The sequence below is a fragment of the Eleutherodactylus coqui genome, chromosome 11 (assembly GCF_035609145.1).
Source record: "Eleutherodactylus coqui strain aEleCoq1 chromosome 11, aEleCoq1.hap1, whole genome shotgun sequence".
NCBI classification, from domain to species: domain Eukaryota; kingdom Metazoa; phylum Chordata; class Amphibia; order Anura; family Eleutherodactylidae; genus Eleutherodactylus; species Eleutherodactylus coqui.
This window is the reverse complement of record NC_089847.1, coordinates 81,512,425-81,573,372: the sequence shown is the minus strand read 5'-3', so window position 1 is coordinate 81,573,372 and position 60,948 is coordinate 81,512,425. Positions and strand designations below refer to the sequence as shown.

At 45.3% G+C, this 60,948-nt stretch overlaps 1 protein-coding gene across 1 annotated transcript; it reads right to left on the bottom strand.

The window, feature by feature from the left end:
- Nucleotides 1-14,773: 14,773 nt before the first annotated feature.
- On the bottom strand, nucleotides 14,774-44,969 carry STIP1 (stress induced phosphoprotein 1). Its single transcript, XM_066582797.1, has 14 exons — nucleotides 44,829-44,969; nucleotides 34,903-35,112; nucleotides 34,157-34,298; nucleotides 33,930-34,071; nucleotides 30,853-31,024; nucleotides 29,428-29,554; nucleotides 26,659-26,761; nucleotides 25,947-26,067; nucleotides 23,978-24,074; nucleotides 20,942-21,066; nucleotides 18,092-18,128; nucleotides 16,737-16,840; nucleotides 16,371-16,543; nucleotides 14,774-15,095 (listed from the first exon to the last, which is right to left on the bottom strand). The coding sequence occupies exons 1-14, from the start codon at nucleotides 44,835-44,837 to the stop codon at nucleotides 15,023-15,025; spliced, it is 1,635 nt and encodes a 544-aa protein (XP_066438894.1). The 5' UTR covers nucleotides 44,838-44,969; the 3' UTR covers nucleotides 14,774-15,022.
- Nucleotides 44,970-60,948: the final 15,979 nt, after the last annotated feature.

Here is a 60,948-nt window from a genome sequence, read left to right as displayed (position 1 = left end):
CCCGATGATGTGTCCAGATTTGGGTCCAGGGCCAGGTTCAGGTCTCCGCTGAGTACGATCTTGGAGCCTCCCGCGAAGTCTGCCAGCATCTGTAGGAATCTTGTTGCACACGTGACTTGATCCTGGTTCAGGAGATAAATGTTAGCCACAGTTATAATATTACCAACAGTTTCTACTTTCAGGAAGATAAATCTCCCTTCCGGGTCTATTTTGGAGTCTAGAACTTGATGCCCAAACTCTTTATGGAAAGCTATTGAAACACCTCCAGCTTTTTTAGAGGGGTGGGGGCCATGGAACCAGGTCGGGTAGAATTTATTGCCGCATGAAGAGACGCTGTTTGCTCTAAAATGCGTTTCCTGGAGCATGGCCACCATCACTCTTTTCTTGTGTAGGTGAAAAAATATCTGTTTTCTTTTCTGTGGTATATTTAAGCCCTTTACATTGAAGGTGCAGCATGTTAGATCACCCATTGGTATATAGGGCGTAAAGGATTGTCAAGTAAATATCCTGGCTACCCCCTGGGGGCCGTTGGGGGGCGGGAAGGGGCAGAGGGACAGGGAGGGAACGAAGACACAAGTGGTAAATGGACATAACATGGGGGGGCAACATATAAGACATGTGGGAGAAAAATCGTTTAACGACTAACCGCGAAGGTTACTCAGACCTTCGCTACCCGCTGGGTTTGTGGAAGCAAACAAGCTCTCGGGCCGACCGGCAACCGCTTCCACCACCCGCGCCTTAGGTTTAGTATGAAAATTCTGGAACTTTTTCGACCTCAAACAGGTCCGGGACCCCTCTCGGACTGACATATGTCTTTTTGACAGAATGAATGGAAATTGGCTCTGGTGTTCTCTTCAAGTGAGATCGCTGGCCAGGGACTGGCGTGTCTCTCGTGTCTTTTGACGCGGTGCCCGTCGTCTTGGTCTCTGGCCTACGTCTTGCCACTCGCTTCTTGGTGGAGGAATTGGTAGAGAGCATGGGCTTGGCCACTCCGGTAGGGATATGGAGGGTAGTTCGAATATGGAAAGAAATTTCGGTAGGTCGCCCAAGCCTCTGAACGTTGCGGATTTACCTTCTTTGTTTGCGTGTAGATGGAACGGAAAGCCCCATCGGTAGTTGATTCCCTTTTCTCTTAGGAGCGTCGATAGCGGTCTCAGGGCTTTGCGTAGCTGTAGAGTGCGGCGGGATAAATCTGTTAGAATAAGTAATGGCGCACCTTGGTATGATAGCTCTCCCACCCTTCTGACTCTTTGAAGGATCTGGTCTTTAGTTGAGTAAAAGTGGATTCTACATATCACGTCTCTGGGTCTGTTGGGATCGCTGGGTTTTGGGCCGAGAGAACGGTGGATTCTGTCTATTTCGATTTCGGATTCTGGTGGTTTCTGAAGTAGGTCATTGAAGAATTCACGTGCCCATGTTTCTAGTTGGGAGGGGGCAATGTCTTCAGTGAGGCCCCTGATCCTCACATTATTTCTGCGGTGACGATTTTCCAAGTCGTCTATCATTGAGTACAACTCTGATATCTGTTGTGATTGCTGGTGTAGCTCTTGCGAGTGTGAGTCCAAGGTATTAAAGACTTGGTCTTGACACTCTTCCACTGCCTCCACCCTCTGCCCTATGTGGCGTATATCCTGCTGTAAGGCTTCAATATCTTTTTTGTGGGACGTTTCCATCTTCTGGAATAGATCGCTTATTTCTCCCTTAGTAGGTAGTGCTCGGAGGTGGACCTTCCAGTCCCAGTCATCTTGGGGGGTAACCTGATATGGGTGCTGGGCATATCGCCCTGTGGGGTCGCGTTTTCCTTCCCGCTGCTCAGGTGTTGTGTAGTCGACCTGTTGTGCAGGATATTCTCCCCCTTGATCCCTTCTGGGGGGGGGGGGTGGACCCTCTTTGGCACTTCGGGTTACCTCTGTGGGGGTTCTCTTTTCCCTCATTGCTTCTTCCTTATCTGTTAAGGTAAGTTGGTGGGGGAGGGAAGAGTGTGCCTCTGCCTCTGTACCCAGTCCATTTTTTGCCCTGTTGTGGGATAATGTGTGGGCAGGAGCCCCCTTTGGGCTTTTTATTTGTGGGGCGTCAGTATGGGCAGTGTTCTTCTCCTCTGCCCTGGCAGGGGTTGGGGAGTGTGAGATGGCCCCCCCTGCGCCGCCCCCTCTGACCTGCTGCGTCCATGAGCTCCGCTGTGCTTCTCCTCCCTGGCTGCTTGTCCCCCTCTGCTGTGTCTCTCCAGCGCTTCCAGCCGGCTCTTGCCCATCCATCAGGGGCTCGCTGTGTGGGGGACCCTCTGGCGTTTTTGCCTTTGTTTGGCTCTTTTCACTCACCCCCTGCGCCTCCTTGTTGGTCCCGGCGTTCTCTGCCTCTTCAGTGTTCTGCCGCCGGCCGGTCACGTGAGCGCTCTTTCTCTCTCCTGCCGGCGCCATCTTTGGTTTCTCCCCGCTCCCTCTCGGGCTCGCCGGCGGGCGCAGGTATGAAGACATGCTTCTGCCCGATGTGCTTGTCTTCTTCTTGGGGGTCTCCTGCAGCATTTTCTTGACCATAGTGTTGCCTGGTGGGGTCCCGGTCACCGCTGGGGTCTGTGTATTGGCGCTGGGTTCGGGAGCGGTGTAGGGACACGTCCTAGCGGCTCATCCGCAAGCCACGCCCCCCTCGGCTTTGCTTTAAATGGTATTTTCTTTTGCATACGGATATCCGCACACATTGCTATCAATGTGATAGCAATGTGGCCGATCCGCGCAGAATCTGTGGTAAAATGGAGCATGCCGCGTTTTTTCTCCCACGCGTGAAAAATGCAATTCTATTAAAATGCCATCCGCAGGTGCAAAAATCAATTTAATGGACCGTGGATGGCCAATGATTCCCTATGGGCAAAATCCGCAATTCCATTTTGTTAGTGGACATGAGGCCTAAGGGACGTCTGTCTCTTCATAGATTAGGTGTATCTCAGGTCCTCCATGTGCAGACACAAAAATCTACGGTAGCTAACAGTTTGTGTAGATTTCTGTTATGATTTATGACAGTTTCTGATGCAATTTATACATAAAGCTGAGTCAGGGGTGGCCATTTCCCTGACAAGACACACCATTTTTAAGGAAAATACCAAAGGTGGCATAAAAAAAGAAAAGTCATACATTTTGTCACACGTGCGGCGGCTTGCGACACAATTTGCAACTTTTTTTTTTAACTTAATTTATTGAAAAACAAACAGAACAGTGCAGCATATGCAAATTGCAAAATGTTTTGTTTACAAAAACTTGTATATAATTACAGAAAGTACAATCATCTTAACATATAGAAAAAAATACAATTCATCATTGGGCTTCCAACTCCTACTGTATAAACTACACATATAATAATAAAGATGGATATGTTTGATGAAGAAGATGGGGAGAAATATGTGAAGCAGATGAAGAGAGGCATTTTGCATAAGTGTTGTAGCAGGACAGTGACACCACACATCCCAAACCTCATAAAATGTGTTGGGCCATCTCCTGTTTTTGTATGTAGTTTTTCTCATATGGAAGTGTAGCATTGACCATATTTTGCCACTGGACGAATGACAGGGGGCGCCTGTCTATTGGCTTCATTGCAATAGCTTTTCAGAAAAGGAATACAATCTCATTGAAAAAGATGCATGTCCAGTGTTGCCATTGTTCCTCGTCAGGAAGACCCAGTAAACAAATATGAAGAGTGTTAGGGCTTAGTCACGATGCGCCCGTGTTACTGCAGGAAGGAGACGGCCGCACTTCAAGACGGACGTCTCTCTGCAGCGCCGGGAGAAAGAACATGTGACCGGCTTCATTTCCGGTCATGTGTTCTTTCTTCAGCGCTGCAGTACGGGTGCCGATGCGCCCGTGCGCCCTTAGGGAGTGGTATGCCAATAATTTGGCTGAGAGGATGTCCCTTCAGACCAAAAGAGCTGCATAGTAGGGCAATTCCACATAAAAATGTGCAAAATTTGCATCAGCCAATAAATATCTATGGACCCGCAAGGCAAGGGCTCTACCCAATTTAAAGTGTCTTGTGGATGTGAGGCAATATTGATGTAGGATATAAAGTTAAATAAGTTTATGGTTAGCTGCGATACTGAAGTATAAGATGCCATAGCGCAGCTCTAGGCCTTATTAGTAAGTGAGGTTAAACTCTTGCCACCAATCTTCCGCAGGCAGATATACAGTATACATTAGTGTGAATATATTACATTGTGATTACACCTTTAGGTCCCTGTGTGTACAAGACCCCAATTAACAGGCAAGATGAAATGGATGGACACGGCTCACGAAAGTGGACAGTTAAAGGGGTTGTCCCGCGGCAGCAAGTGGGTCTATACACTTCTGTATGGCCATAATAATGCACTTTGTAATGTACATTGTGCATTAATTATGAGCCATACAGAAGTTATAAAAAGTTTTATACTTACCTGCTCCGTTGCTGGCGTCCTCGTTCCCATGGAGCCGACTAATTTTCGCCCTCCGATGGCCAAATTAGCCGCGCTTGCGCAGTCCGGGTCTTCTGCAGTCTTCTATGGGGCCGCTCGTGTAGAATGCCGGCTCCGTGTAGCTCCGCCCCGTCACGTGCCGATTCCAGCCAATCAGGAGGCTGGAATCGGCAATGGACCGCACAGAAGCCCTGCGGTCCACGGAGACAGAGGATCCCGGCGGCCATCTTCAGCAGGTAAGTATGAAGACGCCGGACCGCCGGGATTCAGGTAAGCGCTGTGCGGGTTGTTTTTTTAACCCCTGCATCGGGGTTGTCTCGCGCCGAACGGGGGGAGGGGGTTAAAAAAAAAAAAAAAAACGTTTCGGCGCGGGACAACCCCTTTAATGCATACCTTAATTGCAAAAACTATTAGAAACCTGATCTGGGAATCTGCTATGACTGCTGTAGTTGTTCAAAGGAGACTAAAATGCCATGTACAAATAAGTGTTCCAGTGAGAGGCCTACAATTCTAATCCAGTATCCCACATCTGGCAAACTGAAGAGTTGCGAGTGACCCCGGTCACTCGCCTATCCATCTTCCAAACCCAAAGCGGCCAGTCTATGGCTAGGCAGTAATTGCTTATTGTAATATTGTCCAGAGGGAATTCTCCGATAGAAAATACATTAGATTGTGTGGAACATTAGAAAGCTAATGTCGTAAATATCTTAACTGGCCATCCACACAGTCTGGGAGGGATGTGCCCGCCCCATCTTTGGGACGTTGAACGGTCTCCAATCATAGTTTGGCTCGCACCTTGCCCCATACAAAGGAGGATATTAAGGAGTTGAGTTGTCTACATTTAAAGGGGTTGTCTCACAGCAAACCTCAAAATTTTACCTTACCCCATTCCCCCTGTCACCCCCCTGGCATAAAATAGCAAAGTAAAGCGGTTTTTAAGCCGCTTGCTACTTACCGATCCGATGAAATAAGGACTTTAAAAAATCTTCTCCCAAGATGGCCGCCGGTCCTTTCCCAGGGATGCACTGCGGTTTTCTCCCATGGTGCACCGCGGGTCTTCTCCCATGGTGCACCATGGGCTCTGTGCGTTCCATTGCCGATTCCGGCCTCCTGATTGGCTGGAATCGGCACACGTGATGGGGCGGAGTTACGCAATGACACGTAGAAGGGGGCGGAGCCAGAACGCCGCTTGTGCCTGGACCGAGCAGAAGGGGAGAAGACCGCACAGCGCAAGCGCGTCTAAAAAAGCAAGAAGACATCAGAATTAGACGGATCCATGGCGACGGGGACGCTAGCAACGGAGCAGGTAAGTGAATAACTTCTGTATGGCTCATATTTAATGCACGATGTACATTACAAAGTGCATTAATATGGCCATACAGAAGTGTATAACCCCACTTGCTGCCGTGAGACAACCCCTTTAAGGAAAACTTTTGCAGCATGCTGGTGTCTGAGTGTTCCAGGTTATATAGAAGCTTAGGTAGGACAATCATTTTCATAAGATTAATTCTCCCCACTACAGCTAGGGGGAGCTCCATATTTTAAAATTTATCCCTAAGAAAAGTGAGCAACAGGGCATGTTCAGGTTACAGCTAAAATCTCAAATATATATATTATACTAGCTGATATACCCGGCCTCGCTCGAGTTAATTTGATACAGCTGTTTACATGTTGTTTGCACTGAAAATTTTATGTAGTCAAGGTTAATTTAGAGTAACCGAGGAATAAAATATGTATACACATAGGAGCATTAGATACTCCTCAGGCTGCATGTACCGATGTCCCTCTGCAGGATGTGCTACCCCTCCCGCTCTCCTCATTTTGGACCTAAAGAATGCTCACGCCAAATTTAATGCTTGTACGACACCGTGAAGTTACATTACATAGGGGTGCACTTACTTTTGCAATTAGCAGTAAATAATCAAGTTGTGACCCCTTTGCTTTTCTTATTTATGACCTAAAGAATGATCATCCCAAATTTCATGTTGGTACAACATCGTTCAGCGTAAATGGAAAAATCCCTGCGCTCCGGGATTAGGAAAGCAATAGACCGAGGTCTATATAAAGTATTCTTTTATTTCTACAATGCGTTTCGGCAATACGCAATGCCTTTTTCAAGCAGATAAGACTAAAGTAATCCACAAGAAGATCAAGTTACTACTGTTTGTGTATTTATCTTGTCACCTGTTCACCACACAGGGCTCGCACAACAACATTTTTTGGCTTATCTAAAATAACCACATGAGATATCTTCTCATAATGATAATTACTGCAAATATAGAGGTCGTTTTAAAGGTTATGGAACCTTTAAAACGACCATAAATGCCCTAAAAAATTTCCAATAAAGGGTTTTAAAATAGTTTGTATTAAACATAAAACATTTCTCAAAACCTCTTATAAAGATGCCTAAAATATATGTCAAAAAAAAAATACAAATCCTGTTTACATGAATAAATAAAACAAAAAACAACACACCCCACTTATATTTATTATCTATTAAAACCTTAGATCTTCTCTAAAACCTCATTCATACCCCGCGGGGTTAATGTTTTGAGCTGGTGAATCCAAAACATCTTTCCTCTGTAGTTGGATAAGGGATTTAGATGGAACATGTTCTAATGGAGTAACCCCAAGACCCCCGATTTTGCTTCCATGGACTTCTGTGAAAGAACGTGATACGCTGTGCTTAATAAATTTATATTTGAAGCTCCATCGTGCACCAGGTGAGTGTAATCCACTTGGATATTATTGCATCTCCTTCCCCTCATGTGGCGCTGATACCTGTTTATTTGTACGACACCGGGAAGTTAGAGAATTAGATTAGGTACTTTTGCACTTAGCATGGAATTTTTGAGTTGTGACCCCTTTACTTTTCCTATTTAGGAACTAAAGAACGCTCCTACCAAATCGCATGTTTGTACGACCCTGGGAAGTTACATTACATAGGTGGGCCAAAAGTTTGCACTTTGCATTGAATCAAGTTGTGACCCCTTTACTTTTCTTATTTAGGACCTAAAGAATTGTTGTGCCAAATTTCATGTTTGCACCGCCCTGGAAAGTTAGAGAATTAGATTTGGTACATTACATAGGGGTACCAATACTTTAGCACTTAGCATTAAAGGACCTAAAGAATGTTTCTGCCAAATTTCATGTTTGTACGACAGTAGGAAGTCAGAGAATTAGTGGCGAGTCAGTCAGGGCTTTCATCATTACATAAATATACACACATACATACACACACATCCCTAGATACTTAAAGCCAGTGACAACCTCGATGGCCACTAAAGATAATAGGGGTGAGAGTGGGGGGTGCAGACGCAGTCCAGGCATTGACTAGAATTTTGACCATAGGAGTAATGTATATAACGGAGAGCCATCTAATAAAAGGAGTCTCCAAATCGAAAATATCATCACTTTAAGCAGATATAGCCATTCGATACATTCAAAGACATGAGCAGCATCTAGGGATGCCAATGTCTAATTGCGCTGGTGCTGCCATCCAAATTTGAGTGATCACTAGAGATGAGCGAACGTGTCCGTAACGGACACATCCGCACCCGGACACCGGCTTTAGCGAACACTGGAGTGTTCGCGCGTAAGTGTCCGGGTGCCGCCGGGGGGCGGGGAGATGCGCGGCGGCGCGGGCGGCAGTAGCGGGGAACAGGGGGGAGCCCTCTCTCTCTCCCTCTCCCCCCCGCTCCCCGCCGCACCCCCCCGCGCTGCCACGGCGGCCCCCGAACTTTTTCGCCCGAACACCGAGGTGTTCGCAAAGTTCGGTGTTCGGGCGAAAAAGGGGCGGGGCCGAACGTGTTCGCTCATCTCTAGTGATCACTTGAATCCTCCTGATATTGTCAGAAGTAGATCTTCCAGGCATAAAACCCGAGTGGTCTGGATGTAGGATATCAATTATAGCCAAGATGCTAGAATTTTGGAAATTATCTTCTAGTCTACACTCAGTAATGAGATGTTCAGTAGGAGCTATTTTTTTTTATTGGGTCTTAATATCAGTACTAAATGGTGGCTTCATTAAATGATTCTGGAAAGTGGCCTTCCGCAAATACCCTTTCATAAAGGAAGAGGAACTACAGAACCATCGCTATCCTGGATGTATACTTCAATTGGGAGATAGTCTGGTCCTGATGCCCTCCTTTTATACTTTGATATCAGGGCTTCCATTTCATCTGAAGTAATGGAAGAATCTAAGAGATATGATCTTCTCTGAGCCGGGGTGGGGGTGGGGGGGGGGGGGGGGGGGGGTAATGGTAATCAGAGAATTCCTCAGCTCTTCAATGGTGTAGGTAATCTGCAAGTGGTATAGGTTAACAGAATTGTCTGAATCTATCAAAACCACTAAGAGGATCAGAAAGTAAAGTACTATTAGGTGATCATATGTTTAGAACGGGGGAGAGTGTGTTTGTGGAAGTTGAGTCCTGATGAACCATATATGCCAGCAATTTACTCGATTGGATTCCCAGCTCAAAAACCAACACCTGTTCACAAAGGGATGGCATTATGGCATTTCGACTTTTCCTTTAGATGTAGATATTCTGTACCTGCTGCTAACCAGTGGATTTTATTAATGCCCATTGGGTCATCAATATAAGCTCATTCCACGGTATATTGCATCCAATTCCTCCGCCAATTTAGCTGTGCCCTTCTTTATGAAGGAAATAAAGGATTTTAGACCATTTGTAGATCATATTTAAAAGTGTCCCACACCAAAAGCTTATGATATGGAGGATGGGCTGTCAGTAACACTTGTATCTGATCTGGAATACGGTCAGATGTTCCAAGAGGTGTACCTTCCATTTTCCAGAGGGTTGTGGAATGGATAAAGAGTTCCAACAAGATCAGGGAGCGGTCCAATACCCCTCTCGGCAGGTGCATGGTAATTGAGACAGTCGGAAATAAAGATGGTGACCTAAAATTATAATCACTACAGCTTTAGACATGTGTGGGCAGTACCATAGGAATACACTTGTAAATTAGGGTGAAAGACACGCCATAGATCAAGCTATCCTGCTTTACAGATTATCGCAGACAACCTAGTTAAAAGTTTCCTTCCAAGGCAAGGTATCTTGTTTCCAAATCTATCTAGCTTGAAGTTAAGGATCCTGTTAATATCCCCCATACAAATCACAGTAGCATCTGGGTAAGCAGTAGCAAAAAGGACATAGCTCTCATAGCAGAAGCTACAGCTATGGGTGGAGGATTACAGAAACAAAAAAGTAAAATTGTATCTTAAAGGGGTTGTCTCGCGGCAGCAAGTGGGTCTATACACTTCTGTATGGCCATATTAATGCACTTTGTAATGTACATCGTGCATTAAATATGAGCCATACAGAAGTTATTCACTTACCTGCTCCGTTGCTAGCGTCCACGTCTCCATGGCTCCGTCTAATTTCGCTGGCTTCTTGCTTTTTTAGACGCGCTTGCGCTGTGCGGTCTTCTGCCTGGTGAATGGGGCCGCTCGTGCCGGAGAGCTGGTCACCGCAGCTCCGCCTCCGTCACGTGGTGCCGATCAGCCAATGAGGTGGCTGTATCGGCAGTGGAACTCGGAAGACAGAAGAAGAAACTCCACGGTGCACCATGGGAAGACCCGCGGTGCACCGTGGGAGAAGACCAGCGGCGCCATCTTTAAAAGAAGAAAAGAAGAAGCTGCAGAACGCTGATGCAGGTAAGTGCAATGTGCTTGTTAAAAACTAACACATGCTTTCTTTTTCACAGGGCATAATGCAGGGGTCCATTTAAAAAAAAAACAAAAAAACGCTTTCGCCGCGAGACAACCCCTTTAATCCTTGCCTTTACAAATTATAATTCGTTGCAGTGGGGCCTAAGTAGATGCAGACGGAAGATTTGTGAGTAACAGCTTCTTCGAATATGATGTATGGCATGTAAGGTATGACAACTATACCCATGGCTTTTGTAGTTTAGTTGTTGCGGGGATGAGGGGAGTCTCCTGTAAGCAAAGGCTATGTGGCCTTCAGGATTGTACTTGCAAAAAAACAAACAAACAGCATGACTAAACGTTTCCTAGTGGGACCCATGCCCCAATCGTTCCGTGACAAAGATCACTCCAGTCATTTTTAGTTACATTGAAATATATATAAATCTAGGGCTTTATTCATCATTCCAGACATATACAGATCCTTAAAAGTAGTACATCAGAGTGAAAACTAGAGTTTTATAACAGTTTGGCTGCAGGAAAAACACATTTTAAGCATTACAAATGAACTATGTGACAGTTAAATATGATGAGCAGGAATAATGGAGGTCAAAGGCCACAAAACTAATAATTCTATGTGAAAAAAATAAATAAAAATCAGGGGATACTTGTTTAGTTGGGTTTTAGATACACATGTGGTATATTGGTAATAAAGTTTTAGGGAAGCCATTTCATTGACCGCTTTTACAGCATTTTCGCTTCATATTGGTTTCTACACAGGATAAGAACTACATGCACCTCCCTCTTGGCTAAACCTAATCTAGAATTATTTTCTAACTGTTTCCATCTAATGAGCATTCCACTTACATAGAAGTTATAGGGATAGAGGAGTTAGGAAGAGAAGACAGTTGGATATCCTGTCCTCCACATGCACAACACGGTCTTGCATGTTCTGGAGGTCTTGACATAGGAGGCCAACATCTTCCTTGACTTCATACATTTTACCTGTGAGGGCAGCAGTAGATGATTGGATAGCTGAGAGGCGTTGATCAGAAACCTTAATGTCAGATTTGGTTCTGTGAACCTAGTTGCCAGGTCTGAGCCAGAAAGCACTTTATTAGAGAGCACATAAAGGGTAAGGGTTCCTAGCTCCCCGCAGTGGTTTCTCTCTGGCAAACTGCTTGAGCTGATCCATGGTAGAGGATCGTTGAGTACAGCTCATTGAACCTGTATCAGTTCAGCTCCTGTGCTTTTTAGGTTTGGATGGGATTTTGAAAATAGGTATATGGACATTATAAAGATTGCTGCACTGGGGGAAGCACACAATGACTGCCAAAACTGTAGTGCTCTCTAGGGGACACAGTCTCTTTGACTAGGAATAGAAGGATAAGCTGGAATAGATATCCTGTAATTCACTGCAGGAGAGCCACTCACCACTGCACAGGTCAGTCCACACAAATCCGGCACAGTAACACCATGTCTCCAGGCCACAAGGTCCCTCCATGTGTGTGCATCAAAGAGAGGTCTCCCATAAGAAGTACATGCAGTGGGAGGACTTCACTAAAAGGGACCAAAGGGTCTCTACGTCCTCCCCTCACCTTCGGGCCACTACATCTCCCTCCAAGTTGTGGCCACAGGATGAAGGCTACGTGTCAAGATGGCGAATCGCTCTCTGCAGGAGCGTAGAAGACCGTGCACTGACCAGCACAGCAGACTACTACCACTGCCTGCTCCAAACCTGGACACTTAGGAGAAGTATAGGATGACAGTTAAAGCCGGTTAGGTGCAAGAGCTCCTACGCAGTACATCCGGCCATGCTAGGTGGTAGCCAAACCCCCCCCCACACTTTTTTATTACTTATATTTTATTTGAGTTTTTTAATTTTACAACAAAAAGGTAGACATTTTACTGAGAAATGGTACAATCATGCAGGTATACAATAAGCATTGTCTACAAAGAAGTAGAGAAGACTGAGGGGATATGTTCCAAAGAGCCTTTAACATGGCACTGTCTCGTAATATTCCAGCTCAGTCTTAACTTTGAAATATTCATTAAGAGAAACAGTATATAAAATGATCGGCCTAGCCAGGGCCCAACTTGGTTTTATAGAGGGGGTTGGAGGGGTGCCAGAGACAGCTTGGGAGTTTCCCGCGGGGTGAAGGTCACCAGAGACAGCTCAGGTCTGTGTGATTGCTACAATATAGCTTTCAATTGATTGAAAAGATTTCCCTCTCCCCCCCCTCCCCCCTGGAGTCAGAAGGGATGTTAATGCGTTTATTTAGGAGAGCCTCCCAAGGGTCTTTACGGATGTTGTGGTTTATAACTGAGTATATTAGAGAGTAGCCTCTAATCCAAAGCCTTTTCACCTGAGGACAGGTCCACCAGACGTGAAGCATGTCTCCCGAGGCTGAACATCCTCGAAAGCAGTTGGGAGATCGTCCGGGGATTGCATGGGCAACGCGATCTGGGGTTAGATACCAGCGGAGCAGGACTTTAAAGGATGTTTCCATCATTAGTATATTTCTGGCACTGCTGTTGGTAGCATCCCATATCTGGGCCCATTCTTCCTCTGAGAGGGTTTTTCCGAGGTCTCTTTCCCAGCGAGTTATGTATGGGAGTTGTGTTCGAAAGGAGGAGTGTACTAGGTCAGAGTAGATCGCTGATATGAGACCTTTCGCGTGTGGGTTTTTTATAGCAGTGTCTTTCAAATGGTGTTAAAGTTAGTGAGGAGCTTACATTTTTGAGGAGAGTGGAGATAAAGTGCTTTATCTGCAAGTATCAGAAGATTTCTGATGAAGGTATTTTGTGTCTTTCTTGTAATGAGGGGAAAGAAATTGCTCCATTTGCCGTGTATAGTTGGTATAACTTGGTGAGACCTGACTTTGTCCAGTTTGCGAATGATTGTGGCGACTCCCTGCCTGGTAGAAACATAGGGTTGCGTATTAATGGCGCAAGGGGTAAATGAGGAGATATCAATTTTCCCGAGTATTTTATGGAGTCCCATATGTGAAGAGTGATTAACTATCGGGTTATTGATTGTGGGCCTGTATTTGGGTGGGGTCTATAGTAGGGAGTCTATTGTGAGGGGGGTGTATTTCCGTGGCCTCCAGGGATACCCATAGTGGGGTGTTATGAGTAGAATGTAGAAGAGCCATTTGGGCCACCTGGGCAGACTGGTAATATTTAAGGTAGTTTGGGACTCCCAGACCTCCTCTCCGTCTGTCTATGTAGGGTGGATCGTGATACTCCCGGGGACGTTTCGTTCCACACAAATCGGAGGGATATTAGTTGAAGAGTCTTTAGTAGGTATCCAGGTACTCGGAGCAGGAGTGCTCGAAAGTAATAGTAGTTTAGGAAGGAGTGTCATTTTCAATGCGTTAACTCTTCCTATCCAAGAAATGTGATAGCGACTCCAGCTTTCCAGAAGTACTCATCTTACGGAGGAGAGGGATATAGTTTTGGCCGTATAGAGATGCGTAGTCGTTTGTTAATTGGATGCCCAGGTAGCCCAAGGAGTCCGTTGCCCATTGAAAGGGGAAATTCCCCTGGAGTGTGTTTAGTGTTTCGGGAGGTAATGTAAGATTGTATGCTTTTGATTGGTTGATGGTTAGGCCCGATATTGACCCGAATCTGGACAGCTCTTGCATAAGGTTAGGTAAGGAGACGTGGGGGGAGGTTATGAGCATGAGCAGGTCATCTGCAAACATTGAGAGCTTGTGATGAACTGAGGCTATTTCAATTCCCTTTATGTTTGGGTTGTTTCGGATTTTGATGGCTAGTGGTTCCATGGCCATAATAAACAGTAACAGGGATAGTGGGCAACCCTGGCGAGTCCCCCAGCAGATCCGGAATGTATCCGAGCAGAAGCCTCGGTAGCGTACGGAGGCTTTAGGATGCGTATATCGTATCCGGATCCAGGAGAGGAACCCTTCCGAGAGTCCCCCGTGTTCAAGGGCCGAGAATAGAAAGTCTTAGCTCAGGGTATCAAAAGCTTTATTGATAAAGGGATAGGAGCATCGCTGGGATTTTTCTAGTCCTACAGAGGTGCGTGAGGTGAGTTAGTTATTCTTCTGATACTGTCAGGGGCTTGTCGACCTGGGACAAATCCCACCTGGTCTCCTCCTATCAATGAGGGGAGGGCTGTGTTCAGGCGTTCTGCAAGGATTTTCGTAAGTTTTACGTCGACGTTTATTAAAGATATGGGGCGGTAGTTTTATATGTCTAGTGGGTCTTTATCTGGTTTCGGTATCGTGGATATTGTGGCCAGTAGGGCTGTTTGGCCGATGTGGTTGCCTTCTATTGCATTGAAGTAATTTACTAGGTGGGGAGTTAGAATTTGGGAAAATTTCTTATAGTATGGGGCAGAGAAGCAGTCTGGGCCCGGTCGTGTGCTGCTCTTAAGTGTTTTGATGACGTTTATCACTTCTTCTTGGGTGTTCTCAGAGGCTAGGTACTCGAGTGTTGTCTCTAATCTGGGGAAGGATATTTCTTGTAAGCCATCCCCCTAGAATTCTGGCATAGAAGCAGTCATAAATTCCCTCCGATAGTCTATCCTTTCATAGTAGACCCTATTGTTGTGTCCTTTAGCAGCAAAGTATGTAATTACAAATCAGAATAGGCATTTCATTTTGAAGCACATGAAGAATATACAAAACACTTACATGAATAGTCAAATATCTTGTCACGTGCTGCTCTTTATTATTATTACAGATCAATAAATTTAACAAATGAGAGATTGACATAACAGCGCAACATTAGAGTGTCTTGGCGCGCTGATCGCTCCGCTAGAACGTTGATGAAAGAGATCTCTCCAACATGTCCTTCGGCTCTCAGCTGCTTCCTCACAAGTAGAGAGCAGAGTAAAGGGCGTTACAGAAGGAAGGAAAGAGACCAATATTGGCGAAAGAGAAGGAGCAAAGAATTCATCACCGAATAGCAATCAATCCAACATCCATCAGTTTCTGAATTTTCTGGGCAATTACAGGATTCTTCAAATGTCTGGAGGAAGAAAAAAATAAAGGAAGTTGAGAAATGGTTTAACTTATAAAAAATGCCAATGAAACATGACCTGGAAGACAAGATATGAGCAGGTAAGCTTTTATCTTCCTTCAAAAGGGAAACAAACAAACAAAAAAAAATACAATTATCTACTCCGACTAGGACCCTGATCTGGATCTTAAGCCATGTTCACATTTCTATTAAAAGTTTTAAGAAAGCATGCTTGATCCGTCAAGTAACAAAAAACAATAGGTGAATGACGAATCCCATACATAGACTAATAGATTTCATCTAGTTTTCATCATTTTACATGGAAAATAGTGCAGAATGCTATGATATTTTTTAGCATTTATGACAGAAACTATGACAAATGCTAAAATAAATGTTAATAGAGCCTTGGAATGTCAGGCTTTACAAGTCTTTATGCTCAAGTAGGTATGCTACCTTCCAATAGGTGGCGCTGTGGAGGCATTCTTTTATCTTCCTATTTGTATATAATTTCCCAGAGAAGCATGAAAGGCCTTATAAGTCTCCTCACATCTACAAGGTGCTCTCCATAGGGAGAAACCTCACTCCTCCCAACCCACGTCTATAGGTCTCTTACTCAGCCAGCCAGCAACCTACTACTGCACACTGATGAGGGGCTAAAACCCCAAAATAGTGTCTGCTAAAGGTCAGACATTGACTTGCAGGAACACTCCCTTCTAATGGGTAGCTCTGTAGAAATGTTGTTCCATCTTTCCATTTGCACAAGTTTGGATGGTCAGTTAGGACAAGATAAAATCATATACATCTTCACAAATGTTTTTTTGACTCCTAAAATGTAGTTTATGATCAGGGATCAACAAGATCCACATTGGAATAGCATTCTGTGATTGTGACACAGCCAACTAGTGCACAGATGCAGTGTTGTAGCAATTAAGGCCGCCTGCAGACTGGCGGAAATTCCACGACGGAATTTCCACCCTTAGAAGCTGCCATAGGATTGCGTTAACAAACGCAATTCTAGGCAGACGGCCGCGATTTCACGCGGCAAACAAATTGTGGCATGTTCTATTTCGTCACTCTCTGGCAGCCAGCACATGAAAGAGCTGGGGCCACGGGAGCAGGTGAGTGACACGCTCTCTGCAGACACTTGGGTCGGGTCCCGCTGCGAGAATTCTCGCAGCCGGATCCGACCCGGGCATCTGCAGGCGGCCCAAATGGGAAAAAGAAAACAAAACAAAAAAAACACAACAACTCTGAAAGACTACATATTTGAGTGACAGCACTTACTCGCTCAGTGCCTGTGGATCCTTTTGCATCTGTTCTAGTATAAGCCTCATTGCTGGATCGCTCATTATTTGTTGCACTTCTGGATCTGCCATTGCTCTGCGCTTTACATCCTCAGGACTGTCATTTCGGTGGTACTGTGACATCATACACCTTTGATAACCATCAGTTGCTTCCTGTGTATATAAATTTATCATAACTGATACATTTTCATGCCAGAGTTTATTTTTGGGGGTTTGCAGTTAAAGATTTACTATTAAAAAGCATGGATAGAAATTAGAAAGAAGTACTGAGACCCACACAGCGCTTGGAAAACAATCTAGGCTTGTACACTTAGAAATCAGCCTATGGCAGGTCTTTGTACCATACCTTGCATGAAGAGTCCAGCTCTAGAGCCTTTTGATATACGTCCATAGCCTTAGTATAATCTTTCATGGCCTCTAAGGCAGCAGCTTTGCGAGTATAACCTTTAACTGAAGGGTGAAGAATTAAAAAAAAATAAAAAAATTACTACATCAAAATGACAGTAGAGGTTTTTAAAATGACGCTAGAAGCAACCTCAAGTGCTAAATTAGGAGTAGGTATCCTTCTGTGGTATTACCAATGTTCCCTTTCTTTTGTTGCACAGTATACCATCATGTAAGCACGCCGCTGGGTATAAGCTCTCTGGCTCTGCAATCATTTAGCACCTCAAATTTAGCATCCACTTTTCTGCAAGGGTACTTAAACCAAACGAATTTTAAAAAAAAACAAAAAACGCACAAACGAGCAATTAAAGGGGTTGTCCCGAGGCAGCAAGTGGGTCTGTACACTTCTGCATGGCCATAATAATGCACTTTGTAATGTACATTGTGCATTAATTATGAGCCATGCAGAAGTTATAAAAAGTTTTATACTTACCTGTTCCGTTGCTGGCGTCCTCGTCTCCATGGTGCCGACTAATTTTCGCCCTCCGATGGCCAAATTAGCCGCGCTTGCGCAGTCCGGGTCTTCTGCAGTCTTCTATGGGGCTCCGTGTAGCTCCGTGTAGCTCCGCCCCGTCACGTGCCGATTCCAGCCAATCAGGAGGCTGGAATCGGCAATGGACCGCACAGAAGAGCTGCGGTCCACGGAGGAAGAGGCCATCTTCAGCGGTGAGTAGAGAAGTTACCGGAGCGCGGGGATTCAGGTAAGCGCTCCGGTGAGCTTTCTTTACCTCCCTGCATCGGGGTTGTCTCGCGCCGAACGGGGGGGGGGGTTGAAAAAAAAAAAAACCCGTTTCGGCGCGGGACAACCCCTTTAAAGGAGACTGTCATCCCGTGAAAAAACAGGACCAGTCAGGCTCCCCCATCATAGTCGCTCAATTTATGGCAAAACTAAAAACAGTTAAAATAGGCAGTCGCTCCTATATAAATGACTGCCTGTTTACTGTGCATGGAGATGGGCGACCAAAAGAGATCTCCGCAATGCTCCATCTCCATTCAGAAAAAGTGATTGACTCTCATGCTTTCGCACAGGAGTGGTAATCATTGGAAAGGCTGTTGGGCACTTAAATACCCAACAGTCGTCCCGTGTGAAAGTTCCCCAACAGTGGGGTTACTGCTTACAAGAAAAGCATGAGGGTGGAGCACCACATGCTTTGCTTGTCATGCTATAGATATATGTTTGCTCTCCGCCCCCCCTACCTTCCCCTATATATAAGCTTTTTGTACACATTGCAAGACACTGAATGAGAAGATACTCACTGAACGCAGGTTCTAACCGTATACATTCTTCACAGTCCTGAAATAAGAAAGGAAAAAATAAATGTCTTGCAAGTTTAGAAAGCTATGGATACCAAAGCAACATCAGGACCCATTCAGGTATTGTGCCGTCTGTATTCCATGGAGAGCACATGGACCATCTGTCCATTTGAATAACCTCCATACGCTATAAAATAGGGCCATGTAAAAGAATTGCTGAAAGTCCTATTTTAGCCATTTTCATGGAAGAGAATAGTACATGCAAAGTGCAGGGTCTGTGGATGATATCAGGACAGCACACAGACAGGCGTCTGTATGCTACCAGATGCAAGTTATGCCTGAGTATCTCAGGCACAACTCGAATACCATGTGAGTAGAAGTTTAAACTAAGAAACTTAACTAGTGATGAGCGAGCATACTCGCTAAGGGCAATTGCTCGAGCGAGCATTACCCTTAGCGAGTACCTGCCCGCTCGAGACAAAAGGTTCGGGTGCCGGCAGGGGGCGGAGAGGAACGGAGGGGAGATCTCTCTCCCCCCTGCTGACTGCCGCTACTCACCACTCCCCCACGCCGGCACCCGAACCTTTTGTCTCGAGCAGACAGGTACTCGCTAAGGGCAATGCTCGCTCATCAATACACTTAACCCTTTCCAATCCACTGTTTGACATCTAAAGACATTCTGATTGAAGGCTGTACAGCTCCGATGTCAGAAGACATCCAGCAGGGTATCGTTACTGTATATTACTGGCCGTTCTGCTGTTGGGGGCCTCTCCAGCATGTCACATATCGCAGTACTAGCTCTAGCCAGCAGATGCCGGCATTGTATAATGGCAGAAAGAGAAAGCTCCCTAGAAAACCCTGAATTTAAAAATGAATTGCAAAGGGTTAAAAGTGAAGAGATTTAGGGCATATTAGTAGTCAAAAGGAGTTTTGCCAAAGAAACTCTGCAGCAAATTTTAGCAAGTCTTATTAAAGGAGGATCATGGTTATGCCCCGCTCGGCGCCCTAGCTTCTCTCATACGGTCAATGAGAAACCCAATGACTATACAGCATATTTAATAGACTGAAAATGAAATTTAGTTGCCCAAAGACAGGGTCAAAAAAAAAAAAAAAAAGTTAAAATAAATAAAAAAATTCTATTTATATATACACAGCACAGCTTTCATTTTATATTTGCTCTTGAAAATGAAATCTGCACTGCAATTTGTTGCTAAGGGCAAGAGAATTTTTTTTTTCTCCCAGCAGTGCCGTAAATCTGCCTCGTTAAGTGCAGGACCTGGAACACTGTCAGAGTGTTGGTCATGTGACCCGGGGCAGGAAGAAAAGTGCATAACACAGCCTGGAGGGGCAAGCTACATAACCAAGTTCTTTACAGCAGAGGTAAATGATACTGTGGTGAATTCACCCCCCCCCCCCCCAAGTGCTTCTTTAACCCGTTAGGGACAACCAATACACTTTTTTGTGGCAGTCACTGATGGGCCTTAAACTTCCACGTACATCTTTTTAAAGTGGTGGCTTAGCACAGTGTTTCCCAACTCCAGTCCTCAGGGACCCCCAACACGTCATGTTTACAGGATATCCTATGGTAAGAACACCTGTGGCAATGTCTGAGACACTGGCAATATTTACATCACCTGTGCAATACTGAGGAAATTCTGAAAACATGACCTGTTGGCGTCCATGAGGACAGGAGTTGGGAATAAAACTGGCTTAGCAGACTACTGATAGCAAGGCTCCTGCTCCAACAGCCAGGAATGGAGAAACTTCAGATCCTGGGTAGCACCTCAAGAGTTCTGAAGAAAAAACTCTTAATGCTCGAAGCTCTAGAACCCATATTTACAATGTTCTCGCTGATTTTTAGATGGCGGATCAAAAAATTTCAGTTATGTGTAAAAAATTTTTTAGGAAATCCCGCGATTTTATAACAGTTCTGGGTAGCACCTCAAGAGTTCTGAAGAAAACTCTTAATCCTCGAAGCTCTAGAACCAATATTTACAAAGTGCTCGCTGATTTAGTAATATCATTTTTGGAAGTTAGCACCGCAGAGATACATTTGTTGATTTTTTTGCTTAATTCACTAGAACCATTTTTAAAATTAATTGGGAACTCCAGAACTCTTTGGGGTGCATCCAGAACTTATGAAAAAAAATTAACTTTTTTGAAAGATGGGGTGCTGACTTCAGAGGTATTTTTTTCCCTCTTTGGATTGAACATAAAGGGGAAAAAAAAAAAACAAAAGGAAAAAATGTTTTGTTGTATCTCACATGATGAACGCTGTAAAAACATTCAATAAAGATTCTGGTATTTTTTTTCTCGTCACAAGAAAATGTAATAAAAACACGACCAAAAGTCATAAGTAACCCAAAACGGTACCAATAAACACTAAAACTCTTCCCGCAAAAAAAACCACAAACAAACCCCAAACAAACCCAAGACCTCACATAGCGCAGTTCTAAGAAAAAATAAAAATCTTATGGGTCTTCGAATGTTAAGATGCAGATTCAATTGTCTGGCTTTAAAAATGTGGATTTTTTGCACTACAGTAGTTAAAAAGAAAAAAATAAAGCGACATACATTTGGTAATCACAGTAATTGCATGAATCCAGATAAGAAAGTTACTGTTAATATTACCGAATGCCATAAAAACAAAACCCCAAAACAATGGCAGAATGTCTGGATGTTTAAGGGGTTAATTTATCAGTGTGCAGGTCATAATGTGAAGATCAAATATTTTATTCTAGGCCTTTTTGGTAAACGGGGGGGGGGGGGGGGGGGGAGGGGGTAGATCTGGGAATGCCTGGCTTGGGCAATAGCCTAGTTTATCTTTGCAGTAGTAGCCATAATATTAATTACCTTCAGTGCTAGCTGGAACTCCAGCAGCTTTGTGTAGCATGCTGCACGATTGCTGTAGAGTTTGGCATCTTTTGGATTCCTCTTGATTGCCTCTGAGTAATGTTTCACTGCTAGCGGGTAATCTCCTGCAAGAGAAATAAGGTATAATCCAGCCGTATACTATCTATCAAGTTCACACATATACACAGGAGGTAAAAACCCATTAGAGGGGTTGCACGGAATTAGAAAAACATGACTGCTTTGCCCTTAGAACAGAGCCGCCTTGTTTGTGTATTGCAGCTCAGCCAGAACAGCCATGGACAGGTATGGCAACTCTTCTAGAGAAAGCAGCCATGTCTTCATATTCCCGGAAACCCCTTTATCATTTCTGTATTACTCTCTTGCCAATTACATTCTAGTGAAAGGATACAGTAAGAAGGAATGAATTGCATAGATCTCCATCACTTACAACTTAATAGTACAGATAAAAGGTAAATATGAATCCGGTATAATGTAAAAAGTTAGCAGCTTCCTCCAGTCCACTCTGCGCTCCGTGTCACTAGCGCTACCAGGGCTCCTTTCCATGATCCATAGCTTGCCTCAATTCTAAGCCAGTGTTCATGTTCTGCAGTGGGGCCCACCATCAACACAACATATGGTCGCAGGCTGGTACAAAAAGCTCAGCCTACGACCATGCAAGCCCATGTTCCTTCACTGTACAGTCTCCACCATACCTAGAATTGATAGAGGGCAGTCTCATTTAATAAAGTCTAGTACAACAGGACGCCAGCCATCATCATGCTGGTGCTGCCATGAATGTGCATATCGCCTCCAATCCAGAATTTAGCTTGGGTAAGAATCCTCTGGCACTTGATCATCTTGTGTTACATTTTGGTACCCATGTTTCACACCCCATATTGTAGTGCCTTAGCACTATTAAACATTAGGAGCATATTTAAAAAAGGTCTAATGTCCACGGACAGATTTGATTTGCGGAACCCGGACGGGTGACCCGCAATTCTAAGTGCCCAATGGGAAGCACTGGCATCCGCAACTGAATTTAAGCATGTGGATTTGATTGGCGGAACGTTTGGTGCTCCATTACAGTGCGAATTCCGTGCAGACGAGCTCAATAGAAGTTAATGGATGCAGACAATCCACAGTGCAACCGCAAATACAAATTGCGGATGCACTGCGGATTTGAAGGTTAAAATCAATTAGGGAGATGGAGTAGCAGATTTCTCTTTTCTGCATGGATGATCCGCAGCACTTCCAGGCGAAAAAACCATTACATCCGTGATCTCCTGCATGCGGAATACAACCCGCCCCTGTACATGAGGCCTCAGAGTTGCTGATTGTAGTAAAAGTAATATTGTTTTTATTGAAGTTGGGTCCTATTCTGTAAGTTTTGAAACCACATTGTCTCACTTGGCCAGCCTTCGGTCCTGCCCCAACAGCTCTTCTGTCCATAACATATCTGCAGATGGAGGGGCATGTAACCACATGTCACTCAGTCTCCATAGTAATACACTACACACAGCAGCACAGTGGAGGAGACCAAATGACGTGTATGGTCAAACATCTATCCATCTGCAGTTATCTTATAGATGGGACAGCTGGCAGGATGGAAAGCTGAGCAAATGAGGGGATGGCGGCTTCATAAATTCAGAAGACCAAGACACAAGTTCAATAACGGCAATATTAGCAAGTTTAAATTGAGTTTATTGCAAATCCATTTTCAATTAGGCATGCAGTAACCACCTCCTTTAACCCAGTAGTGACAAAGCCTGTTCGCGCCTTATTGACGGAGCCAAATTTTGGAAATCTGACATGTCACTTTAACATAGAATAACTCTGTAAAGGTTTTGCATATCCAAGTGATTATGGCACTGTTTCTTCACAACATGTTGTACTTCATTTAGGTGGGAAAAATAGACCAATAGAATTTATGTATATTTATTAAAAGCACCAAAATTGGGAAAATTTTGAAAGTTTTTTTTTTTATACATTTTTAATTGCAATATCTCAAATATGTGCAAAACATACTGTACAAATTTTTGATAAGATATATAATTTCATCTGTTTATTTTATTCTGGACACACATTTTAACAACTTTTTTTAACCATTTAAGAGATGTACAAATTTAACATTGATAATCAACATTTTGAGGAACACGGTTTTCCTACAGCAAGGCAAGATTGCAAAGGCTCATAAGTGTCAGAATGATCGATCCCCCCACAAATGACCCCATTTAAGTTGACCTTAAAATCATCGTTCAAACAAAAAGGTGCCTGATGCCCATGTTTACATGTAACAATTATCACTCATTTTCGGCCGTTTGAACGAATGTTCAACGATTAACGTTGCGTGCAAAAGGGCCTTAAGGCCTCATGTCCACTGGGAAAATAAGAATTAAAATCCGCAGCGTTTTTCCCGCACGCGGATCTGCACCCCATAGGAATGCATTGACCACCCGCGAGTAGATAAATACCCGCGGATGGTAATTAAAAAATTTCTGGAGCATGAAAAAAAAATGGACATGCTCCATTTAGGTGCGGATCACGCGTGCGGGAGCTCATACAGCACACAGCTCAATTGATCTCCCGCATGAAAAATAAAAGACAATTACAGTGCATCCGCACAGCATCGGCAGCCCAAATCCGCGTTACAAATCCGCAGCGGATCTGATTTTCCCCGTGGACATGAGGCCTTAGTGCTTCTAGCAGAGAACAAATCTGTCTTGCTGCACACAATGTAGCAAGTGTGAGGAGTGGTACAAACCTTTATTCTTTGCTACAAAGTTACTGTGATCAGTTATCACATGAACAGAGACTAACTTTATTGGCCTTCGATCAGTGCAGTGATGATCTAGTCTGCAACATCCTGTACACTGGGATTTGACTACAAATAATGTAGAAAACTTCTTTGGAAGCACCGTAAGAAGGAGAAGTCCCCTGATAGGCCGCCACAAAAATACTACATGGTGGCCATTAAAGGATTACAACAGATTAAATTACAGGTTTCTGGCATACAGAGTTTCATTAAAAGTACTTTACCTTTTTGGAAGGCTTCATTGCCTTTATTCTTCTCCTCCAAAGCAAGCTCTGGATTGATATATGCTAGGCGTTCCTGTTCCTTCAAGATTTTCTCTGCCTACAGATAAAACAATAAAAAGCCATTAGGAAATATGTCCGATTTTTTTTTTAAATCATTTTTATTAAGTGTTTTGCAATAAACGATACAATACACTAAACAAACCTCTGTAAGGCTACTTTCAGACCTGTGTCAGATTCCGCTTTACTGCTCTGTTCGGGGAGCAAGAAATGGGAATCCCCGTGGTCAAATGGCTCTGTCGCCAGACGGAACCCGAACAGTGCCAGACGGAACCCATTGACTATACTGTGGTCCGTCAGCTTTCTGCCCAGCTGCCTGGCTATTGGACGGAAGAAAAAAAAAAAAGCGCTGCATGTAGCGCTTTTTCTTCTGGTATTTTGAGCCAAATTTGTGACAGAACCCAACAAGGTCTCACAAACCAATAGCAAAACCTCCCAGTCAGCACACATCACCTTTAGCAAAGGCATTACCCGTTACCGTGGTACCTTAAATGAAAAGGGTAACATGGCAGATTATTCGAGATAGACTGAGGAACGATGAACTAGCAATACAGTAAAAGATAACTATTCAAACGGTGATAAAATGGCAGTTCTACACTGCTAAAACCAATTGCCATCCCTTTTACCTCATATTTGACAAGTGCCAGGGAAGCTAAACCTGGGAAACCAAAAAAATGTCTCAGGTTGCCTGGAATTTTAGGCCTTATTCCGGTATTTTTGTGCCACAGATTCTGAAAATCCCATCCATTTTGTTCTAGGAGCTCTAGTTTCTGAGATATTCCTGATGTCATTATCTATTTTGTTATTTATTTTCCCACCAGCATTTGATTACTATTAGTACATATCGCCACGGCTGCACATCACACTTGGGTTGATGCAACAACGTGTAAAGACATTGAAGAGAAATGGAAGGCGTTTCAGCTACAAACGTAGAATATTCCTGGGATGAACATGGAGGAGCTGAAAGCAGGTAAATGCGATAGACCACAAATCCGGGAACTCATGAGAGACCAGCGTTTCAAAGATTCAGTGGACAACTTGGCGGCTCGTTGCCTTGTATGGCTGTAAAGCATTTCCTTGGGAAAAATAAGGCCACTAACTCCGATGAACTTGTGGAGAATAAGCCCACTTCTGAAGTATATGATCTCATTACATGTCCAAAACATAAATAAAGCCCGCATCAAACACCCAACCACTGTTCCTCTGAACTAGCCCCAACATTTGCCTCCCATTTGTCTTAACTGTCAATTACGGATTTTTCAAGATTTTAGGAAGTACCGTTTGACAAGATACAGAAAGCCATTTACTAAACGTTCGACACCCAGAGCAGTGTCAACCTCATTCAAATGATTACACATTAGCAGTTCGTGTCTGGCATTATAATGTAGGTTTTAACTAATATATATATATAGCTGGATTGTAGCGTTAGGCACAACAAAATCCTCCTGTAATGGAAAAGGGCGCACTACAGCCCCCCTTATAACACTGAAAAAGTGTATCCATGCACCTACTCAACTTAATCGCTTAATACTCTCTTCCTCCCCAGTACAGATTGACATATACCTTGACCCTCATTGGGACAAGTTTATCAATATATTTAGGTCAGTTTTCTGATTGGGCCAAAAGCCATATTTATGAAGCTCCTGAAACTTTACTTACATATACAAACAGGTCAGAAAACCGGGTAGGGCTACAGAGTTGTGCCTAGCCCAACTTATTCATAAAAGATTTCCTGAAGGTGTCAAATCGCACCGTAACCAAACTAACTATCCTTGTTTTCCTCCAACAGGACAAGTACTGCACACTGGGGGAGAAGCCAGTACGTTGCTCATAAATCCTCAATTGCATACAGTCTTTTGGGAAATACCCTACAACTGTAGGCATTACAAGTTTGGCTTCTCTGAATACTGACCTGCTGACATTTTTTAAGAACGTCTGGTGTTCTGTGTTCTGCCAGAGATTTGTTGAAAAACTGAATTGCTTCCTTGTACTTTTCTTCTTTGTAGTAGGAGTTTCCAATACGTGCATACGCTCTGCGGAGAAATAGACAGAGAAAAAAAAAAAAAAAAAAGTTTTAAGTGCACATATGAAAACTGAGGTTATCACAGCAATATTTCTCATAAATCTTTGGGAAGAATAGGTTTTAAAAGCTTACATACTAGGCCAAAGGAATGTGCATCTTAAGGAAGTTTACGATACTCAGTTGTATATTCAGGCATTGATATGCTTTACGACAGAAAATAAAAAAGGCACAAAATGACTTGTTTTTAATAACAAGTGTTACTGGAGATCTGAAGTGACATCATGGACTTTGTAAAGCGAATAGAAAAAAAAACAGTGTAGTTTCTGAATAGCCCCACTCCCCAAAATCTCTATTCAGAGGTACTGTGTGTTTGTAGACACCCCTCTATACTGCAGTCTATGGACATTCTGCGTATGCCGAAGCCTACAGTTTGCCCATAGATGAAGAGCACAGCGGTGCACGTACAAAACATGCAATACCTTCAGTGCAGTCACAGTTTGAGAGATATCAGCCCAGGAACAGACAGCATAAAACCGCAACATATTTACAGCACTTATCAAAGGAAAGAAGTAGGTTCGCACATCACTCCATTGGGACTCACTTTGCAATTTGTCTATAGTCTTCACGATTTTCTCTTCCTACATCGATGGCCGTTTCGCAGAGCTCTCTGCACCGATTGTAATCCCCTTGTTCAAAACATACAGCTGGGTAACAAGAAAAGACAGGTCAGTGAGGTTTTGGAAGATAATTTACATTTTAGGCCACGGTCACACAGGGCGGATTCCCGACGAAAATGTCGCGGTTTGGCCGCAGCAAAAACCGCGACATTTCCACCGGGAGAACCGCCGCGGCCTGCGCTCCCATAGAGAGCGCGGCCGCAGCGGGGGAAAAAAAACCCTACAAAACACATGCTGCGTTCGGCAAATCCGCGCCGCAGCAGCGGCTTCTGCCAGCTTAGCTGCAGCAGATTTGCCGTCCCGTGTGGACGAGATTTCTGAGAAATCTCGTCCACATGGCTGGCTAATCCCGGGATTACCGCATGTGGATTTGGCACAGCGAAATTCCGCGGCAAATCCGCCCCCTGTGAACCCAGCCTTAAAGGAAGTTTTCCTAACGAACTTTTTATATAGTTTTTGGGCACGAGGGGCCTCTAACACTCTAACACTCTAACACTCTAACACTCTAACACTCTAACACTCTAACACTCTAACACTCTAACACTCTAACACTCTAACACTCTAACACTCTAACACTCTAACACTCTAACACTCTAACACTCTAACACTCTAACACTCTAACACTCTAACACTCTAACACTCTAACACTCTAACACTCTAACACTCTAACACTCTAACACTCTAACACTCTAACACTCTAACACTCTAACACTCTAACACTCTAACACTCTAACACTCTAACACTCTAACACTCTAACACTCTAACACTCTAACACTCTAACACTCTAACACTCTAACACTCTAACACTCTAACACTCTAACACTCTAACACTCTAACACTCTAACACTCTAACACTCTAACACTCTAACACTCTAACACTCTAACACTCTAACACTCTAACACTCTAACACTCTAACACTCTAACACTCTAACACTCTAACACTCTAACACTCTAACACTCTAACACTCTAACACTCTAACACTCTAACACTCTAACACTCTAACACTCTAACACTCTAACACTCTAACACTCTAACACTCTAACACTCTAACACTCTAACACTCTAACACTCTAACACTCTAACACTCTAACACTCTAACACTCTAACACTCTAACACTCTAACACTCTAACACTCTAACACTCTAACACTCTAACACTCTAACACTCTAACACTCTAACACTCTAACACTCTAACACTCTAACACTCTAACACTCTAACACTCTAACACTCTAACACTCTAACACTCTAACACTCTAACACTCTAACACTCTAACACTCTAACACTCTAACACTCTAACACTCTAACACTCTAACACTCTAACACTCTAACACTCTAACACTCTAACACTCTAACACTCTAACACTCTAACACTCTAACACTCTAACACTCTAACACTCTAACACTCTAACACTCTAACACTCTAACACTCTAACACTCTAACACTCTAACACTCTAACACTCTAACACTCTAACACTCTAACACTCTAACACTCTAACACTCTAACACTCTAACACTCTAACACTCTAACACTCTAACACTCTAACACTCTAACACTCTAACACTCTAACACTCTAACACTCTAACACTCTAACACTCTAACACTCTAACACTCTAACACTCTAACACTCTAACACTCTAACACTCTAACACTCTAACACTCTAACACTCTAACACTCTAACACTCTAACACTCTAACACTCTAACACTCTAACACTCTAACACTCTAACACTCTAACACTCTAACACTCTAACACTCTAACACTCTAACACTCTAACACTCTAACACTCTAACACTCTAACACTCTAACACTCTAACACTCTAACACTCTAACACTCTAACACTCTAACACTCTAACACTCTAACACTCTAACACTCTAACACTCTAACACTCTAACACTCTAACACTCTAACACTCTAACACTCTAACACTCTAACACTCTAACACTCTAACACTCTAACACTCTAACACTCTAACACTCTAACACTCTAACACTCTAACACTCTAACACTCTAACACTCTAACACTCTAACACTCTAACACTCTAACACTCTAACACTCTAACACTCTAACACTCTAACACTCTAACACTCTAACACTCTAACACTCTAACACTCTAACACTCTAACACTCTAACACTCTAACACTCTAACACTCTAACACTCTAACACTCTAACACTCTAACACTCTAACACTCTAACACTCTAACACTCTAACACTCTAACACTCTAACACTCTAACACTCTAACACTCTAACACTCTAACACTCTAACACTCTAACACTCTAACACTCTAACACTCTAACACTCTAACACTCTAACACTCTAACACTCTAACACTCTAACACAGGTGATGTCCTATAAACTTGTCACATGGGCTTCTTCTATAGAAGCCCCTGACAGGCTTCCAGCATGTCACCAATGGTGTCCCTGTTGGGCCTTCTATTGGCTGCAGTGGTTATGTGGGTAAACCACTCATGTGACCATTGCAGCTGAAGTAAATAGAAGACTGGAGGAACGAAGTGCGGCAGAGCATCGTGGCAGCGGGAACCTGAAGTTTTATTTTTTTTAAATTTTGATATAAATGCCCCCCCCCCCCCTTCAACTAACGCAACAATAAGTCAGAAAATCCTTTTAACAACATCCAATAATATACATTTCAAAAAGACGATTAAGTTTGAAAACTTACCTGCCTGATTTGTAATATATGTCATGTTAGTCGGATCAAGTTCCCGGGCCTGAGCGTAGTGCTTTAGTGCAGCTTCGAAATCTTTCTTCTTGTAGGCTTCATTGCCAAGCTCTTTCTCCTTCTGAGCCTGAGGAGAACATAAAAGTTTGAAATAATCAGCCCCTTAAAATCATATTTAACTTGCGACATTGACGTTAGTAAAAAGAGCACGCACTAGGCCACAAGATCTGGCCTTTTTTGATTCTACGCCACCAGAGTTTAGGGGAAAAATTATGTAAATGGTGCTGGGCATGATTAGAATATCATGAAAAGATGCTGAGAGGTGACTTCAGCAGAAAGTCAGCCAATTTGGATAAAAGTTGTGCAGTGTATAAAAGCTTTTGAAAATGTTTTATTGATGCATTTTTTTGTGGGGACAACTGTGCGTTAGGCCTCCTGTACACAGGCGGATTTGCACTGCGAAATCTGGAGCGGGATTCCACCTCCAGATTCTGCAGTAAATCCAGCCCATAGCATGGTATGAGAAAACATGATTTTGATTATCCGCTCGCGGAGAAGAAATTGCAGCATGCTGCGATTTTGTGCAGGCTACGCACAGCCGGCTTATCAATGCAAAGTGGTCGTAGGAGCCGCGTCATTGCCATAGCGACAGCACGGCGTCCTCTGTAATGCGCATGTGCCAGTCGGCGCTGGCTGGCACTTTCGCAGTAGAGGCGGCTGCATCATGGCCATAATGACAGAGCAGTAGACAGGTAAGCTGGGGTCGCTGGGTCGAACTCCGCTGCGGGAATCTTGCAAGCAGGTTCCAACCAGCCCGTGTGCAGACGGCCTTAGTTAAATGAAGATGATCCCCTGGGGACAGGTCTTCTTTAAAGTGGCTTATGCGGCACCAGACACAGCCGAAAGTGATGGTTTCTTGGGGAAAAAAAAAGACCATCCTTTATCTTCTCATACTACTCCTGCAATTGAAGTGTTATAACTTCAAGGGGTTTTCAGGGAAAGAAAAAAAAAATATGAATACTCTATCACAGGCTTCAGCAGTGATTCTGCCTTGGCTGCTGAATCCAGTGACCATTAGACACTTCTGGGTTCGGTATGGTGAGAAATATATATAATTTTTTTTTTCTTTTTTTTTTAAACATATTTAGAAAACACAGCTGGGAAAGAACACAAAGTACTGAATGCCACGTGCTGTAATTTCAGCTTGCAAAAAATATATTAATAAAACAATGATACAGTGGAACCTCTACATTAAGACTCCCTCCGAGAGGACCACCCCTAATTTCCTGTAATGGATTTTCATTTGCACCATATATTATGCATTCTGACAACCTTCTTTGAGAAGGTTACCCCCTTAAAAGACAGCTTCCCAATGCAATTTAGGGTGTGGACTCAAGAGGTTACACTGTAGTAATCCCTGCTCACCTGTTTTTTGTTCTCCGGAAGATCTTCTTCCATTGGCTCTGATTTAGTCTCTTTCTTGGGCTGAGGGGGAGGTGGTGCAGGCGGTTCCTCTTCCTCATCATCCCCACCACTTCCCAGATCCACTCCAAGTAATACACTAAGCGTTGCCATGACTCGTGGATCTTGGAGCTTTCTGTATTACCAGAAAAGAAATTCAATTGAATATCTTGTAAACGTTAGAATTTTAGCAACGTAACAAATGATTTTTTTTCCCGCTACATTAGAGTGAATTTATTACAGTTTTTTGCTGGCAAAAATGGGTCCTTAACCCGTTCCAAGACATACATGTACGTTATGGCTGGGAAGGAGTTTCTTCAGAATGTACATTTATGTCACGCCATCTGCAGCAGAAGCAGAATGTGAGGAACAGCTGGACTCCAACTGCAACAGTGGGGATTGCCAGGAACACTCATTACTACTTAACCCATTACATTCCCTCTGACATTATCGAGTCTCCACCATAAAGTTGCAGAGAGCTGAGAAGTTGCCATGGCAAGGACTGATCAATCATAAGATGGCAGGTTAAAGTCTGCTAAAGGAACATTGGGAATATATATATATATATCTTTTGCATACTTCTCACTTTTTTTTTTTTACTAAAAAGAAGGTTTGATATAGCCACATTCAAAAAGTCCCATACAATAAACTGAGAAAAAAAACCAAAAAACTTTATCCTGCATGGCAAGCACTAAGGATTTAAAAAAACAAAAAAAGAAAAAAGCTTTTCGTTCATTTTGTCTCTAAAAAAAAAACAAAAAAAAAAAAAACCAGCAAGCACACCAAAATGGTACCAATAAAAAGCTACAACTCCTCACACACACAAAAAAAAAACAAGCTTACATAATTCAGTCGATGGAGATATGAAAAAGTTATGTGTTTTGCACAGTGGAAGCATCGGTGCGTACCACCCACCAGGCACCGACTGCTGGAGTAGAATGCACCGTACCACGGAAGGGAGGCGCTCTGCTCTTTGCACAGTAGGCCTCTACCACCACTGATCGGATCAAATGAGAGAGGACCACCTTGCAAGCCGGAAAAAAAAAAAACAAACACATCTCAGGGCATCAGAGATTACAAACAGGGTCAGTGTGTGTGGGAAAAGGCCTTTTGAGAGAGAGGTAGGTCCTTAAGGCTCATAGTAGATAGTTCATGAAGAGCATATTCTCTTGGATGAACTATGGAAGGGCAAAATGAAGGTAGAACGAGGTCCACATTTATGTGAAATGACGACAATACTTTAGGTAGAAAAGGTGGTACAAGACGCAGGACCACCCTGTCCTGATGAAATAGGGTGAACGGAGGTTTGGCCAACAAAGCTGCGAGCTCGGAAACCCGGTGGGTGCAAGTGACTCATTTCCAGACCTTACTGTAGGAAAGATAGGAGGTGGGATAAAAGAAAAGAAACGCATAGAATAGAAACAGTCTTTGCACCAAAGAAATGAAGTTTTTCTAAACACGATGATAAACCCAAGAGGAGAGTTTTATAACCTACATGAGTTTGCTGCCAGGTTCTGCAAATTTACAGGCCCCCCCAAGACCACGGCTCAACCCTCACGCCGTCAAACGAAGCGTAGACAAACTCAGGCTGAATAGGGCTCCTTGTAAGAGAAGATCTTCTTGAAGATGAAGGCGCCACAGAGCTGATAAGACCCACGTACCCCACACAATCTGGGGCAATGAGAATTACCAAGAGGCCTTCCATTTTGATAAGACACGGTATAAGTGGGAAGGAGAAGTGGAGCAAGCAGAAGTTCGCCCATGGAAGTCTATTGCTGGACACAAGTTTGTAAGCTTACAATTGATTTGTCAGGATTTAATAAAATACGGTTATTATAACCAATAGACCATCGGGTCTTTAGTTTCCTCTATGTTCCGGAGCATGGGGGAATCTTTTTTTTTTTTTTTACTTTTTCTCGATTTGGCATTGAAAAGTTTTGAGCCAACAAAAGGAAGGCTTATTAATAACCTCTTAGAGGAGGCATTTATGTCCCAGGATTTTAGTCATAGGGTGCGGCGTGTTGCTACTGAAACCGCTGAGGCACGAGCTAAGAGTCCTGCTGTGTCCATGGAAGCTTTGCAGATAAACTTCCCCACCTGGCTTATCTGATGCACAATTTCAGCCAATTCTTACAGAGGAGAGCTGGAGAGAATACTTCAGCATGGATGCTTGGCCAATTCAGTAGTAGCCTTGCTGACCCAACAAGAGGTAAACACCAGGCAAACCTACTGCCTCAAAAGAGGACGTATAGTGGATTTTTGCCAGCCAGGACACTAGTGGATCTACTGCTGGTGAATATGACCACTTTTTTTCAGCAAGTCACCTGGAAAGGGATACATGAGGTCCAAGCGCTTAGGTTTACCGAAGTGTTTGTTCGGAAAGTTCCATTCTCTGCTCAAAACATTGTCAAACTCTTCATGAGGAGTGAAGGCCTTAGGAGAACTCTTGTGGGGGACACAACCACTTCGGATAACGCATTGCTGCTGCCCACAATATTATCGTGCAAAAGACAATAGCAGTTTCTAATGTTAAATCACATTGCATGAAAATCGCACAGGGGCAGATTTGCATTGCGGAATCCGGTAGCGGGCGTTGGTCTCCAGGTTCTACAGCAAATACAAGCCATAACCTGCTATGGAAAAAATGATTCTTCCTGCACATGAGCGGAAACTAAATGCGGTTCCCACTTGCAAAGGGAAATGAAAATAAAAAAATCATCAAATCACAGCTTGCTCCATTTTTGCACAACTTCCATTGAAGTCAACAGAAGCAGTCTAATCTGCAGCCCTTCCATTGCGGAAAGGTTGTGGATTCTGTGTCGTTGCTGGGCAATTACATGGGAAAACCAAATGTCACAAAAAAAAAAAAAGCTGACGAACAGCGCTTCTGCCAGGGACGGAATGAGACATCAGGCAGGCCTAATGCAGGTGTGGATTTGGCTGCTGGAGACTAGCTGAGGATTTTCCACTGCCTTGATATACGGCCTGTGTGACGGCACCCTTAGGGTTTACGGTGATTTTAAAAAGGGATGTGTACTCACGTGCCAAGATCCGATGGTTTGTTTCTCAGTTGTTCTATAAGTTCTTTATAGCTGGGATCACTAAGGAGGGCTCGTGTACGAGGATCAGACTCTAATTTCTGGAATAAGTTAGGAGAGTTGAAAGGATTCATAAATTTCCTCTCTGTGGAGAATGAAAATAAATAAAATTGTATTTAGTAACGCAGATAAAAGACGCTCTTATGGCTCAATTTAGACTAAATTTGTACCTGCTAGCCGTGCTTCCATATTCTGCAGGCCCTCTTTAAGCTGTGCATTTGCTGGCTCATGCGTTAGACCCTCTTCATAGGTTTTCTTAGCTTCCTCAAAGCGATTAAGAAATTCCAAGGCTGCAGCTTTTCGGGAATATCCCTATACAAGATGACAGTAAGTATATGGTCAACCCAGCAGAACTATGTAGGACGAACGAACATATTACAAGCATAAGATATCATGATGTAACCAATCTTATCATCATACATCTGGAACTGGCAGAAAATGGAAATATCAAGTCTACAGACATCCAGTTTATAAACCACCATCAACTGGAACTTGTCAAAGGTACAGGATGAAACTCTACCAGCAGCATGCAGCAAGTTATCCTAGAGCCTTGTGTTGTCAGTAAGCGGTCACCTCCACATGTGATACCTTTATTTGTAGCTCCGCTATCATCAATTTCAATACAATATTATAACTAAAATGTGCGAATATAAAACTTCCTGTAAGCAAGTTATTGGCATTCTATGGTAAAGGGCAGACAATAGTCTGGTGACAGGACATTACACTTCTGGTGGGCACCATGCATGGGATTACTGAGATCTGCAACTCCATTATTGTGTTCTCCAGTACCTGAAGAACAGAAGTACTTTTTTGTCTTTCCCGTTATGATCCAGTCTACACAAATAATCCGTCTGCTCAGATCTAGCAGTAGATATGCAAAATTAACTTTTTCCATTTCTTTGGAAGTGATAATTACCTTTCCCCAGTCGGGCTTCAGCTCCACGGTTTTGCAGCCATCTTCTAGGGCTTTAGCGTAGTCTCTCTTTTTGGCGTAGGCTGCAGAGCGATTACTATACAGCACATGGTTTTTGGGGTCTAGTTTGATGGCTTCTGAGTAGCATCGCAACGATTCATCCAAATCCCCAGCTGAAAGAGCCTTGTTGCCCTTCTCTTTTAAGTCATTGGCCTGATAAAAACAGTAAAGAAAAAATGAAGATGAACACCGCTTGTATTTCAGATTTACTCGTAACATCTTCATTCCATTCTAGTGGAATCTAATAAAACCAATAACCAGCTACTCCTATAGTAATTGGTCAGCCTCCAGCAAAATATTGCTGAAAAGTCTGAGTCTCATGGTCTACAGTTGGGGTGGGGTGGGGGTGGGGGTTGTTTGAGCACCAGACCCCCCCCCGACTGCTTCCTTAAAAGGGTTGTCTCGCGAAAGCAAGTGGGGTAAGCACTTCTGTATGGCCATATTAATGCACTTTGTAATGTACATCGTGCATTAAATGAGCCATACAGAAGTTATACACTTACCTGCTCCGTTGCTGGCGTCCCCGTCTCCATGGCTCCGTCTAATTTCGCTGGCTTCTTGCTTTTTTAGACACGCTTGCGCTGTGCGGTCTTCTGCCTGGTGAATGGGGCCGCTCGTGCCGGAGAGCTGCTCACCGTGTCGTCATCGTAGCTCCGCCCCGTCACGTGTGCCGATTCCAGCCAATCAGGAGGCTGGAATCGGCAATGGAACGCAAGGAAGGAGAAGAAAATCCACGGTGCACCATGGGAGAAGCCCCGCGGTCCACCGTGGGAGAAGACCAGCGGCGCCATCTTCAAAAGAAGAATAGAAGAAGCTGCAGAACGCTGATGCAGGTAAGTGCAATGTGCTTTTTAAAAACTAACCTATGCTTTCTTTTTAAGAGGGCAGAATGCGGGGGTAAGTGAAAAAAATTTTTTCGCTTTCGCCGCGAGACAACCCAAATAGTGCGTCATTCAGGTGTCGTGGCCTTGTGAAAGCCCACAGGGCTGTCATATTTCCATCTATGAAGACGTGCCTGTCACGTCTTAATAGGATGCCTGCAGAAGTATACTGTTAAAGTGTGGTGGTTAGTTAGTGGCAACAGAAAAAAATAACTAATTTTTATTTATTTATTTTAATTACTACAGCAAAAATAAGCTATAAATTTGGTATGAATATAATCTGAATAGTTTGCCATGTTTATACTGGGCAATCATTCATTTTTGCCGATTTGAGTCCAGTAAAGTAATCATTTTCTTTATACTCACCGGATTCGCCATTTCAGATAAGCAGCTACAATATTTCTGGCAATCATCCACTAGGCCACACCCACTGCTCCACTGAGCTCCGGCCCGAAATATGAATATTCATGAGCTGCTCCTGCCGCTACTCTAGAGCGAGATCTGTGTTCGAATCGGACTCATGCCCCTGCTCACTTCAGCGGGTCAGCAGTGCGTGACTATCTACAGGTCTGCTGATGACATTGGAGCAGGGCATCCCTCAGCCTCTGTGGATGGGCAGGGATCAGCATGCTCATTAACATATGAAAGACTACAATGAATGAGAGGACTAATTAGCGCTTCTGTGAGCTTATCCTTCTCTGAAGGACAGCAGGGACTTGCCTGTGAGTATCTACAAAAACACATTCCATCTCAAGGCCAGGACCCCTATAAGAGGATTACTGGAGTTACTGGTGGGAAAAGTTGGGGACAAGTCTCTTTGATTAGTATAACTTTTCATACTTGCTGTTGTCTAAACCAGGGGGCATCTTGTAGTCCATCCATTTCTGCAGGCACAGTGCATCGGTAATGCATCCCTGGGAACTGGCTCGTGATTGGTGTAGCAGGTCTCCACATTAAGTAAGGCTGGGTTCACGCAGGGCGGATTTGCCGCGGAAGTTTTGCTATGGTAAAGCCGCCTGCGGCCGCTGATTCCGGGGATAGCCAGCCAAGTGGATGAGATTTGTCAAAAATCTTGTCTACACGGGACGACGAATCCATCGCAGCAAAGCCGGCACAAATTCCCCGGCTGCAGCAGGTGTAAATTTTTTCCGTTGTGGGCACGCTGCCCTCTATGGGAGCGTCAGCCGCAACGGAAAAGCATACGGCCAAGTTGCTACAAAACCTGTGGCTAAGTGCCACAGGTTTTTAAACTGCGCTTTCCCGGTGGAAATCTTAGTTTTTCTCTGCGGCAAAACCGTGAGATTTCCGCCGAGAATACGTCCCGTGGGAACCCAGTCTAAGTGGTCACATGCATCTCCACGACACTAACCAGATACCTGGCCCTTGGATTTTTAGCATTGTTTGGGACAACCAAACGGCCCCTGGGAATTGAGTGTTCTGCACAGGAATGTACCGGCTCTTTGGGTCATTATTAAAGATGAGCAAGTATACTCGCTAAGGCACTACTCGCTCGAGTAATGTGTCTTAGACTAGTATCTCCCCGCTCGTCCCTAAAGATTCGGGTGCCGCCGCAGGGCGGGGAGCTGCGGGGGAGAGCGGGGAGGAACGGAGGGGAGATCTCCCTCTCTCCCCTGCTCCCCGCCGCAACTCACCTGTCAGCCGCGGCGGTCCCCGAATCTTTATGGACGAGCGGGGAGATACTCGGCTAAGGCACATTACTCGAGCGAGTAGTGCCTTAGCGAGTATACTCGCTCATCCTTAGTCATTATCCATGGTTATTGTTAGTAAAATCACTCTTCAGTTCCCTTTAACCCCTTAATCATGGCCAACATGTCATTTTACTGACCTCACTAATGGGCTTTTAAGCTGCACATACATCTTTTTAAGGTGGTGGCTTAGCGGACTACTGACAGCCAGGCTCCTGCTCTAACCACCAGATGGGGAGAAACCTCAGATCCTGACAGTGCAACCCTTTACAAGGTAACAATAGCAACTGCTCTCTTTCTGCCATTATACGATGGCGCCATCTGCTGACTAGAGCCAGTACTGCGGTATGGGAGATGCTGGAGAGGCCCCCGACAGAGCGGCCAGTAATATGCAGTAAGAATACCCTGCCGGACATCTTTCGACATAGGAGCTATACAGCTTTCAATAACAAGGTCTTCAGATGTCAGACAGTGGATTGGAAAGGGTTAATACTGCCCTCACCAGTGTGAAGGCACCCCAACTCTCCCAACTCTTGGCTAAAGCACAATAGTGCCGCTAGACTTCGACCCCCTGCACACGTGTGGAAATTCCGCAGAATTTCCACGCGTGGAAGCGGCCATAGGATTGCTTTAGAAAACACAATTCTAGGCAGACGGCCGCGGTTTGTCCGTGCGGCAAACAAATCACGGCATGCTCTATTTCTGTGCGGGGCTTGCAGAGCCCCGCACAGAAATGTCACTCTCCAGCCGATGGCTCCGCTCTGCGCACGCGCCAGCTGGCAGATCAAAGAGCCGGAGCCGCAGGAGAGGGGAGTACCGCACTGGTCCCTGCAGGAGCTCGGGTTTGGTCCGACACGGCCGTCTGCAGGCGGCCTGAAGCTAGGAACTTTCACCTGGCCTGACAGGTCACTCCATGTATCCAACTCAAATGTTCTAATTTTATGGTGGTGGTTATGAGGATGTCACAAATCTAATGACACCAGAATCATTCACCAAAGGTCATGTAAAGGGGTCAAAGTGTGGTGCAAGAAGAAGCCTGTAGATCGATAAGGGACAACTTTTGGAAGTCTAGATTTGCTACATTATAGAATTTTGTGAAGGTGGAGACGTGCCAAGTCCCACCACCGGAGCGTCCGGGTATAACAGAGCCTCGACGTCACAGCCAAGCCTTCATTCCCACAGAATCTGGAAGGATTCCATGTAGTATGGAAGTATTTGGCTTGCGCTGCCATGTACCATACATTAACCATCCCCGCTAGTGTCTGCAAACCATCCCTTAACCCCTTACGTTCTGCAGGCCTCTGCCACCCCCGCTCTGACTCACCCAGGGCAGCGTGGGCTGTATAGAAAGCCATACAATTCCTGAGCTGCAGAGCAATTATCCAAAGCATAGGCTATGTAATTGTATCACTCCAGCCAAGATTTACACAGGAAGGAGGGAAGCAGCAACAGAACTACTGACAGAGAGAACTTGGGTCCTCTGTGTAGAGAAAACACTAGAGAGCAGACACTCCCTTCGCCCTCCTCACGGCGTCCGGCTCCAGGTCTCCCCAATGACGTAATGTTTACAGGCTGCAGCACCCAGCCTACAGGACGCCACAGGCTGCTGCAGCCAATGAGAGATCAGCAATGCACTGCTGAGCGTCGTCATTGGCTGCAGCAGCCGATGATGTTCTGTACACAGGCTGCTGCAGTAACATTATGCCAGCGGGGATTCCCAAAGTGGTGACAGAGTGCCCGTAGTATGAGCGCTTTATAATAAATGTTATTTCTTTCCACACAAGGGTCCTGCTGTTACACAGATAACCCCTTAAATACCAGCTGCAATCACAGCTAAACAAGGCATCCGAATATATGGATGTGCCTCAAGTACACAGTAAGCCCATACAGATGATAGACGTGCCTTCATGAATACATATATGGCCCGCCGCTCCCAACCTCCATGGTGTCCGCTCTGAGACGATTTTAAAGGGATGCAACATTCCAAACATGGAGAGCTTTTGGTAATCGGCTACAAGTAGGGCTGAGCGATTAAATTAATTTGCCCCTTAGAATCGCAAAATCCCTTTTTTCTGCCCAATTAAGATGGCGAACACTGTATTGAGCTGTATACAGCGCCCCATGCCATGGCAGTGGTAAAATGCTGCATTTACAGAGCCTTCACAGGGCAGTTCTAGTGGGTGGGCTGCAGGCTTGAGCCAATCCAGCAGTCGGATGCTTTACTTCCTGCCTCCCTTTCCACCGCTCTGCAGATGAATCTCGCTGACGGACTACTTTAAAGCGCTAAAGAGACGAGTTGTGCACCGACATTATATTAGGGGGGGGAGGAGAAACCGGAGTGCTGGCTCAAAAAAAAACACGCAGTTTTTATGGAAACCAGTAAAAGCAGCGGTTATCACCATGATCACAACAACAAGTACTATAAATGTATGTATGTGTGTGTCCACCCCCCCCCCCCCCTCCGCACGGTGAGCAGCATTAATGTACACATTTGTTTTTTCTCTCTTCACCCACCTCCCAATAAGCCAAGTAAAAATTGTCCTAATGGAAATTACAACCCATCCAAAAAAACTAGACCTCGCACAGCTCTGTTGGCGAAGAGTAAGACTTACCTCCCTCCCGCAGGCGCTTTGTACAGCGTTTAGCGCTGCCTCTTTCAGCTTTGCACTAAACGCTGTATGACGCTCCCATTCATTTCAATGTTGCTGCTCACACAAGCGTCAAAACGGAGCGTTTTCAACACTGCGCTTTGACAGCGATGCAAGTTCTATCTTTGGCTGTGCAAACCATTGAAATGAATGGGCAGCGGTTTCAGCGCTGCCGAATACGTGGCACAACTTGGTACCACATTTTTGGCAGCACTAAACGCAAACGCTAGCTGCACTGCCGAAAAAAATAAATAATCAATCCTCACCTAGCTGGCGCCATCCAGGTTCCTGCCCTCCTGCCAGGCAGCATTTTGCAGAAATCTCATCAACACGCTGCGGCCAAACTGTGCGGAAATGGCCATGCGGCGTGGAAATTAAAGACGCAGCATGGCAATTCATTTTTTTCCCCCGCAGCAGCCTCTCTCTTCTCTATGGGGAGAGACGGCCGTAGCAGAAATGCAGGCGGCGAAGTCGCCCTAAAACCCACAGCTGCGGTTCTCCAGCGGAATTCTCACATATTATCGGTGCGGCCAATCCATGAGAATTCCGCTGGAAATCCGTCTTGTGTGAACCGGGCCTTGTGGGTCTTGGAATGCGGCGAGGCAAAGAAACACTTAAAAATTGACTTAAAAAAAAAATGAAACAGGCCAACCATTAGCAGAATTACGAGTGCTGCTCTGGGTTATAATGTAGACTGCAACTCAGAATGACTGCAAAATTAGGAATGTCGTGTACTTAAAGCAGCTTTTATCAGATGATGGGAATAACCCTTTTATAGTGATGGAATATCCTAGCAATATCATCACTTTATCATCCATAGGAGTCAGACCTCTGGAAGCGCCACCAATCCCAAGGATAAAGGGGATGCAGCACTAGTTGCCCCCTCCTGCATCATCCCTGCAGTGGGACCCCGACCACCAGTCTGCCCCATTCCTGCCCATCAGGCGGCTGGGACAGCACTGTATAGGGGTAATGCAGTAATGCCGGGTTCACATGTAGCGGTAGCCATTACAGTGCGACAAAACTGCAGACATTAATAGTGAATTGTTAGGAATCTTTTAGGCCTTTTTCAAACAGGCGACAGCGATATTACATCTGTGTTGTGTGCGCTATGGCTGTGTTTTCTCGTAGCGACATTACGATTTTGTGTAGCTACAAAGTCACACAACTTTGTAGCGCTCTTCTGCCAGGATTTTCAGGGACGGTTGTTTGCTTGCAATATAAGCCCTACCCTGAAAACAAGCCCTGTCTGCATTAAAAACACATCACCTAACAGCTGCTGTCAGGTCCGCCGCACGTCCCCTCTTCAGCTCCAGCAGACATGCTTGTATTTTCAGTAAGCACTTCCTGGCTTGGCAGGTTCAAAATCCCCACCTCAAGGAAGTGTATTTTTTTAATACAGTGTTTTTTTAGGGCTTCCTACTGTGTAAGGCTGCCTGTCCACGGGCGTTTTTGAATTGCGTTTCCCCGCAGTGATAATCCGGACGTGGGGAACGCAATCCACGCTTTCAATAGCGTGGCTACGGAGAGCTCTTCCCCCTGTCCACGAGCGGAGTACCATAGCGATTCTCACTCGTGGCCGGCAATTCGCAGCACGATAGGATGACCACAGAGATTTGCCTGCCGGCTTCTGCTGCGGGATTTCGCAACGCCAGTGGACAGGAGGCCTAAAGGTTGTGTTGCACCGCATGAAAACCACATTTGTGTGTGATGCAACAGAAAGGAAGGCTCCATAGGGAAACATGGGCTCCTACAAGACCTCACAGATCGCAGCAATGTTTAGCAATGTGCGGTTTTTTCCTCGCAACACAGCAGCAGCCTACAAAACATTGATAATGTGACGGAACCCATCGGAAAGCACGGGCTCCACATACATGTGATTTGTAGCGCTGTCACATCACGAGAAAATCGTGTGATTTTATAGCCCGTGTGAATCCGGCCTTACAGTGTTATTTCAAATATACTTTAACTGCAGCATGGCGATTCCCAATGTAGCAGGCAGTTAGGAGGGACACATGGCAGCCGACGGCTATGTAGGACCCGAGCCTTCAGGAAGCGCAGCGCTACATCCCCTTCATTCTCAGGGTCGGCGAGGGTCTTGTCACCCCAGGACAGCAGCGGAAACTAACTTACGGGCTCTTCTGGGACGCGTACATATCACATGGCAGACTCACTTGGTGAAGATCAAGCGGGGTCTGACAGTCTGTCTCCTTTCAGACAACCACACCAGTGCTTCCCGGAGAAGAATGGGACGGTGCGCACGGTAGTCTGAAAACACTTGGAGCATATCACACCACAAGCGACCTTCACCGGGCGACGGCGCGAGAACGATGAAACGGGCAAATATGAGAACATCCCGTCCCCTCACCATAACTTACAGGATCCCTTTAACCCATTAAGGACATGCCCCCCTCCTTTAAAAAAAAAATCATAATTGAGGGCTTCCTTTTTGTGGGACGACTTGTATTTTTTAATGGTGCTATTTAATGTACCGTATATATAGTGTACTGAAAAACTTTTTGAAAATTCTAAGTGGAGAGAAATGAAAAAACAAAAACTAAACTCCGCCAATTGGTGGGCGGTTTTGTTTTTACGGTGCACAGACTGCTGCACGAATGACACGACCACCTTACTCTGCGAGTCCCTATGATTACTAGATACCAAGTTTATAGCGTTTTCTTTATTGCTGTACCACTTGTTTTTTTTCCCCAAAGATCTTTTTTCTATCCTTTTCTGCCGCCATCTTCTGACAGCCATGAGGTTTTTATTTTTCCGAGGGCTCATTTTTTTGCGGGACGTCCTGTAGTTTCCATTGGTACCATTTTGGAGTACGTACGACTTTTTGATCAGCTTTTATTACATTTTTTTCTTGAAGATGGAGCAATTCTGGCGTCATTCGCCGTGCGAGGTAAATGTTGTGTTACTTTGATAGATCAGACTTTTATGGACGCAGCGATATCAAATAGGCTTGCTTTCTTTTTTACTATTAATTTAGATTTTTTTTACTATAATTATGGTAAAAGGGTGTTTTTTTGTATTTTTCAATTTATTACCTTTTTCTTAATAACGCAATAAAAAATTTTTAAACTAGTTTTTTTTTTTGCCCCTGCAAAGGGGAAGAACTTGCGATGCTTCGATCACTGCTGCAGTACGATGTAATACCATTGTATCACATTATACTGTGACCTCACAGGCAAGCAAGCCACACCACAGGCATGGCAGGCAATATACCATGGCAGTCCTAGGGGCTTTTGGAAGGCCCCCAGCTGCCATGGCAATCGTGGGGAGCCGCTGGGACCTTAAACAATCGATAAGGGCATTTAAAGGGTTTAGACCACCGATACCTTTAACAGCGTTCTGCACGAAGTTTCACGTGTTGCGCTAAACACTGCACCACGCCTCCACTGATTTCAACGGGGCTTCTTACACTAGCGTTCTAACGCCGCGGTTTGTAAGCCGTCTGTTCTATTTTCAGGCATCTAATCGCTGTTTACCGCACCTCGTCACCCACTACAATGATGGGGTGTGTCAAAAAAAAATAAATAAAACCCCTGTCAAATGCGTTCAAAAAAGCCGCTCGAAATCGCAGCATTTTGCTAGCGCCTGTGTGAGAGCGGCCCGACAGACGCGATCAGAGCTGTTGTGGGCGAGCGGCGGCCGTGAGAAACAGCCGGCACCCACATGGTACGGAGTAGGGTCGACCCTCCATACAAACCCCCGAAGCTGCCGGACGACCTGTATGCCCTGTGGCACTAAGGGGTTGTCTGGCCGTGAGGCCCTAATCATGGGTGCAGATGTGATGTAAGCAGCCATACCCACCTAGTCACCCCCCGCGGGGCCCAGCTGCAGCTCCACGGTGCGCTCCGCCAATGTGAGGCCGCCACCTGCTGGTCTCCTGGCATCACCACTTAGATGCACGTGACCGCGGTGGCAGTCAGGTGATAGCCATTCACAAACAACGCCTGGAGGGCCGTGGGAGCTGCGGTGCTGGACTGCCTGGGGGGACGAACGGAGCAGTATGGCTGCTTCATGGCTTTAACACCTTTCACCCCATGTTTAAAAAAATAATTATCTACCCCAAGAACCCCCCAATAATTTTTATATATATATATATATATATATATATATATATATATATATACACACACACATACATACATACATATACACACACACACACACACACACACACACACACACACACACACACACACACACAGAGTCGTTGCCAAGGAGAACTGATGGCTTTGACCACTTCTAACCTTCCTGCCAGCCGGAGGACGGCTCCAGCACTGCCAGTCTGCCCATGGCAACCACCCCAGCATCAGGAGAGGGATGCTGACCTCCATCCATAGTAGTAACCTTACCTCCCTACATACATAGTGCCTGCCACAGCTGCAAGGGGCGCCCCCTATCTGCCCATTACTGCCTCGGACACAGGTGGCAGTCACCCCGAAGGGGCCTGAGGAGGCCCAGGAAACTGCCCGGAAAGTTAATGAAGCCCATGTAGCAGGCCGGTGACTGGCCGCAGGGCTCCCCCGTGGACAGAGGAGAGTACCCGCAGCGAGGACAGCCCCGTCCCCCCTGTATAACCGAGAATCTGCCGGCCGTGCGCACAACTTCTGCCCTCTTACCGTCTCCATAGCTGCGCTCCTGCCTCTCCACGCGTCTTCTCGAACCTACTAGAAGATGACAGTTCAGAGCCCGCCCAACACGCCCCACGCCATTCGCGGACGTCTTTAAATAAACGTTTCTGATTGGTCAGAGCCACCGTCAATCACCAAGCCGTCCCATCCTGTCGACTTTTGGCAGGGAGTTGCTAGGCATCGTTAAGTCCCTCCTCTTGGAGTGGCGGCGTCCTATTGGTCGAAGACATTCTTGTGAATTGGGTGGAATTGGCTGGTGAATTCTGGAAGCTTCTACTGCGGGGATTGGCTGACGTCACGGCTCTCCATGCCATTGGCCCGTGCTCCGGTCAGTCGCGGCTTCACGCCCATTCAGTCTTCATTGAGAAAACCTGACGTCAGGAGGAGAGCCCGTGAGGAAGTGGCAGTGTGCGGCTGGCAGATTTCAGCCGCAGTTCAGCAGCGCTGCTGATTAGAGCCACCTGATTGGCTCTTCGGCACCACGTGACTACACAGCGTGCACGCGGATTGCCTTCAGCAGCCGTGCACTACACACTACAGTTAAGCAGTCGTGCACTACACACCACACTTAAGAAGCACGGGGTTAGGGTTAGGTTTAGGTAACCCTAACCCCGTGCTGCTTAAGTGTAGTGTGTAGTGCACGACTGCTTAACTGTAGTGTGCAGTGCACGGCTGCTGAAGGCAATTCGCGGGCACGCTGTGTAGTCACGTGGTGCCGAAGAGCCAATCAGGTGGCTCTAATCAGCAGCGCTGCTGAACTGCGGCTGAAATCCTAAATATGCGTGCGGCTGTGGCCTATGGGCTCTGTTCACACCTGTGTGTGCGTCCTTCTTGCCATCACAGCTACCACCAGCCCCTGATGGACCCTGCGGATGCACAATGGAGGCTGGCAGGCTTTATCACTGCGTTGGACGCCAAAAAACCTCCCATACAGTTGCATTGGGCCGCATACACCGGATGCACGAAATACGTGTGCAAAAATTTTGCAGCATGTTCTATCGTGGCACACGCTACACGCCAACATAGAGTATGGGGATTGGCAGCACACTGGAAACACGGGCACTTGTGTACACAGAATCTTCTGATCTGGATTATGATTTCTCCAGCAGGCTTTGGGGTATTTTGTCGCTTTCCGAATTGAGTATCGTGTGCACACATCGTCGACCAGAATCAGACACAAATGCTTGTCTAAAACCGGGAGAGTCTCTACACTGTGTAGAGGCTCAGGCTTTTTATTATAACACATGACAACCGCCCTTCAATGGGCGTGCAACAGATTACATCAGTAACATATAAGATTCTCATTTGTTGGATCATATAGAATCCCCCACCTCTCTGCCCACCCCCTCTCAAGTCCAGTATAATGTGGACTTTTGTCCTAGCTGAAGTCATCTCCGTGTAGTGATGAATCATTGTTTACCTAGCTTCAGGATGAGAGTGGAAGGGGGCCTAGGTAAACACTCAGTATTGAACACAGGATATACACGACACTATGGCCCTTTAACTCTTAGAAACTGGTTGAGCAACTTCTATGTACTTAGAGCAAATACATCACCCATCCATTGGCTAGCAAATACCATGATTAGATTGTGTGTGTGTCCTTTAAACTCTTGAGCTAAAAGTCATTACAACAGCAAAATACATTTGGGTTATATTAATCGATAGACATTTTATAAATACTCATCATGTCTATCACAATCCCCCCTTAAAATGTCTATCCTCTAATTCTCTATCTAATTTTCACAGTTCCCTGCGCGTGAGCCTATAACTGGAGCGCGTTGAAGGTTCGTTTTAGAGTCTTCAAGGGGGTGTAGGACTTGTCCACTCCTTCTGGGGATGCATCCAGCAAACTCATGGTGGGAGCGGCTTTTCCAGCATCAGTTTCACAGGTCTCTCTGACACAGGGGATAACACAGCAGACTAGAACAGAAAAGATAATCAGTTCACATACAACAGCGACGCCCGTCTGTGCCAGGATCCTTTACCACCCGCTCATCCATGGCGACTGCTGGTCCCAAAAGTTAGCTCTTTTTAGTTAGTGCGGTCAGCTTCTTAATGACAACTGCGTCTTTACCCGCGGGTCACGTGTCGTCTAGGATGTAGGTACAACAAGTCTCCCCTATCATCTTACAGACACTCTCCTTTTTAGCTAAAGTCATATCTGAGGTCATTCTATTTTGAAAAAGTCATAGTCGAGGTAGGTCCTATTGGTCGACTAGTCCCTATAAGGCGTCTCTAGTATAATTTATAAACCACTGCTAACTATAATAAACATAATTAATCCAATCAACGTTTATTTACCATAATGACCAGGAAAATGGACTCGAATCTAGTTTTAACTTGGTCTCTAATTTTTAAAACTTGTCAGGTACCCCCCTTGGCTATCCTATGATGTCAATGTATACGTGTAGATCAAAACTACCACCAGAGGTCTCTCTTCTCGCTCTAGCATAATGTTACAATACTAGTAGCGTGCACAGGTACGCACGGCGTGGGACTCCCTAATCTTCACCCACACCAATGTCCCTCCTGGAGATAGTCCTAATGGTGAACACGTCCAGGTCGCCTCACCCTTGCGTCAGGGTTTTCCCACTGCCCGTAAGTCCCTACTCCTAGGAGGGGGGGGATCCCTACCTTACCTCAGAGGGAGGCCATGGATTCCCTGGGCTCATTTCCGGGCATCCATACCCTCTATCTGTACAAGTTAACACCCCACAGGGTGTGCCCTCGCCGGAACCTAAGGTCTTCTGCACTATCCCTTGGCAAATGGGAATTCCACTGACAATCCATCTTAGGAGATCGGGGCAGGCACAGTACTAGTACATTTCTCCTTTTCTTTGGTAGCGTATGTGGTTGGCATTATCGGAACTGGCTCTTCATCTTTTTCAAACAAGGGAAACGTTAGTGTCTGACAGGATGTGGAGGAGCATAAGGGCTTTACTAAGGCACACTCCCCTGTCCAATTACCCTCCAGGCGGGTCCTCTACCTCATGTCTCCACAAAGCCAGTAAACGTCTCCTAAGGACTGGACCTGATTCTGCATCTATTCCCCTCCTATCATACTGTAGGAGGAGCAATACCCGTTGGCGAGTTCCCCAAAAATCTCCCTCCACCCTGCCTATTTGCCTGGCAGGTGTAGTTTCCAGGGTAGTCAGTAATACTCTCTCCGGTGCAAAACACTTAAGTAGTTATAGAGTATTCCTTCTTCCATTTCTCACGGACAGTGTAATTAGCGGAAATGTTCGTGAAGAGACTAACAAACCACTCTTCAGCATCTACAGGGAGATTTAGGGGGACCATCCCCGAGTGTAGTCGGGCACTACCGCACACGCAACAGTTAGACTTGTTGCTCCTGTTAGCATTGTACCTCATCAACTCCAACCAGAGATTCTGGTCAGAGTAGCCAGTCGCTACTGTCAAGGTGTCCACAAAGGTAGGGTCGGCTATGATCATCATGTTCGTCAAGGTCTTTATCTTACGGCGGAGGGGGTTAATTATGGGCACGGGACTAAGTGAAGGCTTCCATTCGGCTGCATCTACCATATCCCTTATTTTAAACTTCCCTAAGGGATCTGTCCTCCCGTACCGGTATGTCCCCAGACTATAAGTCTCCCTGTCCCCCGGGCTTGGATCTCCCATGGTTAATGTAAAAACCGCATTAAAACCAAGCAACATACTAAGTTCAGCCTTCCAATACCTGCTGTCCTTATTATTCTCAAGGAGGGTTATACGACTAATTAGGGATTTCCCGCTCCTATCTTTCTTATTTAAGGCACTTCGCGGTTTATAGGACTAGTCTGTTCCTGCGTTCCATCCCACTAATCCCCAATAACGGCAGTCTTCTCCCCAGACGTTATCAGTGGCACGAACATATTGTATTCCCCGGGTATATGAGTCATATAACCAGCTGGACTGAGCTAAATCTGGCCTGCGGTGGGATCTTGCGCCTAGACACGAGACCACAGTACAATAGTCGAAGGAATATGCGGCTACTTGAGCATTGGACGAGTTATACTAGAAGGTAACCATACCCCCATATTCTTCCGACTAAGGATTCCAGTTGCCACCCTCCTCTCTCACTAGCCCTAACCAGAGTAACGTCTTTGGCACAACTAAGACTGGTCTCCCGGATCTGAAGCTTTCTTACAGTATGAAGCATGGATCCATGTAAGTCTTTCGGCTAGTTTCACAGCTGTGGCAGTAGTCAGAAGCACCTGGTAGGGGCCATCAAATCGGGGCTCAAGAGGGTGCTTCCTGAGGAACTTCTTGACGCACACCCAATCCCCAGGCTGCAAGATATGTGTCCCAGTGTCTGCCTCTGAGTCTGGAAGAGAACACCTGTGCATAGGCTTTGGTTAGTTCTTTAACAACGGAAATCACATACTTAGTCAACACATCAGATTGTAATTGTAACTACTGAGGATAGTAAAGACCTAGCCTTGGGGCTAGCCCAAACAATCTCGTAGGGAGATAATGTATAATCCCCCCTAGGTTCATATCTAACACTGTATAAGGCTATTGGATGACAGTCTTTCCAAAGTGGCATCATTTTTAAGTATCTTACTTTTAGCGTGCCACTACGTCTCTCCACCTTTCCACTACTCTAAAGGTGGTACAGTATGTAAAAGGCCTGGGATACACCCAGAGCAGACATGACATGTTACATTCACCTGCGAAGTTTATACCTCTGTCTGACTCTGAATCACTTCTGGTACCCCATATTCACAGTTTACCTCGTTCATGAGCTTCTTTGCGGTTACCTACTTGTTTGCCTTGGTAACAGGGTCAGCCTCCAACCTGCAAAGACATCAACGACAACAAGCACGTATTCATACTTCCCAACAAGTGGGAGCTGAACGTAGTCAATTTGCAATCCCTGAAATGGGTAGAGTGGTCCAGGCAAGTGTGATGTGGCAAATTTACTTCTTCCCTGACTTACCCATGGCATAGATCATGCTAAACCGGACAAATGATGCAGCAGCTACAGAGAACCTAGAAGTCGCCCAACCTCTTTCAAGCGTCGTCGTCATTACTGCTTTACTAGGTGGGTCTTTCCGTCCATCAGCTGGGCCATCATGGGATACAGGAACTGTGGTGGGCAAGTGCTGTTGACTGTTCACCACACGCTGTCCTGTTTCTGCTGCTCCCATATTAGTCCATTTATTCTTTTCTTCCTTGCTGGCTTGTAACTGTAAAAGTCTTTAGCATATCAAAGTCCAAATTTTTGTCAATGTCCAAAGTTTTTTACCACTGACTCATGCTGTCAGTATCTTTCTTCTTTCTTCCACGGCTTGAGGGCCGCTGCCTTTGCTGCGCTGTCAGCGAGGGTGTCGTCTCTCGCCCCTCCAGTGTAGGAATCGGTGCGAACTCTCAACTCTGTCAGGTAGAAGCAGGGCCTCCATGCGACTCTGTACCGCTGCACCATTCTCAATTGGTTGTCCTGTTGAGGTAAAAACTGTCTGGCCTTCCATATTGGGCCGTAATCATGAGCTATGCCAAATGCATACCAGGAGTCAGTGTAAAGGGTTGCCGTCTTACCTCTCGCCACTCTACACGCCTCAGTGAGGGCCTCCAATTCCGCTTCTTGTACTGTGACATGCGGAGGCAGAGCTTCTGCTTCTAGGACATCTTGTTGTGTGACCACTGCATATCCGATGTGGAGTCATCAATCCTCACCCTGGTACCATCTGCAAAAAGCTCAACATATGCATTATCAACAGAGGTTCTGATAACTGTTTGCATACCTGCAGTTTCTTACTGAATTAGTACTAAATAATCGTGCTGATGTTTTATTTCACATGGCTCGGAATCTTGTTATCTTATTCCATTTATTTTTATTTTTTTCAAACCCAATAGCTGATCTACAACACCTAGATCATCTATGGCCCAGATCACCTATGCCTCCCCCCTTTTGAAGCGGAATACTCAATGGAAAAAGAGTCATTGCGTTCAAACTAGTAAACCAAGAGGCACAAAAACAAGCACTCTGTAGGTCAAGGTGACATTGTATGCAGCGAAGTCTGAGCAAAAATCTCCTTAAAAAAAATTATTATTATTATTATTTTTTTTTTTCCTTTCAGGTCGCAGTTAGTATTTTTTAACACAAGGGGGCGCCACACAATTCAAATTTTACGTCACCCAGTGTAATAGTATTTCAGGGTATGGCCAGCGTTTAGCTTTTACTCTCCTGTCGGAATATAATTATAGCTTCAGTGTAGACTGACACTAGAATATACAAAAGACTTAAAGAAAAACTAAAGAATACGGATGAATTAACATCCTACTCTGGGCAATTCAGTCCCTCTTTCTTCACATTAAAAGTAAAATTACTTCATCAAATTGCATGAAAAAGTTTGCTGGGTGACTATAGGGAAATTATTCCATCTGTAGGAGCCTTCCATAACATCATCTGTCTGAGCATCCATTGGAGAAGCGGGCAGTGGAAAACAGAGCCCCTGGAAACATGAGAGAGCGTCCCCTGTCATGTATTCCTGGTCTCTGCCCCCCATGCATCAACTCCAACCTTCCATGCACTATAAACCAGCTTAGTCATCTACTATGTCCCAAGCTGCATCTTCACAAAGGTTTGTTTCCCTGAACTTATCACACATCCAAAGTGGCCACATCTTGGAGCGTAACAAAATCTGGTCAAACAAAACCTTACTTCAGACAATCATGATGTTAGCACTGGATACAGTGGCATTGGGAAATATAGGCCTCCCAAATGCAGCAAAATGGCCGCCAGAGGCAGAAGGGGGCGGGGCTACAAATCTCCCAGGTGAGGCAAAATGGCCGCTGGAGGACCGGGCGGGCCAGGGGCAGCAGCACTTCCAGGTGAGGCAAGATGGCCACTGGAGGAGGAAGGGGCGGGGCCAGGTCCTGTCCCGGATGGGGAGGGACCGGAAGTAACATCACACACCCTGAAAGTGAGCACATGGGGGGAAGTAACTTCAGGGTAGGGGCAGGCCTCACTACATTTACTGCAGAGTCACACTATGTTGGATTGTAAACATTGCAAGCACGGCCGCCATTACAGGGAGGGGCTGTAGTCAACACAAAGACATTACATTGTTCATTAGCAATACACATACCCCCCTACATGCTTTCCCCTCTTCAATCTCTCAACTACGTTATACCTCCTCCTAGCAATCTAAAAACACCTTTCTTTCTGCTAGGCTTCCTGCTCATCTTCTGAAAACTTTCTACAGTCTATCTTACCTGTCCATACTCATTTCTGCTTATCTGTCCATGACCTAACATTTCTTTCTGCAACTTTTCCTGGTCCTTTCCCATTGTTCAGTAAACTCTGCTCCCTTCAGCAACCAGATCACAAGCTCTATGACCTTTGTCCTTGCTCACTTTGCTCAACTCTATGCTACCTGCTTATTCTAGCCTATTCGAAGTTTCTGGACACAATAGTGTTCCTCTTCTAAAATCTGCTTTCTTCAAATCCTTCCCATATAACCTCTCTTTCCCACTCAGAAAAGACAAAGGAAACAGAAAGGGTTAATTGAAAAAGCTTTCAGTTCACTCTCTTACCAGCACCCCTCCCCCAATAATCAACACTGCACATTCTTTCTATAATACCAGACAGACGGGATTACTGGAGAATACCCACAACGGCTCAAGGTATATATATATCTCATCTACCTTTTTTAACAACCCACCGTCTAGTAATCCCCAAGAGCACTTCTTGTACACGATCTAGACAGGACATTTAGCTATACACAGAGACTGACGATTATTTTCAATGACCAAAACCTCAATAATATTCTGGAGAAATCAGCCGTCACAAAGCACGACTATACTTCACACGTATATACCTTTCCACATATGAGAACATAACACGCTCAATCATAAAGTTAAGTATACGTATCATAAATCTTCCTAACCTCACACTAGTTTTACCTAGGAGCACGTGTCACTGGCGTGTTCCCTCAGACTTAAACAGCCGAGTCTGCCCTCCTGACACATTAACCCTCACAGAATTTATCTCTTGGTCTTGCATAAACAATTTTTAACCGTCTCAGACACAACAGCATACACAGCGTACAAAATACCCCTAGACAGGTAAAAACGGTGGTTTTTCCGAGTGGACAGACCTGTCTTTCAGTGAAGGTCCAGTCTGGATCAGGAACAGGCAGAAAAGCAGTCAGAACCCAGCTCACATCGGTAGATTTACATAAAGCAATCTTACCGTGTTCTGTAGATTTTCGGGCCCCTGAGTTCTGCGTGCCATCTGCCGATCTCTGTACGTTCCAGGCTGTGACCTCACAGATCCACTCGCTCACCCAGGGACTCCACTGATCTGGATTATGATTTCTCCAGCAGGCTTTGGGGTATTTTGTCGCTTTCCGAATTGAGTATCGTGTGCACACATCGTCGACCAGAATCAGACACAAATGCTTGTCTAAAACCGGGAGAGTCTCTACACTGTGTAGAGGCTCAGGCTTTTTATTATAACACATGACAACCGCCCTTCAATGGGCGTGCAACAGATTACATCAGTAACATATAAGATTCTCATTTGTTGGATCATATAGAATCCCCCACCTCTCTGCCCACCCCCTCTCAAGTCCAGTATAATGTGGACTTTTGTCCTAGCTGAAGTCATCTCCGTGTAGTGATGAATCATTGTTTACCTAGCTTCAGGATGAGAGTGGAAGGGGGCCTAGGTAAACACTCAGTATTGAACACAGGATATACACGACACTATGGCCCTTTAACTCTTAGAAACTGGTTGAGCAACTTCTATGTACTTAGAGCAAATACATCACCCATCCATTGGCTAGCAAATACCATGATTAGATTGTGTGTGTGTCCTTTAAACTCTTGAGCTAAAAGTCATTACAACAGCAAAATACATTTGGGTTATATTAATCGATAGACATTTTATAAATAATCATCATGTCTATCACACTTCGCGCACAAAACATAGAGAATAGAAGCATTGATGTTAACGGGGTCGTTTTCATGAGCGTGTTTTGTTTGTGCAGCAAAGGACCCCATAGAAGTCTATGGAAGGTGCGCAAATATACAAGGAGCAGCGGGAAACACTGTGCAGGGGAAAAGAACACATCTGGAGCCATTTGGGCTAGTTAGGCTTTTATTCCACGGGAAGGGTACGTCCCCCACGTGTGTGAACTGGCCCTGCGTGCGCAAAAAGTACAGTATTGTGCGCAGACACGTGCGCAAATGTACCTCATACAACCCTGTTCATGCACTAATACGTTACGCTGCACATACAGTCATCTGAATAGGCCCTTATGGTTACGGTTGCCATGACAGGCTGTTCTTAAAGGGGTTTTCCATGGATCCTATTATCAGGATAGGTCATCAATATTTGATCAGCTGGGGTCCGCCGCTCAGGACCCCGACCGATCAGCTAGGAGGGTGCATGCTGTCAGCATTGTAAATACACAGAGGTCAGAGCAGAAGTCTCTGCGCCGACCTCTTGCGTTTTGCCCGACACTTGTAACTGCAGGCACGGCTCTCTTTGAAATCAACATGAGCCGAGCCTGCAGTTACAAGCACCGGCCACTACACGGAGGTTTCTGCTGATTCTGCTCCGTCTTCTGTATTTGCGGCGCTCATAGTATGTATCCGCTCAGCTGATCGGTCGGGGTCCCGAGCGACTGACCCCAGATGATCAACTATTGGTGACCTATCCTGAGGATAACCACTTTAAGTTACTGGAAGAGTAGCATTACTGGCAGACGATCCTCTCCAGGGGGAGCAGCAGCGTCTCAGCGACTTCCCCACTTTCCCGTCTCCTCCTATCAGTGTATGACTATTGCGCTCTACTCCACCATAGGCTGAGTGTACTCCTGTGTGCATGTATGCCAGAGCATGCTAATGTGTGTACACGCGAGGATGGAAGCGCCCCTGTGTATGTTAGGCTTCGTTCACATCAGTTTTCAGAGCCTCTGTCGTTGAGCTCCATTAAAATGCAGGCCGCAACAGCACCTCTATGCAGCTCTGGTCAGGACGCATATTAGCACTTTCTGCTTAGGTCAAGCAGCACTGCTGATTAGAGCCACCTGATTGGCTCTTCGGCACCACGTGACTACACAGCATGCACGCGGATTGCCTTCAGCAGCTGTGCACTACACACTACACTTAAGCAGCACGGGGTTAGGGTTTAGGTTACCTAAACCTAACCCTAAACCCTAACCCCAACCCTACACCTAACCCAAAACCCTAAAACTAACCCTACACCTAACCCTAAACCCGTGCTGCTTAAGTGTAGTGTGTAGTGCACGGCTGCTGAAGGCAATCCGCGTGCGCGCTGTGTAGTCACGTGGTGCCAAAGAGCCAATTAGGTGGCTCTAATCAGCAGCGCTGCTTAACCTAAGCAGAAAGTGCTAATATGCGGTCAGGACTGTAAAATGCCGAGAAGCCAGACAGAAACCATTATAGTCAATGGGGTCCCTTAATGCTCTGGCATAAGACAGATCCATTCTGTCAGCACATTCCGTTTTCCGTCTCCTGTAAGGAAGACGGAACATACAATGTGAATGAACTCTAAGGGGCCAGCATGAACTCTTATGCTGGGTTCACACGGGGTGTAATTGCCGTGGAATCTCTGTGCAGACTTTCTGCACGAAAACTCCGACTGTGACTTTAATCCCTGGATCAGCCAGCAAAGTGGACAAGATTTACAAAAATCTCGTCCACATGTTGCAGCCGATCCGTTGCACCGAAGCCGTGGTGGAATTCAAAGACGCGGCATGTCAATTTATTGCCCGTTTCCACGATGACCTCTCTCCTCTCTATGGGGCGAGATGGACGCAGCGGAATGCAGGTAGCAATGCCACTCCAAAACTCACATCGAAAGGCCATGGGTTTTGAAGCTGCATTCCTCCCGCAGAAATCTTGCGGTATTTCCGTGCGATTATTCCACAAGATTTCCGCAGGATTGCAGTCCCATGTGAACCCCGCCTTACGCTACTTTCATATAATTTTTAATCCAGCACTATTTCTGTCTCAGATTTCTAGTTTTTACGCCAAGAATAGCATGGAGACATTAAACACTATGGTTCTATCCAGGTTTATTTATACGTGAAATAGAGAGCTCTTTGGTCTCAGTTTTTCCTCCATACCAGTATGTTTAGGCCAATACTACACCTGTACCTGAAATTCTGCGCAAAATAACACAGCACGCTATACTATTTCATCTAGGAAGATGTCAGGTGGCAGCTTGGATAGTGTTACGTTCATGAAGGCTTATTGACCTGGGCCTGCACAAGTGAAGAAAGGGGTCATACCAAGACATAACGGTTCAAGAAGGACTACACTGGCAGACAAGGAAAACGCTAAGATTTTGGGGGAGTGGACCCAGCAAACAAGCAGGGCAATCATCCTGAAAAGAATGGCCTAAGGGGCTACTCTAGTCCTAGATGGAAGGAAAAAGGACAGAACTAGATCCATGTAAAATAAGTAATAAAGCACACAGATGTCCGCACACACCAAACAAGACATGGATTCAGTTGTCCACACACCTACGGCTGGAGGGGATTCAGTTGTCCAGACACCTATGGACAGAGGGGCACAAACACCACCAAACAGAATATGAATTCCAATCGATCCAGGCAAAAACCAACAGATTACACCCATCTGCCACAAAAATAGAGCTGGACTCACACACCAAACTGGACCAGTCAGAGAGAGCTAGACTCCAGAACAAACCACACCCAGGAATGGGTGTGACCAGGTTAAATATACTCACACCATGGCTGATTGGCCAACCATGGGACACACCTCCCTGTCCACCAATCAGTCCATACACCATAGGAGATCTAACAACAGAGTGGAGAGGAAGGACCCCAGTGAGGTATTTCCAACAAACAATGTCACAGGGACCTTTTGTAGCAACTGGTAAGGGGCAAACAGCAGAGCTCAAAGCGTAGCCAAGTGGACCAGGTTGGTGTAATAATGCCACCATGGTTCCACTACCTGTTACGGATGGTACACCATAACAGATAGATCCAGATCTCTATAGTAAGCTTGGTACGGTAATCCTATCTCTGTAGCAAGCTTGTTTTTGGTACCATTTCTATCTAGTAAGTTTGCTTCTAGAACTATATCTGTGTAATAAGCTAGTTTTTTTTTATACCATATACAGCAAGCATCAGATCATTTTAAAGGGCCACGCTGGTGAAAACACAATTTTCCATCCCTGCGCCCCTCACAGGGATGTCTGTTACACTCCAGATATCTCCTACGTATATTGCAGTCACTTCTATACAATGCAACTTCCTGTCTCATACGTAGCAGGCATCATCTTGAGGGCTTATTCAGACGACCGTATATCGGCCGCGTATTTACGCCGGCCGATATACGGCGTCCCTCTCTGCAGGGGGAGGAGGCTGGAAGAGCCGGGAGCAGAGCTCTGAGCTCCCGCCCCCTCTCCGCCCCTCTGCACTATTTGCAATGAGGGGAGGCGGGATGGGGTGGAGCTAATTACTGTAACGTAGCCCCGCCCCCATCCCTTCTCCTCTCATTGTAAATAGTGCAGAGGGGCAGAGAGGGGTCGGGAGCTCAGAGCACTGCTCCCGGCTCTTCCAGCCTCCTCCCCCTGCAGAGAGAGATGCCGTATATCGGCCGGCATGAATACCCGGCCGATATACGGTCGTCTGAATAAGCCCTGATGCTGAGATTTTTTCCTGCTCATTTTTACTATGCTATACTAAATCTCCCATGATGCATCAGCACAGCATCATATGACCTGCTAGAGCCAGTACCATCTCTGCCTGCAGGGAATACACGGCCATTATCTTTTGTATTTACTTAAATAAATTACAGGACTTTGAGTATACAGTCAGGAGAATGAGCTGTGATCTTCTCTATTATAACAGTGTGACAGGAACTGTGTGATCATCATCAGTAAGCCTGCCTGTCCACAGGCGTTTTTGGATTGTGTTCCCCGTGGCGATAATCCAGCCGTGGGGAACACAATGCACGCTTTCCATAGCGTTGCTATGGAAAGTGCAGCCCCATGTCCACAAGCGGAGAATCATAGCAATTCTCCGCTTGCGGACGGCAATTTGCAGCATCTACAGGATGAGATGTTTGCTGGTCTTATGCCCTGCCACAAACCGGTGTTTCCAGTGAATGGGATGCTGAAACGCTTGATTCAAAAAGAATGGCAATATACCAAACATAGTCCTGTGCTATCAAAGGACTTTAAAGATAGATTCCTCTTCTCGGAGGACAATGTAGCAGTCTTTGAAGCTATCCCCAAAGTCAATACATCCATCTCTAAAATTACTAGGAGAGCCTTCTTACCTTTTGAGAATGTCTCTCATTTACGGGATCCCATGGATAATAAAGTTGATAGCGTAATGCGGAAAGCTTGGACTACGTCAACTCTGACGACTGAATCTAATATTGCGACCACGCCGCTGGCTAAATCTATGTCAATATGGCTGGATCAGCTCAGTACATTAATAGACCAAAAAGCTACAGGGGAGGAATTCGCTCATTTTCTCCCTCTACTGTGATTGGCCACTGGGTTCTTAGCAGACGCCTCTATGGAGTCAGTCCATTTTGGGCCTGTACCACAGTTCTCTATAACATCGCCAGAAGAGCCGTATGGGTAAAGTCCTGCTCAGGGGTTAGCTCGTCAAAAAGCAGGCTCTGCCCCCTGCCATTCCAAGGCCACCACATATTTGGCCCGGACTTTTATTGGCTGCTTTCTCCAGCAGGCGCTACAAGCCAGGAGTTACTGGTCGACAGACTCCCCACAAGACCTCATATACTTCAGCCCTCATCTAGGGATAAAAGGGAAAGGGGAAAACGGAATGATGGTCTTACCCTAAAGGAGGAAGGGGTAAGATTCCACCCAAAAGTCCCTCTAGTCCTTCCAGTCAACAAGTTGGTGGGAGAGTGTCGTCTTTCCATAGCGCATGGTAGAACATTACATTTAATGGGTGGATTTTGCATTTAATAGTAGATGGCTATAGGATTGAATTCTCCTCATTAGCCCCTGAGACATTTAGGGTAGCCTCCCAACAGTCACCCTCCCTTAAACATGCCTTAGTCTTAAGGACCATTTAAACACAGCGATCATTGCTCAAAATTCGCTCAAAAGCCATCTTTTGAGTGATAATCGCTGTATCTAAACGCGCCCATTGTGCACTTTTCATGCACTATTTGGTCATCGCTGACTTCAAGCCATCTTGAAAAGCATTGTTCCTGCTTATCAGGACCGCACACTGAGTTCTCTGCGGATAGCACTGAAAACATACTTTCAGGAGCTATCCCGCTGGAGAACAGTGGAGCTGAATGCGGATAACAGACCTCCAGCTGTTATCCGCATTCAGCGAAAGGCTTCATTTGCACACTAATAAGCTACTAAGTAGCTGAGTAGCTACTTAGTAGTTAATGCAAAATGATCGCTCAAACCTGTCACTCAAACTGTCGTTTGAGCGATCATCTTTGCATCTAAATGGGCCTTTAGGGATTCAAAACCTGGTAACAATAGGGACCATCTTTCCTGTTCCCGAAAAGGACTACCAGAAAGGGTTTTATTCCCCTTTATTTCTGGTAAAGAAACCAGACGATTCATATCAAACCATAATAAACTTAAAAGTCCTAAATAAATACATAGTTTACAAGAAATTTAAGATGGAAACCATTAAAACAACAACCCCCTTAATTAACATAGACAATGTCATGTCCACCAAAGATTTAAAAAGATGGTTACTACCACATCCCTATTCATCTCAACTCTCAAAAATATCGGAGGTTTGCATTGCAGATAGAGGATTCAGCCGTGCCATTTCCAGTTTGTTTGCCCTTTGGGATTTCTTCTGCCCCTCAAGTATCTTTTAAAGTAGTTTTAGAGGTGGTGGCACACTTGCCCAGCATAGGCACAATCATTATCCCTTATCTGGATGATTTCCTCCTTATCACAGAATCCCCAGCAAGTCTACATTCACATTTGGAATCTACACTTGCTCTACTGCAAGAGCTGGGTTGACTTGTTAACACACAGAAATCTAGCCTAGAACCCGAGGTCAAAAATACATTTTTGGGGGTCATGTTGGATTCCCACCTCCAGTGCTCCTCCCTGCCTCCTTCCAAAAGGCGACACATTTTGGAGGCCTTTGTATCCCTCTACACTGTTTCACGGGTATCTATTAGAGAGGCTATGAGCATCTTGGGCCTGATGACCTCCTGTATTGCTATTGCACCTTGGGTCCAATTCCACAGTAGAATACTGCAATTCTGTATTCTTAAAAGTTGGGACAGGACCCATTCTTCGCTAAACCGAAGGGTTTCCATGTCACCAAAGGTCAAGGAATCCCTTCATTGGTGGATGTCTGTAGAAACCCTTGCTAAAGCCACAGATTGCAATTGAGACTCTTCAATCATCATTAAGGCTGATGCCAGCTTGACTGGCTGGAGGGCCCACCTACACAGGAAGTATATACAGGGGACTTGGCGTTCTCACGAAGCAGCTCAGACCTCTAATTTCAAAGAATTAAGTGCAGTCTGGAAATTTCTACGCAACCTTAAAGCATAGATAAGAGGGAAGCATAGTAAAACTTTTTTAGGTGACGTAATTGCTGTATTGTTTATTCGCCATCAGGGGTCCACCAGGAATCCTCACCTGCAGCGGTTGGCTCTGGCCAAAACTACTGACCCTTTCCCTATTAGCATTTCACGTAAAAGGATCAGAAAATGTCACGATGGACTACCTCAGCAGGAGGGAAGTAGATCCCAGGGGAATGGACACTGTATTCTAAAGTGTTCAATATTCTCACCTCGGAATGGGGCACCCCGCAAATAGACCTATTTGCCTCCAGGATAGACGCCAAATATCCCCTATTTTTCTCTCCATTGGCAGATACTCGGGCTGTAGACACTGGGTCTTAGCTTAGGCCTTTCCATTCCTGCCTCTAATCCCTCTTGTGCTAACAGAGGTCCAGAGCTACTGTGATGATGATAGCTCCTTTCTGGCCCAAGAGGTCCTGGTTCCCGCTGCTAAACTCCTTCTCTCTCAGGTACCCCATTCATCTTTCGATGAGTCCGGACCTTCAACTCCAGGGACCGCTAGAGTACCTGGAGGTTCAAAGGGTTCAAGCTAACTGCCTGGATCTAG

Excerpts from the sequence above, each read along its gene's own strand:
- STIP1 (XM_066582797.1), bottom strand. Across the intron at positions 34,299-34,902 it reads TGAAGCCCGACTGGGGAAAG|GGATATTCCCGAAAAGCTGC; the intron begins GTAATTATCACT and ends CATCTTGTATAG. Across the intron at positions 18,129-20,941 it reads AGTTCCAGCTAGCACTGAAG|GACTGTGAAGAATGTATACG; the intron begins GTAATTAATATT and ends TTCTTATTTCAG.